Source organism: Mesocricetus auratus, unplaced genomic scaffold, assembly GCF_017639785.1.
Source record: "Mesocricetus auratus isolate SY011 unplaced genomic scaffold, BCM_Maur_2.0 Super-Scaffold_100018, whole genome shotgun sequence".
NCBI classification, from domain to species: Eukaryota; Metazoa; Chordata; class Mammalia; order Rodentia; family Cricetidae; genus Mesocricetus; species Mesocricetus auratus.
The window spans coordinates 29,821,214-29,893,302 of record NW_024429199.1 but is presented as its reverse complement, the minus strand read 5'-3'; positions in this window follow the sequence as shown (position 1 = coordinate 29,893,302).

Below are 72,089 nucleotides of genomic sequence, written 5' to 3'. Positions count from 1 at the left end.
GCAGTGGTTGTTTATTTCTCCTGCCAGAATCAGTTATTACTAAAAAACTGTTAAATTTAGACTTTTCAATTTCTGACGAATTTTAATTTGCACTGTTGCATTGTATTATATGTGAGAACTCTCTCATTTACCTTATGTACTAATAAGCCTACTAATCGATGACCTTGCTGCTTCATGTTTGATGATTTTTAGCATATTCTTTGAATTCATTAGATACGTTACAGATTACATATCTGAGGAACAACAGATATTTAGTTTTAATAGTCTTAAAGACTGGAATTTTCTTATTATTGAAATACAGAAAGTTACATTTTAGAATGGCCATTGTTCCTGAACAGCATTACTGATAAGTTTCCTTAGATGGTGCTTTAAAATAGTATCATATAATACAAGTTACTTCTTATTATTTGTATTCATTTTAAGTGGTAATTTCCTTCTCTCTTCTCTATAATATAATTCTTCTCTAGGGAAGCTGCCTTTGGTTATTTTCACATAAACTAAAACAACAGCAGGTCTCAGCATGTAAAAGTCATTCAATAACTGTCAGGTGAGTGAATGGAGGATGGAAAGATATATTTATATAGTGATTTATCCCAGTGAAACAACGTAATTTGTTTTCTTATGCAAACTATCAGACTCTCATGATTGTTTGCAAGGTGTTACACTGACACATACATGTTGCAATCAAAGGAACACTGGTAAATCTTTAAAGAGATTTTATGTTGTTTCCTTCTTGAAAAGCCCTTATTTTGCTGGAGGGTTGGGTCAGTGGTTAAGAGATTTTCCTGCCCTTACCCAGTACCTAATCTCTTTCCCAGCTCCCTTATAAGGTATCTCTCAAGCACCTGTAATTCCAGTTGTTGATGTTCTGATATCCTCTTCTGTCCCCAGTGAGCACTCATGCATGAGCACAGAAACACACACAGATACATGCACACTCCACATTCACAGAACACCCACACATTTGGCCTACACAAATACACACACATAGGGAGAGAGATACATAAAATGTCTTTATAATGTATGTGTTCTGTAAGGACAAGTACTACAAAATTTTTAAAAAAGTGTCTCTAACATCTGTGTTTCCATATTCTTGGTGAATTCTTTATTTAATGTTGTTTTCTATTTTTTGTGAATGCATTTAATAATTGCTACTACATAAATATCAAATATCTGCACATTAAGTGAGAACATCTCAAGAATCCAAAGTATTAGTTTCCTGGAACCAAAGTGTTATCTGACTGTTTTGTCTGCTCTTGGGATGCCTTTCCTCCTATTGGGTTGCTTTGTTCAGATTCCATATGAGGTTTTTGCCTTTTCCTACTGTATCTTGTTTTGTCTTGTTTGCTGTAGTCTCTAAGAGGGGTAGTGGATCCGGGGAAAGAGGAAGTGGGAGGAAGCTGGGAGGAGTGGACGGAGAGAATAGGATATATGTATTCTCTGATAGAAGATTGTATTCCCAATTAAAATAAAAAATAAAAAGAAAGACACAGAAGAACAAAAGAAATTTAAAATGTAAAATCTTTTAAAAAAAGAAGCCCTTGGAATTATGATACCTAACATTTTTAATGATGCAACATGTGAAACATAATTTCAAATACTTCCAATAGAAAAAAATTATTTTATATAACCATATCAGATTTTCACCAGCCACAAGGAAAGCTTTTCTAGTACAGTGAATAAGATATATTTTCATGATGCTAGCATGGTATGGTAATCCCAAGGACTTAATATTACATAATACAACCACTAACAATCAAAGGGGCACTCATATTCGTCAGTAACTAACAGCTCTTTATTTGGGCTGAATATCTTCTCAACATAAGGAAATAATTTCTTATGTTAAAACTACTAGTCAACTACTAAGGTCTGGGGAAGTCATGGATGTTTGAAGAGAATCTACAAACAAAACATTACTATATTGACCTAATCCCTAACTAAACTCTAAATGTTTGTCCTTACACTTATAAAAGAAGTGTATTCCTCACCCCTAACCAAGGGAATGTCTCCTTGTAACAGATGAAGACCTTTACAGGAAACCACAATCAAGATAAGGAGTGGGGGAGCTCAATCTCACAAATACATAAAAAAGCTCCTACTTAAGGCTCACCAATAGAAACCTAACTGAGAAACATGATAGCATGAGTCTAATTCCCAGAACTCACATAAAGGTGTCAGGAAAAATTACTACATGGTTATCGTCTGACTTCCACACATGTGAATAGAAGAAAGAACATGGATTACTCTGCATAATGAAGACATTCTGGTTGATGACAGTAGCTGTGCAAATTCTAGGAGTTAAAATAACATTTTCTGAGTTACTGATATAATTGAAGAATGACTACAAATACTACTTGTTGTTAAATTATTACACACAAAAATTCTAGTTCTAAAGAAGAAAGCAAGATGCTAACAGTTTTAATATAGAAACATATAGCATACACAATACAAATATTTAAAAGTTTGAGAATTCTTTAGTTAACAAATAATGGGAAGATTCAGATCAAATCATTTGTATGTCCCTAAGCCTTGGAGTGTTCACCTACAACTTGAAAGGAAGCAAGAGCCTCATATATCTCATGATATTCCTGGGAGCAGGTATTTCAAAGATTTCTAGACATGATGAAACAATCCGTTAAAGCCTGCAACAACAATAGAAGAGGGACCAGTAACGTTGAATCTATGTGCACTGAACCTGTTATCAGCTGGAAAGTTCAGACTAAACTCTCAGAAATGAAAGAGGTGTAAAGCCTCTTATTTATAGTTTAAACCTAATTAGGTGTTTTTATACTATATTTCTCTTTAGTCTCTGACTATCGCTCTCTAACTTACTGTTTGTCTTTGCCTGTGTATTTTCTGTCTCTGTATTTGTCTGTCTGTCTGTCTGTCTCTCTGTCTGTCTATTTCTATCTCTGTGGGTGTGTTTCACTCTGTCTCCATTTCCCTCTGTCCCCCTCTGTCTCTGTCTCTCTCTCTCATGTGTATTTGTATGTGTATGTATCAGCAACTGTTCAAGTACATGACTACATTTAATGTATTAAATAAATACATATAATTTGTATGGCAGAAATTCCATTGTTTTGGAAACTTAGCAACCAGAGGTCATTAGCTCCTCTCTCAAGCACTCTTTACTTTGAGTGGAACTTTGACCTGCAATTCATCCACTAGGCTAGCCAGCAAGTCTGTATTTCCAAATTGTTATCACTAGACTTATGACCAGGTACCAACATGTTCAGTGTTTCTGTGGATCTTGGAGATTGGACTGAGGTTGATGGCCTTTTAATATTTCCCTAATTTCTTCCATCCATATTTTTTTAATCCACAGTTATTAGTACAATGGCTAATTGTCGGAATTATTAGATTTATGGAAAGTACTTTGGACTAGTAAAATAAAGAAATACAAAATTACTACATCCTGATTTGTAAAATTTGTTAATATATTACTTTTAAGAGCAAAATGTCTTTAGAGACATAATTAAGAGTTTTGAAATAGGAAGATTATTCTCATGTCATCATATTGTTATCACAATTATCTTGTAGGAAGTGATTAGGGGAGTCAGAATCTACAAGACAATCCCCAATGCCTTGGGAATAAATTAGAAATGGAAGGAGAATTAAAAAGCCAGCAAGCGACTGGAGCAGTTATAGAGACCTACAGCCAAACAGTAGCTTGAGTCAGGGGAACCCCACAGAAGAGAGGGATGAAGGATTTTAAGAGCCAGATGGGTCAAGGACATCTGGAAAGCATGGCCAACAGAATCAACTAACTAGAGCTCATGGAGATTGAAACAATAGTCATGGACCTTGTATGGCTTTGAAGTAAGCCTTCTGTGTATGCGTTATGATGGTGCTCTTGTGAGATTCCTAACAGTGGGAGTAGGATGTATCTGACTCTTGACTACCATTGGGAAACTTTTCTTCCTATTGGGTTGCCTTGCCAGCCTTGATAAGAGTGTTTGTGCCTAGTCTCATTGCAACTTGTTAGGCCATGCTCAGTTGATATAACTTGGAGTTTTCTTCTTCTTCTTCTTCTTCTTCTTCATCTCTTCTTCTTCAGGTAAATGGAGGAAAAGTAGATCTGGGGGAGAGGGGAAGTGTGTGTAGGAAACTAGGAGGGGTGATGGGAGTGGAAACTGCAGTCCAAGTGTAATTTGTTAGAGAATAATACAAATAAAAAGGTAAAAAAGAATAAAAGAAATGCAGATAGCATCTGGGAACTGGAAAGAGGAGCCATTTGCCCCGATCATCTGAAAGGAACTTACAAATTCCTTGATGGTAGCCTCTTGAAAGCATTTTCAAATCTCTGGGTTATAAATTAAATTATCACTATAATTTGTGATGCTTTGACATGACAAGCTAAAATGAACATAATGATTTGTACTCTTACCACATTGCTATAACTTTTAATACTTGAAACAATTTTGAAAAGAAATAACCATCATATGTTATATTTCCTTTATTGTTATAGAAGATTTAAAACAAGTTAACAGCTACTATTTTAGTCTAAACAAGCATCACTTTTCAAATGGAGTCATTTTATTTTATTATTAAGAAGGATTAGCCTCCTATAAGCTTTTGTCCAATGAATTCTGGCGCAGTGGTCTCCCAAGTGGGAATTCCCATTTTAGTATTTACCTTTCTATATATGCTGCAACTTTGACTTTACTTTGAACATTTCTTCATCAATAATGTTCCTTGTTTGTTTATTTTTATCTAAATTCGAGTAGGTACTACCAATAAGATGAAATCAAGACAAGAAATTGATAAATCAAATAGTATATATAATATACAATAAAATTTAAGTCATCATGTTTCAATTTTACTATATGGTATACCATACCTAAAATATATATATTTGACTTTTCAAATGACAGTCCTTTTATCCATGGTACAGTTGCAGATACAGAACAGCCAAGTAAACTGGAGTCTCAGTTGTAACAAACAGTATGTTTTTATATTAGAATATCAAATGCCACATTGGCATAAGTGAGCTAACTTTATTTGCTCCTTTTCTCAAATCCACATTTAACTATGTGTCTGATATTTATATTCTATAGATGGTAACTCCATTCTCAGGAAGCACGACCTCCTATCTCATATTGATGACAGAATCGCATACCAGGCTTCAAATATGCTAAGCCTCAGCTTGCCTTTATACTAAGATTGAATAAACTATACCTATATATCTGATGAGTTTAGATATATGAATATACTCACAAAACTACCTGTGATTCTCAAATCCCCTAGTCTGTGCACTTTTAAGTTGGATGTAGTCAAGGTTTTATATGATTGCTGAAGAAATGAACACATAGTCTTGACTAACAGACTTAATAATTATGGTACCTTCAGGACAGTGTTTTAGACTCAATGAAGAAAATTGTCAGCTAACTGCATGGATTACAACATCAGCGGCTCAATTTACGCACCAGTAGCTTCATACATGTGCACTCTAGCACCCACACAATTTCCCCACCATCAACACACTTTTCAGAGATCTATCTTTTCCCTTTCATGTCTTATAAAAGCATTTCTTCCATAACAAATGACATGTTCAATAAGATCTCATCTCCTTCATAGATGATTAACTTAGAATCCAATGTGACAATTCTCCCTTCTGTAGACATCTTATTCTTCAGCATTCATAAGCATTTGTCACTTCCCAGCCAGAACAGAGCCAGTTAATGATGTCCATAATGCTCCATCAACATGACTTAAATTCAAAGATGTTTGCATGTGTAATATTCACACTGGAAGAAAAAAACCTGATAATTAAGAGTCTGAAGTACAAAAGGGTAATGCACTGTCCTCTGGCTCAGTGGGGAAGTTCATTAGCAGTGGAATCGTGTCATTTGCCCATCTGTTCATAATTGCATTCACTCCGGGAACTAAGTGAAGGAAGTGACATCATATGGCCCTTATATATCCACATTTGTAAATCACATGTATGCTCTTAAATGCATGGATAACTAAAAGGAAAAAAAGTATCAAAACAACAGCAGCCAGAACCATCAGCAACAATAACAATTAGTTGTGCCCATTTCAAACAAAGCTAAGGAAAATCTCATTTGTTTTCTGAAATCTTAACAAAAAATTTTTATCTCTAGGAAATCTCGAAGAGAAATAGGATGCTGCTATGCCTGTATGTTAGCATGGCTTTATCATAGGGGCAATTATCTTTCAACTGGTTGGAGACACACCTCTTGTTTGTATGTCCTAAAGATTGAGTGTTTAGCAGCTGCAGTGGTATCAATGGGAGAATAAAGCAGGGCCTCATTAGATTAGCACTGAGCTTATTGCTGGTGCTAGTCTCATTATTATTGGTGACTAAACTGGCAGATTGTCAGGATGCCTCATGGTGAGATGAGCTTTTGCAGCTCTTTGTTTGTAGTTATAATAAACAATGAAGGGAAAGCAATCCCTTGGGCATAGCTGTGTCTCAGAGGTTTTTTAAGTGAGGAGAAATCAGCTTTCAGAGGAAGCACTGGTAAACAACTTCTTACTTTAAGGAACGATATTAATTAATGCATGGAACTGGCATTGTTTCAAATGAAAAGTTGTTGACTACTTAATGTCACCTGTTCTGATCAGGCCTACAAGTTGAAAGTGAGAAACGAAAGAAAGACGTTTGATGGGTAGGTAGGAATATAGTTAGGTAAGTAGATAGATAGGTGATATAGAGATAAATAGATAATATAGATAGACAGACAGACAGATAGACAGTTAAATGATACATAAACTGATTCTGAGATTTACTTTCCCTCTCATATTTACCAATGAGCATGTAAGCTTCCAAGTGGTGAAAGCCTGTTTTTCATTTTAAATAATCTGCAAATGTGAGACATTACATCATAGTCTCAAATGCAAAGCAGATTTTCTTCCTTTTCTTGCAAAACAGTGTTGAATCCAAGTCTGAATTCTTTTCACTGCAAACTAGTTGAAATTTGTTAGGTCAGTAGAATTGAATATCATTCTCTCTATAAAATGATTCAAAAATATTTGACTCACAGTGGGATTGGAGATTTGAAAAATAGAAAGTGGAATTGGGCTTTCATTACTTATCTGATTAAATGAAATTATCTGTCAAAATGAACTGTAGCTTCAAACATGTGCAGAGTATTTTAAATTTTAAATACATAAGCAACTTAATGCTTTCCTTTACACATTCTAATTTATGTACAAATGCATATGACAAATAGCATTACAGTCTAGGAAGTAACATGGATTTTGCATTGGGTTTTGCACATTTAAGGGCTTGTTTGCCTTCCTCTTGATTTTAGATATAGTTATACTGACCCAAATTCTAATCTCTGCTTATGAAACAGTTTCTGGATTCTGAAACATCTAATTGGTTTGTTATCATTTTCCAAGTGTAAAGTAAACTTTGGAAGGCTTCATTCCTTTTTTTTCAAGTAAAAGGTCTTTAAAAGCTTGACAGGGAAATCTGATTCTCTTTGTTGGTTTGTGTAGTTAATGGGTATTACTGCCAGACAGTAAGGCGTATTTTTCCAGGATAGCATCTCTGTGACACAGGGAAGTGATCCAAATCATGAGGCTGAGACTTCAACCATTTCCCCAAACAGAAATAATGAAAATACTATAAATCTACACAATTTGCCTTTGCCAGTATGCAGAGCAAGTATTAGCAATTCAAACCACACATCAACAGGGTGAGCCTTCATAGTTCAGAAGCTCTTGCTTTCATTATCAGACACCAGGATTGCACATGTCACTGCTACCACTTGGAGACACTTTGGACTACCAGGTATTGTAGTTAAGTTCTATAAAATATGATTTCAAAATATGATGTCTGAGGATTGTGATTTGGAGACCATTCTGGGCTCCATAGAAGGATATGGTTTCAAAACAACAATCACAAAAGAATTGTCTTTTGCAGCATTTAGAGGCAACATTATTATCCCCTGTAATAGAATAAGTGTATGGAGAGTCAGAGGAGGTGGATAGGTCTCTGTGTGGGAAAGAGAGTGCGTGTGATTGTACAGTAGAGGTTAATGTTGACTGTCATCCACACACACTTTTTTTTCACACAGTGACTATTATAGAACCAGAATTCTAGACTGACTGGACCCCACTTTTTCAACCTTTGATTCTGGTTTTATATGTGAGTGTTGGTGATTTGAGTTCAAATTCTCATGCTTGAGTAGCAAGAACTTTATCTACTGGCTCATAGCTTGGGTTAACACCTTTTTTCTTTTCTATTTTATTGAAAATATATTCTTTTCTCATACAATATACCCAGACCATTGTTTCCCTTCCCTCTACTCATTCAGTTTCCTCCTCTCTCATCTGGATCCATTCCTGGTTTGTCTCTCATTAGAAAATAACAGGTTTTAAAGAGATAACAATAAAATATAACAAAATAAAATATAAGATAAAACTAAAATATCATTACCAAAATTTAACACAAAAAAATCAACAGAAGTAAAAGAACTTCAAGAGAAGGTACAGAGACTTGCTAATTCACACACTTAGGCATTCCAATAGAACACTAAACTGAAAGATATAATACATATGCAGAGGACCTGTTGCAGACCCATGGCAGTCCTCTGCGTTAGCATGCTAACTCTTGAATATTATTTCTTCATACCTGATTCTGTTGTATAGGGCTGTTTTTTCTTTTTGTTGAGTGTGTGGATTATATTTTAGCATTGATATCATCACTGAAATGCACGTTAAGATTTTAGACTGTGGATCAAAATTGACATTCCATTTAGAACACAGATATGTCTGTGTGTTGGGGTGTAAGCAGTCTCTGGGACCTCAGAGAATTCCACAATTCTACAATTTGTTTCATGACAGAATTTTCAAAATGATTATATGAGCTAGATACCTTCTAGTCTAGCAGTTGCCAATATGTGTGGCTTACTCCTAAGAAGTGAGTGAATCCTATCTACCCACAGAGTTTCTGGTTTACTCCAATAGGTTCAACCTCTGTTTTCTAAGATGCTAGCTTGTGTTGACAATCACTGGGATCCAGAAGTTGCTTTGTTTTTATCTATACTCTAGCATATTTGTAATCTTATACAAGTGTCTGATTTTGTTTGGCTTAAATCTATGCATTCTTGACTTCACATCAAATTTACCCAATTACTTGTGGTTTTATTATGACAAACACAGATGATGACAGTCAGGTATTAGTTCCTCTGTCTTCACCTGTGTTGTGCTAATTTATATCTCTAAGTGTAAACAGCCTTGGCCTCACTGGTACAACACTGTAAATTGTTTGGAATGTTGAGAAGAGTACAGACTGCAATGATTATAAGGAAAACATCAGAGTCTCACACGAAATTATCTTTCAGTTTCCTATTGGTCACGTGAGAGATTGGCCTCTGGATTCAACTGTTCTGATCTTGGTATTATTTCTGCTACTTAGCAGTTATACCATGAAACATATGTCTAGTTTTCTAATTCTTTCTGTTTTGATAAAGTGGAAACATTTCAGTGCATCTGTCTTACAGGAATGTAACATTATTTTGATGATATGTGTAGTGGACTTTCTATGTTTTATTTGCTTTCTATCCTTCCATTATAAATTATGACAAAATGAGTTGCTTAGAAACAGTGCACATTCTCATATCATGAGAAATAGATTCTGTAGGTCAGAAATTGTAAATGACTTGACCTACTATTCTGTTTTACAGTGTTATCAGGGCATGTGTTATTAATTGTGAGCTAGGAAACCATATCAGAAATTTGGCTAGTGATAGATGTTTTCTTAGTGGTATGAGTTCTATGAGCATAATATATTTCTTGTAGCTATTGACCTAAATGTCCATTTGCTTGAATAGAAGCACTCTCAGTTTCTGGAGCCTGTCAACACAGCATGTTGCCATGCTGACTCTTTCAGCTTGGCTACTTATCTCAGGATGGTCTATTTCTGCAGTCTAGTGATGAGGAGATCTAATGTGATGATTAGTAGCTTTCTGATCTGAGGGGCTTTCATCTGATTTTTTGCTCTAAACTTTTGTGTTCAGAACTAAGCTTCCATATTCTGTTGAAAATGGAGACTGACACCCTGTACTCACTTATTCTAATACAAAAATCTAGAGTAGAGTGAAAGGATGAGAACCTATAGCAGGCCATTTATTTAGAGAACAGATGTAAGTTGTTCAAATAATAGATTTGAAAAAATTATGTCTCTGTTTGTCTGCTTGATCATTATTGTTATAAGCAAGAATGTTTGATATAAGCATATATCATTAAATATAGATGCAGTAATGGTTTCACTGTGATGAGAAGTTATAGAAATATGTAATGTTAATGGTATTTGTCATTCATAAAATTCTACACCAATCCAAAAAAAGTTCATTATATGGTCTATATAAAAAGATCAAAGGAAATGCCACACTACAACCAAGTGAGAAGAGAAAAATATTTAAAAAAAGAAGATAGAATTCATGCAGTAGAATATAATTAAAAATATACTTCCTGTACTGTGTAAACCATTAGTAAATTGCCTACAGTAATGATATAAAATAACTTAATACTTAATTAAAGGAAATTAGAGTGTAGTTAAAAAAATCACTAATAAGACATCAAGCAAAGAAGTGAGTGGTGGGAGACCATTAGCCCTAAATTGAAATACATAGACATATGGACTAAATATAAGCTAGTTCTCTGTGTTTGATTGCTCAGAATCTTATTGGAAGTCATAATAATATGCACTGTGATATGAATGTTTTAAATTGACCAGTGATATAGTTATAGCCAATTTTAACTTAGGCAAGCTGTCTGATATATTTTTAAAGAGTCAAACCAGAAATATACCAATGTGATTTATAAAGGAGACACTTAATATTCTTTATGATATTCATGTGTCAGTAGCACTAATAGGCATACTGGGTTTCGTAAGAAAAAGTGAGATAATTGTATATTAAAATATATGATTCATAAAAACCATATCATAAATATTGTCGTCCATACATATTTTATTCATTCCTTTTGCTTATTCTTTATGGTCAAGCTATCTAACTAGACATTTAGATGTTATTTTCTTAGCTAAATTGGAAGCTCCCTAGTCTTTGTGAATTCTTTTCCTTTTCCTTATTTAGTTTTCTTATAAAATTCAGGCTTCACTTGTGGATATTTCTGTGTATATGAATGATGGAGCCTTGAAGATGTGACATGTCAGTATAATTTCAAATATAGAAATTCTGAGTCTATGTTGATAAAGAAGATTTTATGCAAGATCAGCTCTTCTGTGAGTATCTCAGTACAGTTGCATTACTTCAGTCAGACACAGTGAGTAATGAGCAAAGCATCAGAAAGACTCCTGTATCCCAGCTAGATTTCGATATATAATGGATACACCCAGTCCTGTCTCTAAGGTCTTTATGCTTCCAATTTGTTCCAGTTAACTATTTCTTGGAAATTCATGTCAATCTAAGAGCTGATTGGTAATTTTTTTAAACCAGAGAATCTGCAGTGGAGCCTAATTCTTAGCAATCAATTAACATAATTCTAGCCAGGCTGAGATCACAGTCCCCTGTTCTTAGACACCTCATATCCAGGAAAGCTGGAACACAGTTGGTGCCTGAGACCTTGGACTCACTCAGTGGTCCTATATACCCTTGCTACATGTATGGTTCTCTTTCCTTAATTCTTCATGTGCTCAGCACTAGGGTTTCTAATACTATCTCCTTTTCTATAAAACTTGTCCTATTCTAATCCTAGGCTTTAAATAATACTCCCAGGGATAGCTACTCCTCCTTTCCTTGGGTGGGAATCCTGTGTCTTGGACTGAAATAGTTGCTCATGGTACATTATCACAACAATTGTTGGCAGTGCAGAGAATATATATATATATATATATATATATTACTTTTTTCAGACTTTTTATCCATATGAGAATCCACAATACAACATCTTAGAGATCTATAGTTGTTCTCTTTTCTTTTCAAAACAAGCTCTGCCTATTTTATACTGACATTAGCAAAGATAGCATTTGGTAGAGCTAGCAATAATATCCTCAAGGACCACAACTCTTGTAGGTATTACCTCAGGATGAGTAAGTGTAGGCAAATAAAGCACAGAGAATTTGTAAAACTAAACTTGCACAAGGAAAAGAAAGAATAAGTAATTAAAATTTTAAGCAATAATGACATATATTTGTTTTATTTAATTGTTTATGTGTAAATAATCCTGCTATTCATGATATCCCTTTTTGTGTTTACTAATTTGCTTTCATGTGATTACAATGAAGCTTCTCTTTGCAATTTTGATATTATCCATCCTATGAAGGTCATTATATGAGAAGATAAGTGGCAACACTTTAAGATATATTTTTCCAGGATAGCTTCTAGCATTCCAAACTTTGGTTTAAACTATAATTCTGACATGTTTTTCAGGTTGTATATTTAAACCCTGGAATTCTGGGAGCTGTGTTGAATTAATATCAGAAGTCAAGAATAACTATGTTCCAAATAATGTGTCCTGTACTTGACAGAAACATATCCTGAAATAAGTGTTTCACACTGTAAGCTACACTTGGTTATTCCTTTGTACTGGATTGTGAGAGATAAAGGATATCTTTGCAGTTAGATAGAATTGAGTTTCAATTAGTGCTCATTAATGCAGCCACAGCAAAATAGACTTTCTGTCTATGGTTTTTTCATGACATTTGAATTAGTAAGTCCAGTTATCTCGAAGTGTGTGTAAAACTTCTTATATATTGTAGATAAAATTCATGAATTTTATGCAAAAATGTTAATGTTATTTATTCATATTCCCTAAGTTACTATCAATATGATGGAGGGTGATTTTTGCCTTTTAGAAGCCTCCTTCATTCACATTTATGTTCAGTACTCCTAGTTCATTTCATATAGATTGATTTTGTTAGACTTTCGACTATATCTAAAAGGAAGTAAGAAGTAGGTAGGTATTCTTATATGGTTGACATTTCCTTTACTCACACTCATTTCTGTAACACTAACTCATATAATTATATACAGTTGTTATTACTTTCCCATTGCCCTGCACTTAATTCACCACATAAATGTGTAGTAACATATCTTTTTTCTGATTTTGAAATAGAGTGTATAATTTCAGGATATTGTTAGGACAAATAACTTTTTCTGGGTAGTCATACATATGCCCTGAGGTGCTGCAGCATTGATTTCTTGTTGGAAAACTGTTTATGTCTTACATGTTCCAGAAATTATAATGGTTATGAATTAAATAGTTTATTTTTATGTTTTCAGCAGCAGTTCCCAGTGAGGTGGTTTGTAGAGATGTCTTCCCAATATTCTAGTTCAGATCATTTCTCTTATCCAATACTGACAAAAACAAACACATAAAATAGGAAATGTAAAATAAAACAACAATGTGGCTTAATGGATTCCAAACATACACATACTGTCAATGGAATTGTTAGCAAATTAGAAGAGTCATCATTACTGAATCTGGTAGCAGTAATTTTAAAAAATAATTCTACAACTTAAAGTTTGAATAAGGATTGACAGTTTTCTCACAAAGGTGGGAGCTGGGGAGAAGGATTTATGGTGTTATCACTTCTCTCTAAAACTTCTAAGAAGTTTCTTGCTACTTCAAGAGGGCAGAAAAAATAACAGTGTGAAAGTATTTGAGAGGAAGAAACACAAGTGTCTCTACAGACAACCCAAAGGGATGACTCTCAAACACATGCAAGAGACAATGACAAGCCACATAATGATCACTCATACTTAGAGGGCCTAGTCTAGTCCAATTCATGCTGTCCAGCTGTCAGTCTGGAGTCAGTGAGCTCCCACTAGCTCAGGTCAGCTGTTTCTATGGTTATCCCCTAAATGGTCTTGACCCCCTTGCTTATATCACTCCTCTCTCTTTTCCACTGGACACTGGAAACTCTGTCCAAGGCTTAGCTGTGAATCTCTGCATCTGCTTCTATCAGTTACTGGATGAAGGTTCTATGATGATAATTAAGGTACTCATCAATCTGAAACAGGAGAAGGCCAGTTCCGACACTTTCCACTAATGTTTAAGTTCTTAGCTGGGGTCATTCTTGTGGATTCTTGGGAATTTCCCAAGTGCCAGGTTTCTTGCTAGGCCCATAGTGGCTCCCTCAATGAAGTTAACCCTTTCCTTACTCTCCATCTCTGTCTTTCCCCCATTTAGATCATCCAGGTCCCTAAACAAAATCTTAAATATTTTTATAGTGCGAAAAGTGAAACATTACTGGACCCTATACTTTTATATTGAAAATAGTAACTAAAATAAAGGTAGAGTATTAAAACTTCCTAGTTAAAAGTTTAATACATAAACCCTAACCCAAACAGTGTTTGACTTAGAGATAGGCAAACTGTTCAAGAGAAGAGAAAGGAAAGTCAGAAACAGAGTCACTGAACAGAAGGAAACACTATATGAGAAACTAAGCTATAGACAAAACCTTACTTTGATATCATGTACAATGTACAAAAATAAACCAAAGTGAATTACATTCTTAAATAAAGAGCCAAAATTATTTGGAACTATGAAAGACAGCAGAAAAAAACACACGACTCTGACTAAGCTTGATTATTCCTAGGCATGAAAAGGAAGTTAAATCAAGAAATATCAAGGAGCCCTGCAGTGTTAACATCAACTGATATGCGAGTGTGGGTGGGGAAGTCTCACAGGGCTTCACCCCTACACAAAGAGTTACAAGCTAAATCCTCTTTTGATAGGTTACACAAATACAATGATCAATCCTATACAAATGAGTGTTTGTGTGGGCATATCTGTGTGTGTGTGTGTGTGTGTGTGTGTGTGTGTGTGTGTGTGTGTGTGTGTTTCCGGGTATTGGGAAAGATGAAATGATAAAAACACACTACACATAAATTAACTTCAACCAAAATAAAAACAATTTAAATTTTAAAGCAGAACAAAAGAGGCTAGCAGAATGGCTTACTGGGTGAGAACACTTGCTTCCTAAATATGAAGACACTAGTTTAGTACCTGCTAAGAAAGTCATCAAAGTATGCACACAGTTTCATAAGACAAGCACTATGGAGGAGGTAGAAAGGATTACTGGAGCTTGTAGGCTGCCGGCCAACTCTAGGTTCTGAGTGTCCACATCCAAGGGAATATGGCAGAGCTTAAAAGAAGGTCATCTGATTACCTCTTCTGGCCATTTTAAGCAATGGTCTTAACTTGCCCATAAAAAGACACAGGGTAACATAGTGGATAACAAGAGAGAATCCATCATTCTGCAGCATACAAGAAACAAACACCCCTCAACTTCAAAGATGGATGTTACTTCAGAGTAAAAAAATTTGAAAAAGATTTTCCAATCAAATGGACCTAATATCTAACAAATTAGACTTCAAACTAAATTAATCAAAAGAGATGAAGAGCCGGGCATTGGTGGTGCACGCCTTTAATCCCAGCACTTGGGAGGCAGAGGCAGGTGGATCACTGTGAGTTCAAGACCAGCCTGGTATACGGAGCGAGTTCCAGGACAGCCTCCAAAGCCACAGGGAAACCCTGTCTCAAAAAACCAAAAAAAAAAAAAAAAAAAAGAAATAGATGAAGAAGGGCATTTCATATTTGTTTCAGGAAAAGTCCATCAAGATGAATTCCCAGTTGTGAACATCTATGCCTCAAATCAATGGCACCAACGTTAGTATAAGAACCATTACTAAAACTCAAATCACACATAATACCCCACACACTCATAGTAGGAGACTTCAGCACTCCACTCTCACCACTGGACAGGACTACCAGAAATAAAGTTAACAAAGAAATAAAGGAACTAACAGAGGTAATGACTCAATTGGGTTTAACAGACATATATAGAATAGTCAATCCAAACACAAAAGAGTATACCTTCTTCTCAGCACCACATGGAACCTTCTCTAAAATTGACCAGATACTCAGCAACAAAGGAAACCTCAACAAATACAAAATTTGGAATAACTCCCTGTATCTTATTGGATCACCATGGTTTAAAACTAAAATTCACCAGCAATACAAACTTCAGAAATCCTTTAAACTCATGAAATTGAACAATGCTCAATTTCATCACTCCTGGTTCAAGGAAAAATAAAGAAAGAAATTAAAGATTTCTAGTATTCAACTAAAATGAAGATACAACATACACAAACTTATGGGACACATTGAAAGCAGTGCCAAAAGTTCATAGCACTAAGTGCCCACATGAAAAAACTGGAGAATAGTCACATTAGAGAATTAACAGCACACCTGAAAGCTCTAGAACAAAAGGAAGCAAACTCACCAAGTAGATGCCAGGAAATAATCAAATTGAGGGTTAAAGCCACTAAAGTAGAAACAAAGAATCAGCAAAACCAAGAGTTGTTTCTTCAAGAAAATCAACAAGATAGGCAAACTTTTATCCAAGGTAACCAAAAGGCAGAGAGAAAACATGCAAATTAACAGAATCTGAAATGAAAAAGAGGACATAGCAATGGAAAATAAGGAAATCCAGAGAAACATCAGGTCATACATTGAAAACCTGTACTCCACAAAACTGGAAAATTTAAAGGAAATGACATGTTTCTGAATAGATATAATCTATCAAAATTAAATCAAGAACAGATAAACAATTTAAATAGTCCTATAACCCCTAAAGTAAAAGAAGTCTTCAAAAGTCTCCCAACCAAAAATAGCCCAGCACCAGATGGTTTCAGTGCAGAAGTTTACCAGATGTTCAAAGAAGACTGAATACCAATACTCCTCCAATTGTTCCACACAATAGAAGCAGAAGTGTCATTGCCAATCTCTTTTTACAAGGCTATAATTACCCTGGTGCCCAAACCACACAAGGACACAACTAAGAAAGAGAACTACAGACCAATATCCCTCATGAACACCGATGCAAAAATATTCAATAAAATACTCACAAATCAAATCCAAGAATACATCAGAAAAATCATCCTCCATGATCAAATAGGCTTCATCCCAGAGATTCAGTTTGGTTCAACATATGAAAATCTGTCAGTGTAATCTACTATATATAAAATACAGCAGCTTTTTTTTTACCAACTTTGTTCTACTCATTTTTCAAAAGTATAAATGATTTTTGTACAAATTTATGATTATATGTTGAATGAAATCACAATGGGTTATGTGTTTGGGAGAGACAAAAAGATAAATGTATATTTAGAAGTGTTGGAAGTAGATTTCTGGGCCTCCTGCCTGTGCTTGGGATCTACTACTGCAATTAAAAGGTGGTCTACAGAACTAAATAGAAGAGTTTAAAATGCCTGAGAGACACTTAAGAAAGTGCTCAACATCCTTGGCCATTAGGGAAATGCAACTCAAAACATTCTGAGATATAATCTTACTCCTTTCAGAATGGCTAAAATAAAAAAAAATACCATTGACAGCTTATGCTAGAGAGGATGTGGAAAAAGGGGAACACTCCTCCACTGCTGGTGGGAGTGCAAACTTGTGAAGCCACCTTGGAAATCAGTATGTAGATTCCTCAGGTAAATGGAACTCAATCTACCACAAGACCCACCAATTCCACTCTCAGGCATATACCCAAAAGATGCCCATTCATACAACAAGGACATCTGTTCCACTATGTTCAGAGCAGCATTATTTGTAATAGCCAGATCTGGAAGCAACTTAGATGTCCCTCAACTGAAGAATGGATAGTGAAAATATGGTACATTTACACAATGGAGTACTACTCAGCAGAAAAAAACAATGGAATCTTGAAATTTGCAGGCAAATGGATGGTACTAGAAGAAACCATCCTGAGTGAGGTAATCCAGTCACAAAAAGACAAACATGACATGTAGTAACTCATATATCGATTCTAGACATGGATCAGGGGAGTGTCACCCTGCAATACTATTTCCACACCTTTATCCAATGGCTGGTGGAATCAGAGGCAAACACCCACAGCTAAACACTGAACTGAACTCCTGGAACCCAGTAACAGAGGGAGGAGTGATGAGCCAAGGGGTCAAGACCATGCTGGTGAAACCCACAGACACCGGACCTGACAAGCGGGAGCTCTTGGACCCCAGACTGATGGCTGAGAGGCCAACTTGGGACTGATCCAGAAACCCCTGAATGTGATGTCAGGGAGGTGGCCTCGGCAATCTCTGGGGCATTGGGTAGTAGATCAGTGTTTACCATGGCATATGAATGAACTTTAGAAACCCATTCTATATGAAGGGAACCTCTCTCAACCTGGACACATGGGGGAGGGCCTAGAGCCTGCCCCAAATGCAGTGACAGACTCTGGAGATCCCACATAGAGGTCGTCACCCTCCCTGGGGAATGGTGTGGGGATTGGGTGGAGGGTTGTGGAGGCTGGTATAGTGGTAAGGGAGGAGGGGTAGGAGAGGGAGCTGGGATCCACATGTGAAGCAAGTATGTTTCTAATTTAAATAAAAATATATTGAGGAAAAAAGGAGTGTTTGGAGTTTTTCTCATATGTATTATAAAATATAATTACCCAACATATTTCCTTTAATGATTAATTTTTCTAGAATATCATACTTTGCCCATTTTCCCATATCTTCCAACTAAAATATTGTGAATCTGTCATGATTTGAAAATAGTGAACATGGTATTTATTTTATTATTATTAGTTATACAATATCTCTAGACATTTAAGGTCTAGACAATTAATTGCTTGCTGATATCACTTAACTTCTGAGTTTGTTTCTTTTTATTGAGAGACTTCCTATAGCACATGGTTTAGTTCTTCCCAACAGTGAATAATAGTGAACACCGAAAGACTGAGAGCAAGGACACAGCTCTTATAATAACCATAGCGTCTCCTCAGGGAATCTAACTTATTTCTTATAAAATTAAATAACTTTGTGTTCTACACAGTTTGTTTAAAATGAATTAAGTGTGACTCTTTAGAAGTGGGAGGTATATAACAGAATAAAGGCCTATCTTTTTTTCTGATTACTACTATAACAAATTATCACACATCCAGTGGCTTAAGCATTCACAGTCATTTCGTCACCATTGTAGAGTTCAGGACTTGAGATGAGTCCAGTTAATGGTCTCAGCCTGTGAATCATACATAACAAGGTCAGAATCAACGTGTCAACTGACCTAGGTTTTTATCTAGCTGCCCTGGGAGAGACATTGCTGTCACCCACATCCATCTGCTTGGAAAATTTAGCTTTCTGTTGTGTTGTGGCATGAGGTCACAATGTCCTTACTTCTATTAATGAAGAGCCTGACTCGGCAGCTGAAGGCCAACTCTTGCATCCGCAAGACAGCATTAATGGAGATGTTTCCTGCCATTTATGTGTCACTAGAGTCAGAGAATGCTCTCTAATCTTGGGTTTCATATGATTGGACCCCAGTTACAAGAAAACCCAGAATAATTTCATTAAGATCAATTAACAGCGAACATTTTTAGCTATAAAACAAGTTTACTGACCCAGAGGCTTCTATGTGGGCATTCTGAGGACTGCATTTTTCCTACCACTTGATTATTGTTCATAGCTAGGTGGAATAATAACCATACAAACCAAGTATTTAAAACAGCGTTACTTGGATCTGATGCATATTTAATGAAAACTTTAATTTAAATATAATAGATCAATTATTCTGTGGATGAGCCTAGACCTCTGCCCTGCAACTGACTGTCAAGTTGTACTTTTTCGTTACATTTCAAATATAAAAGTAACAAATATAGGAACTATGCAACCTGTGAAGAAATGGTTGAAAAAACCTTCTGTGGTATGATTAGATGTGACTCATAAAAGACCTTATCACGTATAATAATAGAAAATGAATTTTAGCATTTTAATTTCAAATTTGGAGGATTCAGATGTAAATTTGATTGGAAGTGTCTTTCATAAACTTTCTATGTTAACGTGGCTCAAGAAGGTAACTCATTTGAGTCATGGTAAAAAGTCAAATTTTCCTCAAAGGATGTGAAACATCCCTTGACTTTAGATTACAAATGCCACCGTGGATTTACCTTTTACCATACCTATCCTGTTGTTCTTTCTAATCTTTCAGAGTCAACTGGTCTCCAATAGTGCTTACTCTACTAGGAAGTAAGCTAACTCTATCTTGTATGCTTTTTCCTATTTATTTTTAAATAAAAATATTGTGTGTGTGTGTGTGTGTGTGTGTGTAATATCTGCATGAATGTATGTAAATACAAGTATATGTGTGATGTCTTGCACATATTCAGGAGAAAGGACTTTTGCCTTATTTAGGACGAAGTCCATGTCATCTGTTCTTTGCCACTGAGTATTCCATGTGGGCTGGACTGCTTCTCATCTCATTACAGGAGACCTGGGATTATAAACTCAGTACCACACTTTTCTAAGTGTGATGTGGGCACTGATCTTGTGACTCCACACTGCATGGCAAACATTATGCTACGGACATGGATCTCCAATCCTGAAGTATGCTTATTACCATATAATCATCAGTTCAGCTCTGAAAAACAAAAGAATAAAGTGTGAGCTTAATATTTCAAATATAAGTTGCTAGATTTACTGAAACCTATCCAGGATCCCTCTGAAAATACAGGTGTTCATGCCAGCTATGTCAGCATTAAGTTCACCAAAGTGTGAAAGAGCTGAGGCATTTGGAATATTTACAATATGGGGATTTCTACCACCACCAATGTTATTTTCACTAAAATCTCAGCAGTTAAAGCTTATGATAACTCATTTCCACTTCATAGCTCTGTGTTATTTTAACATCTGAATACCAACATTACTCCATGATGAAAAATATTGTCTATTTCCTATAATTTTTATCATTATTCAACAACACTGATGAGTTGTAGGTGCCAAATACTGATTTCTGTTAATATTTTGGCAGCCCCTCCAAATTTGACACCAGAACATTTAAACTTGGAATTATAATTGTGTTTATGTATTCATGGCTTGAAATTATGCAGACTATTTTCGAGAAGCTTTATCTTAGCACACTTTTATCAGACTTGATTCTGCAAACTGAATGATATAGTCACATGGTTTTCTTGAAACTACTGGTGGAAACATTTGCCCTGACTATTTTTTTTCTTTTTTTAATTTAAATTAACAACAAGCTTGCTTCACATGTCAATTCCAGTTCCCTCTCCTTCCCTCCGCCCATGCTCCCCCAGTCCCCCACCCAATCTCCACACTGTTTCCCAGGGAGGATGAGGCCCTCCATGAGGCATCTACAGAGTCTGGCATTTCATCTTGGGCAGGGCCTAGGCCCTCCCCCATGTGTCCAGGCTGAGAAAGCATCACTCCATGTGGAATGGGCTCCCAAATTCCATTTGTATGTCATGGTAAATATTGAACTACTACCCAGAGAAGGGGAGTGAGCCAAGATCTCCTGAGCGGATTGGAAGCATGGGGTAAGGAGGCAGGAGGGGATGAGAAGAGGAGGGGAGAGGAGGACATGGAGGAGCAGGAAAATTAAGTCGGGGAAGAATAGAGGAGAGTAGGTTGAGAGATACAATAATAGAGGGAGCCATTATAGGTTTGAGGAGAGATCTGGCACTAGTGAGATTTCCAGAGATCTACAAGGATGACACCAACTGGCAAACAAAGCAGTAGTGGAGAGAATACCTTCAATGCCCATCTCTGAGAATGAGTTTGACCTTCATCCAGTGACTGATGGAAGCAGAGGCTGATACCCACAGATAAACATTGAACTGAACTCCTGGAACCCAGTGACAGAGAGGGAGGAATGAGGAACAAAGGGAACTGTTTTTTGGTTTTTTTTTTCTAACATAAAGTTTTCCATGAACCTACACTCAATTGCCTTCTTAAACTTTGCTGGAGGTAAACTATATAAAACACACGAAAACATGTGTCTTTCTTCCAAAACGCTCTAGGCACTCTCTAAAAAATCTGGATTTATTGAACATAGTGAAAGATAGCAGGAAAACGCTCAAGTTATTCCAGTGTGTATGTCTATGATGCCAATCACTATTTCTAACAGGATCCTTAATGTTATATGAATAACAGGTGGACCCCCCATTCACTAAGATAAACAAAGAAGATGGAGAATAAAACCTAAGTTATTAGGGGGAAAACATTGTAAGATATTTACAGACTACAAATAGAGGAGAATGATTTAGTAAATTGGACTTTAATAACATTTAAGCATTTGTTAATCGATAAAATAGTTTTACTCTTACGAGTATTTTTTCACACTGTGCAGTAAGTGAACAAAAAAAATCTGAGTTTTAACACAAGAATGAAAGGAATTATAATTCAAAGGAGATCTTTGGTTAAGACTAGATCGTTGCTTGGGTACAAAGCTTCAGACATGTGTTATCCTAATCTAGTTCACTCTTAAGGAAAAGACAAGCAGAGACACCTATTAAAAGCATAGTCTCTGAAAATTTTCCCTCAAATATCGTTGCTGTTCCTATGGAAATCCTTTATTACTCTGTTACTAATACTGCCAAGACCCAGGGTACTAATTAGCCTGTATTTCAATCTCTCTGCAACTGGTCCTAAATCCCATTCACCTAAATTAAAAGCCAAGAAGGACAGCATTCTCTGGCAATTTCTACTTTCAACTAAGAATTTGGGTGACAAAAATAACTAAGAGTAGAAAACAAATTATTTGCTTAGATTATTATCCTTGATCAACTTTTTCTTAATATGTTTTGTTTTAATCCAGGCTACATAACTTAAACTTCTGTGATTTCTGAATTTGTATTCCATTCTCCACTAAAAGGAATTTAAAAATAATCTACTCATTCTAAAAGATATTCCTAAATTAAAATGTGATCTAAAAGCTTCACAGTTTCCAACATTTGAAGGAGAGAAGCGCCCAGGAGAATTTAACTTGGTGGGAATGGAAGTGAATGCTAAATTTGAAATGCATCATAATTTTGTTAAATTATCTTCTTCCTGTACTAACTAAAATAGAAGCAATAATTGGAATTAAGTCTTTATCAAAGGAAATATAAATAGACTGTGGATAATAGAAGATAAATGATACAACACTAGAGAAAAAGTCTCATGATTCTTCTTTGCTTTCTCAGAGTTTATGTGAAAATGGACGCTTTTAGAGAAATATTTTTCCATAATCTAATTACGTCAGTTATTATAATACTTTTTGTGAAACCCCGTCTCACTGTGTAACAATGGTTATCATGGAGTTCACCATGCATTTCATGCTGGCATCAAACTAATAGGTATCTGTGTGCTTCTAACTCACGAGTCCTGGGATAACAGTTATAAACCAGCCTCCAACCCTCAATACATTTGTCACTCTGAAAACATATTTTAATTCAGTAGTACTTAATATATGTCATTCATGATACTCAGATATAGTTTTGATAATAATAATAAGCAGAGGAAGGCCCTATGTTCCTGTATCTAGGGGCAGTCTTCTGCTTTACAGTGATGAAATGACACTATCACAGATCTCACTGTCATTCCATTTGTGTGTGTGTGTGTGTGTGTGTGTGTGTGTGTGTGTATGTACATTAAAATTGTATAGTATACAATTACGGCATTAACATTATATAGTATACAAATATGAAATTTCATGTTTTGACAGAAGCCCCCATATCTCTGAGTGATATAGCTTGTTGACACTGCCACCGCCACACACTGGTCTGCAGAAAAACAGCATTGTAAGGGCTCCTCTAGGGTTGTAAAACATGTCACTCTGCCATAGAAGAAACCATCTCAGCCTAAGTTTGGTTTGGATTTTGAGGGGAATCATATTACTCTCAAACAAAAGTTGTTTGCAGGTTCAGATCTTCCAAAGAGGTCCATGAAGCCATAGAAAGGGCAAGAGCCTATGCTGAAGGACACATGAGCCAAAGGTTAGAGCTTGGGTGAATGGGATGTTCCTGGTAACAGAGGAGTGATCATACAGAGTTTGTTATGAATTGTTCCAGACACAGGGTCCAATGTACAAGAGGATGAGTGGATCTCCAGTGTGATTCACAGCAATGCAGGCAAACACCTTATTGCAAACACTTACATTACTTACTTATTTATATTTCATATTGTTTTTTAACTAATTATCCTCATTTTAAAAAGAAGAGCTCATATTTACACTAGTTGCATTCTTTTACTCAATATTATCCTTTTAAATTTTTGTCATAATTAATTCTTCCCTGGGGATGGAGCTATTTATTTATTTATTTATTTATTTATTTATTTATTTATTTTGGTTTGTGATCATCTACTTCCAGAGTATACTATATTTTTTATATTTCCTGTTGTTTCAACCAATTTCAACATACTCTTTCTGTGTTACTATTTGATAATATTATGAAATCCCCCTGAATATAAGCATATGGATCAGGTATCTTAGGTGTCTGTGCTCATACTCACTAGATCACAGTGCAGATATGGTAGTGCCTTTTATCTGCTGCAAATATTGACCTTTGAACTTCTGTCTTATCTTATGTATCTGTTTCTTCACAGTGTATTTTAAATAAGGAATTGTTTCAAATTTAATTAAATCAAACTTGACAATATATATATATATATATATACATTCTCTTTCTTGTCTTTATCAGTCCCTATCAGATACTCAGAGTTTCTATTAGTAAAATACATATGTTTAGATAGTGAGCTTGGATGCAAAGCTTAATGTATGCTCAGCAGACTGTCAGCCATTTTACATCCCCATATTCTCTCATAGCAATGAAAATATAAATTATACCCTTTTCATTTAAGTCTATACAAAGTCTACAACTGATAGGGTATGGTGGGAGGCAGAGGGGTTAGTTCATTTTGTTTTGTCATTTGAGTGATACTGACTCAGAATATTACTGTGGTTCAATGGGGGAAAGAGATATTCTATTTTAAAACTATATGTGAGTGGTCATGGGCCAGGAACATCGATTTAGGCTAACCAAAATTTCAGGTTCCAATTGCGTAGCAGTTTCATAAAGGTTTTATAGTAACAGAACACAGAATGTTATAAATCATCAAGATGCTTTTAAAGTAAATTACTAGAAGCACAAATAGGTGAATTAAAACAAGGATAGAGTTGAGAACTTTAGGGCTATAGCCTCCAGATGCAATATAATGATATTGCTGACTTTTTAGGTGATGGAGAGTTGGAGTTTGTGGTTTTATTAAAAATCCAGAAGGTTTTGTCAGTTAGCCAAATGCTATTTTGCCAGACATGAAGGTAGGCAAGGAATGGATAGTTGTGAGGGATAAAAATAGCTCAAGATAAATGCATTTATTCTCTGGACAAGCAAGATAATTGTAATTAGGCTCTAGACTGTCTTTATTCCAACCTCTTGACAATCATTAAAGTTCTATGCAATCAGGCTTGCAGAATGGTCATTGGAAAGTGTGGTTTCTGTTTTATGGAACTTGCATTCTAAGTGGCCATTACACCTCTGTAACATTTATTACAAACACGTTTTTAAAGCCATTAATACTAACAATATGTAAATTTATGACTTCATTTACAGTTTGTTTTTGTTTCTGACCCATCTCTTTGATGCTTCATTATGTTTTTGTGTATTCTTTCACCTTTATAAATAGTACCTCAATTGATGAAGAAAATTTGTCAGTGTTGATGTTCAATGAGATTTGAGAGGAGATTTCTTCTAATGTCTTTCTCTTTTGATCACGTTGAAAATACTTAGAACTTGGCATTTTCTATGGTTTTCAATTCTGAAGAGTGGCAGCACTCATGTCCTCACCTCCACTGCAATTTTACTTAGATTCTTTACAATACTACAATTTGGAGAGAATTGACATGCACACACACACAAACACAAAACACAGACAGATGTTCTGATAAACATTGTCTTTGCTATCAGCTGAGTTTTGGATTCTCTTCAAATCTTTATATAGCTACTAAACCTCCAAGGTAATGGTGTTAGTAGTGATAGTAGGTAGACTTCTGCCAGGTCATAGCTGGCTTTGCTTGATTCAGAAAGATGATCCAGAACATCATCAAGAGTCCTAACCAAAAGTTGTCTATATGGGGCTGGAGAGAGTTGGCTCTGTGGTTACATGCACTTGCTCCTCTTATAGAGGACTAAGGTTTGGTTCCCAAAACCTACATGGTTGCATATATAACTCCATATTCAGGGGATCTAATGATATTCTGATCTCTATGGGCAGTTGTCATGCACAGGGTGGACACACACATATGCCAATAGAACATTCATAACATCGGGTAAAATAACTTAAAATTTAGAAGTTTGTGTACGAATAAGTTGATCCTCATTAAATGAAGGTCCAGGATGAAGATTTATAAAAAATAAATTTTTGTTGTTTGTAAGCCACTCAATTTAAGCTGTTTATTATGACAACCCAAAGGAATCAGGACATACCTTGAAGCAGGGTCTTGCTTATTTCTGCTGTCTGCTATAGTATTTAGACTTAGAGGGAGAGGATTAAGCAGGTACAGTTATAAAATGCATCTGTTTTTATTTTGTTGATTTCAGCCCTCAATTTGATTATTTCCTGGCATCTGTTCCTCCTCTGTGAGTTTACTTTTCTGTTTTAGAGCTTTCAGGTGTGCTGTTAAGTAGCTAGTGAGAGATTTCTCCAGGTTCTTTATGTAGACAATTAGTGATAAGAACTATCCTCTTAGCACTTCTTTCAAAGTGTCCCATAAGTTTGAGTAAGTTGTGTATTCATTTTCATTGAATTCTAGAAAGTCTTTAATTTCTTTCTTTATTTCCCAAAACTGAGCAGCTTCTGTTAAAGCAAGGACACAGTTAACAAGACAAAGCAGCAGTCTAAAGAATGGGAAAATATCTTCACCAATCACACATCTGATATTGGGAGATCTCCAAAATATGCAAAGAACTCAAGAAACTATGCATCAAAATACAGAATAATCCAAATAAAAAGGGGCACATATTTAAACAGAGACTTTTCAACATAATACTCTTGATGGGGGAAGTCTTCTCTCTTCTCTGTGGAGATGCTGAACAAATGTAGACCCCAAAGGAGTAAGAGGCCCGGATCTTTTCTCTAGTAAGATAAGGCCAAGTGGAAATACATGGATTATTAGTAAATGGGTGAAAAATTAAGACTGAGATAGCAAATAAGAAACCTTATCCAAAGACCAGCAGTATTTATAACTAATATAGTGTCTGTGTGTTTCTTTGAGGCCAGAGAAGGGCAATGGGACCTAGCCAGGTCAGATAAAATTGTCATGTTACAGACTCTCAAATGGCCAAAAGAAACTTAGGGAATTGCTCAACATCCTTAGCTAATGGAAAATGCAAAGAAAAACAACTCTGAAATACTATTTTACACCAACCAGAATAGCTAAGATAAGAAACACAAATAAAAGCTTATGCTGGAGAGGATATGGAGTAAGGGGAACACTCTATTGCTGGTGGGAGTGAAAACCTGTCTAACTATTCTGCAAATCAGTATGGCAGTTTCTCAGAAAATTAGGAACCAATCTACCTCAAGACCCAGCAATACCACTCTTGGGCATATAGCCAAAGAATTCACACGCATACCACAAGAACATTTGTTCAATGATAATTTTTTTTTGAATTTATGTACATGTATATATTTTATAAGGTACTCTTAGATATACAAATCCATGTTGTAATTGAACCATTAACATTTCTCCCATGTGCCAGAACTTTATTAAGTCTTTTGCATGAGTTATCTCATTTAATTTTCATCATAGCTGTATGAGGTAGTTTGTAGCATTTGCTTTATTTTTATTTCTCAGATAAGCAAGCAGGTGTGTGGTGGAGCCTATACTTTTTTTATCATTTTTTATTTTAATTTTAAATAGCTTGTTTTACATGTCAATCCCAGTTCCCTCTCCCTCCCATCCTCCCGCACTCCCCTTCCCCCCCTCCTCCCACCCTATTGCCAAATCCTTCCACATAGGGGATATCTAGAGTCTGTCATTTTACTCTTGGTAGGGTCCAGGCACTCCCCTAAGAGTCCAGGCTGAGAGAGCATCTCTCTTTGTGCTATAGGCACATGAAGACAGTTTGTATACCAGGGATAGACACTGATCCACAGCTCAGGGCCCCATAGGTTGTCCAGGCCTTCTCACTGACACTCACTGAATGTTCATCCAATAACTGATGGAAACAGATGCAGATACATAGTTAAGCATGGGGCCAAATTTCTGGAGTCCACTTGTAGAGAGGGAGGAGCAATAACATGAGCAAAGGGGTCAAGACCATGTTGGAGAAACCCACAGAAACAGCTGACCTGAGCAAGTGGGAGCTCATTGACTCTGGTTGACAGCTGAGGAACCTGCATAAGACCAATCTAAGTCCTCTGAATGTGGGTTACAGTAAGGTGGCTTGGGCAGTTTGTGAGGCCACTAGCAGTGGAACCAGTATTTATCTCTAGTACATGAAGTGACTTTTGGAGCCCCTTCCCTATGGACGGGTCCCTTGCTCAGCTTAGATACAGAAGGGAGGACCTTGGTCCTGCCTCAAATGATGTGGCAGAATTTGTTGATTCTAATTGTGAGGCATCCCTACTTGATATTCTGTGTTAAGAGCTTGTAAGTTTATCAGGGCACTTTATTTTTAATTTTATATGTATAAAGGTTATGACTTCATGTAGGTATGTACACCACATAAGCACCTGGTACCAGAACTGGCCAGACAAGGGAATTGCTTTCCTATTAACTAAAGACACAGGAGGTAGTGAGTCACCAGACATGCATGGGTGCTTCCAACCTCTGCAAGAGCCACAAATATTTTTAACAACTAACCTATTTCTTCAGCACCCAATCTAAATATTCATTACTTGTTTTTATGCTTAAAATAATCAAGCATGTTTACGTTATTTAAGCATCACTCTGCTTTTTTTTATTCCCTTTTATTTTTAAAAATACTTCTCCTACATGTTTTGTGTACCACCATTGTATTTAATAAGGAGTTTCGCCTTGGTATTTAGTGATTTTTCTTTTTCTACCACAGAGAAATTTGGTTTGTTTCTCTCTTATCCCTCAATTACATTGTTTTATGTCAAATTTAGAGTCACTGAGAAAGAGTACTAACATACCTTTTAGTAAATGAGGGGATCTGAACCATTAGATAATAGGGGGCTGACCTCTATGATACAAATGGCTATATGCTGCTCATGATACTTTTTGTACATAGCTGTCTGTGTCACCCACAGTCGTGCAATAGTTATAATATGTCCATTGGTTCATCAACAATTTGTATCATCAGATTTGCAATAATTCTTATTTTGTCTGTTAATATCCTCCCCATCTTACCTAAATAAAGGCTATGTTTACTTCCTTCCAAAAAAACTGTCACTGCTGCCAAAGAAGGTATTTTAATTTATTGAGAAACTTTCTTTCTAATTGTTACAAGTTTGGTATGGCTTTCTATCCTGAAAAGTCAATAATGTGTGTAATAAGCCTTTGTCTTTTCAAACTTGTGGCATCATTCTATATTTTAATATTTCTCATTCAATGACAGATTATCTAACATATCCACTTTATTAACAATTCATCTAATGAATATTTAAATGATAGTTAAATGTGATTGTAATGTAGAATATAAGTATGTAATGATGATTTCACCTCAATTTGAATGCACATATAGAGTTTTTCATGAACCAAATATAGAAGATGATAGCACAAAAGCAATAAAAAATTAATAAGCTAGAAGCATAAGATTGATTTTTCTTAGTCAACAATACTTGACAAAATTAAAATCCTATCTTCTTGAAATAAACATTTTATAAATTTTGTTTTGCATTGAGAGTCTTATTGAATAAAACATGATAAAGCTTTGGCTTTGTTCTTTCCTGCATTATTACAACATCCACTCTCACTGTTTTTTAATTATTTAAATTTTATTTGTGTGTGTGTGTGTGTGTGTGTGTGTGTGTGTGTGTGTAACAAAGTGTTCATATGATCAGGGAGGACAGAAGAGGATGTCAGATAACCTGGATATAGAATTATAAGTGATTGTGAGCTAAGGTGAATCCTAGAAACTGGATTTCAGTCCTCTAGAAGAGCAATAAGTGTTCTTAATCATGAAACCATCTCTCCATTCCTCACTCACTGTTTCTGTAATCAATAATATTCATTAAAAGCTTTTCCTTCAATAGTTCTTCTATACTTAATGTAATTCATTTTACAGCATAACAGGGGAAGAAACAGAAGAGGGGGATTGTTAAGTAGCTCCTTCTTCCTTGTAAAGGGACTTTTCTCCCATATTTTTTATTTTACTTTTTATGGAAGTCACTCTCAGTTCCTTTTCCCTTCCCTCCTCCCCCAGCCCCTCACTCCCACTCCATCCCTCCTCTGCTCCCCAGGGAGGGCAAGGACTTCTTTGAGGGATTTTCACAGTCTGTCATATCATCCTGAGCTGGGCCTAGGTCCTCCCTCATCCCTCCCACCAAACCTGGTGACAGAGAGGAGGTCTTGGCAATCTGTGGGACCTTGGAGAGTACAGCAATATTTATTCTTGGCATACAGATGGACTCTGGGAACCCATACCACATAGAGGGATGCTCTCTCAGCCTGGATTTTTTTACTTCTGTGCTATGTCCTACATCCTTTCAAGAGAGCTAAGGACCAAGGCAATATTCTTCTCTCATTTTTCTAAGATACATTTGCTATCCCTTGAATATACTGATGTTTATGGCACACTAAGCAAAGAAATCTATGTAATATCAAAAATGATGTGATACTTTTTCTCTTCTATGTGTTCAAATTACTACAATACCCCCTTAATTATGCAATATTTTTTTCCAATCATGATTCTCAGCAAAGATGAAAGGGTTCTGTGATTCATACTATTCAGTGTGGTATTCACTTGCTATTCTGGCTTTTGGACATTTGCAGAATGGCTAGTTTGCCTGAAAAACCAAATTTGACTTATTTTACTTAACTTTAATTCAATCTAAATTTTAACACATGCAATTGGCCAGCACCCACATAGGAGAAAATACAGTATGGAAAAGCATTTATTTGTTTTTATTACTTTATATATATATATTCTGCTTTTTGGTGTTAAAATTAAAATTGGAATGGGGGCAAGGTTTGATGTTTGTTGTTCAACCTTATAATTTGACTTATTTATCAGATATTCATCTTTCAGTTAGATTTCAGAAATATGAAAATGAGCTTATTTGAGCATCTCTAGGAATGAGGATCATATGTAAAACAGCACCATTTTAAAGTGTGTCTTGAACTCCAAAAACGTAGGAGATAATGGAAAAGCAATATCAGGTAAAGATCTGGCTATAAAAATTACATTACCAGCAAAAGATGGACAGAAAAAAAGGGAGAGTGATTTCCCCCAAGCATCTTAAGAATAAATACAGAATGTAGGACTATAGGTGTTTGCAATAATTAACTGCTGCATATCTTACAGCAAAGAGATGTCCTGTGAAGTTGTGAAAACATTTTCTTGTTCTCACGATTTTCTGATCTTAGAAATGTAAGCCGGTTTCAGCAAAGTATTTCCCTTATCTATAGAAATGTCTCTCTAGATAACATGGCAGGAATGGGGTGAGATGCAATGAGTCTGTCTGTCTTTCGGTCTGTCCCTTTATGAGTGTGTATCTGTCTGTCCTTTTCCTTCTCTCTCCTATTTTCTCTATTTTCTTAGCACAGGTTTAAATTGCCTCATAGCATGGAGGAATTAGGGCACATAGATGTCATATAAATGACCAATCAGTGTACCCAAAGAAGGTAAGCTTCCTTCCTAGTCTCTGGATCAATCACCAAAACACTCTGCCTTTTGCAGGGAATGGGGATGAAGAGGAAAGAAAGTGGATGAGGAAAATGATGCCAGTGATGAGATGGAGGAAGAAGAACAAAGAAGAAGAAGAAGAAATGGAGAAAAATAGTAGATGAGGGAATTGCAGGTAAAAAGAACCTTAAGCTTGTGCTTAATAATTTTAAGATAACATACAGCAATGGGTAATGGGATTTACCTTATTATCCATTTTTCTATTTTATAGAAGTGTGTGTGTGTTTGTGTGTGTGTATAAAATAAGACATATGTAAGAGTGTGAAAAGATAATATAAATAAATAGATAATCATATAAAATGAAAATCAAAGTAGATGGCCTAGATTACAACGAAGGTGATCCAGGAGAAAAAAAAAATCAATTTATGTAAAATTCATTTGTTCCTGTGTGTCTGTATCTACTATAGATAATTTCAAGACTGCTAAATCTCTTTTTTTAAACAATTAGGGAGTCTTTTTTTATTTTATTTTATTTTCCAGTTTAAATTTAGATAAGAAACAAGGTTTCTTCACAAGTCAGTTCCAAGTCCCTCTCCCATTCCCTCCCCTCTTCCCGTGCCCTCCCCCCAACCCCCCCCCCGTTATCCCCTCATTCCCCCAGGGAGGGTGAGGCCCTCCATGGGGGTGTCCATAGTCTGTCATTTCATATAGGGCAGGGCCTAGACCCTTCCCCAAGAGTTCAGGGTGAGAGTGCACCTCACATTGTTCTATGGGAGTCCAAAGTCTGTGTGTATACTTGGGATGGGTAGTGATCTGCTGCCCAAGGCTCAATAGATTTTAGGGAGTCTTTTGTAAAATAAAATTTCCAAATCTTATATGAAGATATATATTCCTATATAAAAAGGAAAATGGGAGTGGAGGCTATTAACATCACTTATCTAAATAAGATTAGAAAGGAAAATAGAGAAATGTAATTAGCATGGTGTTTATACAATCCCTAATATGCTATTTCACTTGTTTAAAGAAAACTACATAATTACAGTAATGTAGAACAGCACCAAATCGATGGAATAATGGAGAATATAGGTGCCAGGAAATTTATAGAGTGAACAATACTAATTCTTTATTTAATAAGAGAGATGTGCATGTATAGTTGTGTGTGAATGGCTGTGAAAAACCAAATCTATGTAAGAGGCACAGAGCTGTCACTTAGTGTTATTAAAGAGAACCCTTTCTGTATTCACACAACGAAAGGAAGGGACAAGGTTGGACTCTGGCAGAAATATAAAGCCTGACGAGGAAGGAGCAGAAAAAGAAGAATTTCAGTGTAAGGTTTATGTCCTTTCTCTTCTGTTCTAGGGAAATGATGTCACTAATTTACTTATGCCAAAAGACAGAGACCAAAGCTTTGAATCAATCTTGGGTTCGAATAATAACCATCCTGTCATACTAGCCTAGTGACTGAGGTTCCCTGAGAAGTATACATCATACCAAGATGACATGAGCAGTACTGCTACCCATAAAAAGAGGAGAATGTGAGTCAGAAATGTGTAAGCACAGTGAAGCCATAGTTGGTTTAAATGACCTCATAATGGCCATTACTATAAAAAATAAAGGAATTAAAAATTGTGAGCCTAATAATTTGAAATTATTACTTGATTAAAAATACGTAGGAAGAGTACAGATACATGCACACTCCTGGGTCATAAGGGTTTTGTCTGTTTGATGAAATCATGGAAGGTTCCTAGATTTGTTCATGAAAATTCTTGCTTTCTAAATTTATTCTTAGTGCAAAAAATACTTTGGGAGGACAAGAAAGGAAATGCCTTTAAAGGGAGCCAGTACAGGTTTGGAGAGAGGTCTGGCACAGAGGAAATGGTAAGGAATCCACAGGGATGACCCCAAGTAAGAATTTAAGCAGTGGTGGAGAGGCTGCTTTAACGCCCTTCCCCTATAATGAGATTGGTGACTCCCTTGGTAACCATTCCTAGAGCCTTGACCAAGTAACTGATTAAAGCAGAGACAGTCACCCACAGCTGAGAACCCTGCTATTCTCCCAGAATCTAGTGGTGGAGAAGGAGGAGAGATAAGCAAATTAGTCAAGATGGAACTGGAGATACCCACAAAAACAGCTGACCTGACCTAATGAGAGCACATAAACAGACACTACTTGTAAACCAGGGGAACAAGCATTGGACAAAACCAGGTCCTCTGAATGTGGATGCCAGCTAGGAGGCCAAGGCAGTCTATGGAACCTCTAACAGTGGAGCCAGTGGAATTTGGAAGCTCATTCCCTAAAGAGAGATACTATTGCAGCCCAGATATGGAAAAGAAGGCCTGGGCCTTCCCCCAAATGATGTGATGGATTTTGATGATCCCCCCTGGAATGTCTCACTGTCCCTGGAGAGTGTGGGTGGTGGGTGCTTTGAGGGTCATCGGTGGGAAGCAGGGAGGATGGGAGGGTCAGGGATTGGGGGGATGGATATGTAAATAAGAGTGTCTCTAAAATTAAAAAAAATATTTTGGGTATTTTACATACAATATAAGCATTGCTAATTTGTTCCTTAATGTAATATAGCTATGATCTTAATCTGCATCATATTTATGCAAGTTTTGTTTTCAGTTTTGGCAGCACTGGTTTCCAAGACTGACTTACTGGCTTATCAGAGAGCTATAATCATAAGTCTCAAAACGTAGTACAAACTCTGCAGAGTGCTTTGTCTGTAGATGGAAGATCAGGTGAAGGAGAGAAAGGAGGAGGGGCAAACTGTGTGTGGAATATGCTTTAACTTTTAACCCAAATGAATGTTAGTTTAACTCTCTAGGCTGATATTGGGTCTCTCATCTTCTGTTATCGTTATCCCTGCATTCCATGCATTTCCTTGAGAAGAATTCAAAAGAAAAGTAAGAATTTTCTCATTTTGTGTTTGGGAAGTCCTGTGTCAATAAAGCCCTGCTGGCCAATAGGAATCTAGATAGGTGGGACTAGGAGTCCAGGAGGACTCTGGGAAGGAGAAACACAGAGAGTCAAGATGTAACGCCATGGGGTAGGAAGCCCGGAACTATTCTCTGGTAAGAGAAATACTTAGATTAACAGTTATGGGGTAATTACTTAAGTCAGAGCTAGCCAGTAAGAAACAAGCAAGGCCAACAGCTTCATAATTAATATAGTCTCCTGTGTGTTTATTTGGGGCTGATGCGGCTCTGGAACCAGGTTGGTGGGAAGGCTTCTCTCAAGGAAAAAGCTTCTCTTTACAATTTTGTAACTCTTCTACAGTAAGAAAGCATAATAAAATATTTGCTACCTCCCAGACTGAGGGACAAAGCAAGTGATCAAGTAGAATCTTGATGTACTGACTACGTCAAAGGCCTGATTTCTACATTCAAGGACATATGATGCAAGCCTTTCCATTGTATGCTTTTAGGTGATTTTTTTCTGTATCAATCCAGTATACATGTTTAACAAGTATCAACATTTTGCAGGCACTGAAGAAGATACTAATATTAGGATAGATAAGGTAATAACATACTGGTTTCATAGTTTGGTTGGATAAATCGCAGATATCATTCAGAAAAAGTTACAGTAGTAATATTTAATTACATAAGACCAGAGAACGAATTGTATGACTTTAAAAGACCCTAAAGATTTTTTTTTGGTTTTACGAGACAGGATTTCTCTGTATTGTTTTGGAGGTTGTCGGTCCAGCCTGGCCTCGAACTCACAGAGATCCGACTGCCTCTGCCTCCCGAGTGCTAGGATTAAAGGCATGCGTCACCACCTCCCAGCTGACCCTAAAGATTTTTAAAGAAATGTGGTCTATACAGAAAATCAGCGTCTGGGCATCTAATCAACAAAATTGTCCGGAGTGTACAAAATTGGCAATACAGTGTGTACAAAGGGACGTGTGCTGCAGCATTATTGCACAGACAACAATACAGAGGCCCTGATAAATAAATAAGACATTCCATATTCACACTACACCACACAGCGACGAGGATAAAGGTGACCTCTATTGCACTGCTGTATCCCCGAGTTATCTATAAGATATCTGAAGTGGTAAATTGACTGGGCTGGGAGGGTGGTGCTTGGCATTAAAATGCTTGCCTCAACTTGGTCTGCCAGACTTTGTTGACTCCCCAAGGAAGGCCCCACCCCTTCTGAGGTCTCTCCCTCTCTCAGGAAAACTGTCTCTCCCTCTCTCAGGCAAACTCCGGACAATTATAGGTTGTTTTACAGGGCCCTAACCAAACTCAAAACACAAGTTAAGTCATGTAATTTCTCTCAGGATGGGAATGTCACAATGATCCATGCAGGTAGCTGTAAGTTTGTGAACGTTCCCAGACAGAAAATGACACTGGAAATCCACACTGAACAATAACAATTAGTTAGCTGCACTTTGAGCCTGAGACTGGGACTCCGTGCAGGCTAAAATTGCTTTGAATCAGTAAACAACACCTGAGGGAATGACTTTGTGTATGTGTCTCTTGGGTCAACCAGATATTGTCTCTAGGGGCAGCTAGCCTGCTTTCAATCTGCTCCGAAGTCTAATGTGTGCTGTCTGTGTGAAAGCCTGTCTTTGTGACTGAGAGTTATTATTTCTGTTCACCAATATTACACAACTTAAGCAGAAAATCATCATCTGGACATCCACATTTATATGTGTGCCCAACAAGTATAAAACACACCACCACAGGCCTGTGGAAAGAAGCCCACAGCTGTTCTTATTAGGGATGCATAGCAGTGGTACCCAAGAAAGTTATGGACAGAAAATATCCAGTCATTCACTGTCAACAGTCCGAGGACTTTGCCAAGTGGAAGTCCCCAATAATACCTGGTGAGTTTGTTTTGCCTAGTAGGACTTTCTAACAAAGTCTAGTAGGTCTACTTGTTGGGTGCTAGTCACTGCTAGTCACTGCTGTACAGTCACACAGCCCTCTGCAAGAAGGGCAAGGAAAGGGAGCTGGAGTTTGTATGCAAAATGAAAAATATTTTTTAATAAAAAAAAGACGAGGAAAAAATGCTTGATTATTTCACATGAATCGAGCCTTGAATTAGATGCCCTAGTCTCACTGCCTAAAGAAAGTAAGTAGAAACACATAGTGAATGATGCCTAGTATACTACAGAGCTATTTGTGTTTTAAAATGACTGGGATATGGTAATGTTAGATTTTCCCAAGTATATCTATGCTACTATTGAGCATGAGGAACCTTAGTAGACTCTATGGCAGGCCAGGGGGAGGGAACATGGGGGGCAGGGTTGGGGGGACACAAACATTCCAGGCAGACAGAGATTAAGTGAGAAGTTTTATTAGAAAGAGGAGGGAAGGAGGAGGAAAGAGGAAAGAGGTAAAGAGACACACTAAGAGAGGATAGAAGAGAAGAGGGAGACGGGAAAAGTCCTGCCTGCCCCAGAAAACAGTGCGAAAGAGAGAGGATAAGACAACAGCGAAAGAGTGCATAAATGGGCAGAGGTTTTTCTTTTAAAGAGGTCCTGTGCATCTGAGCTGACCAGGGTACTGCCTGAGTGCATTCTGCCAGGTGATGGGGCAGGCCAGCATGCTGCCTGAATTTTGCAACTATTATAAAACAGAAATTGGGACTGTGGGAGAATTAGTAGAAATTTGACATTTTTATATTGTATATATTTTAAGATAAACAGGTACTCATATTATGAAAAGTTGTATTAAAGTTTTTAAACTCAAGACAATAAAGACATATGAGTAACATAATAAATAAATTATAAATAAAGGTGGAACATAAATTTATTACTCTTGCATGCATTTGATAGAGTTCATTGCGGGCTATTTTGTAAAGGACAGTTTAGAAGACATTTATCAGAAAACTTAAGTATCAGTGACTGAGCAGAAGGTTCACCAGGTAAAACGCTTTCTACACAAACATGAAGACCTGATTTGAGTCCCAATACTCACATCAAAATTCTGACATATACATAAGTGTCTGTAACCCCGTTTTTGCAGGCTGGAGTGAGGGAGCTCTCCAGAACTCAGAAGCCAGTCAATCCAACAAACAACAGTGAGTTCCAAGGCCATTTAGAGACTCTATCTAAAGGGTATAAGAGGAGGGCGACAGAATGGCATTCCCAGTGATCTCCTCTGGCCCTCGCCTGCTTTCTGACACAAACACACACAAAGACAGAAGTGTTGTATTTTGGAAATATTTCCTTCACAGAACCTCGTATTATCTTTTAGAAAGGGTATGATAAATAAGTAACCACTTTCTATCACAAAGCACACCCTGCAGCGTGGTTAGTAGCAGATTTACAACAGAGCATGTGTCTACCCAATCTTTCATGCTGGATATTTTAATTCTTCCAGCATTTGTGTGACTTGAAAAAGATATCTTTCATTTTTAAAATAGTTTCTCATGTGATTCAAGGTTATGAGTATACATGGTGTGATGGCTGTATACACCAAAAAAACCCCAGCTTATTAACCCTGATATCATGAGGTATTTTTCATATTACAAATAGGTGATCTGATAAATACTAATATCATAGATAAGAACTGATCTCTCATGGGATTCCTTTTTGACTAGAGATAAGTAATTTTAGGTGGATAAAACCTGCTTAGTGTACCCAAACATGATTTAATTTGTGAATATTTATATATAACATATGCATGATAAAATTAATAGATATGGTGATTCTTTACCACAGAACTTTTAATATATGTTGACTTAGCTAATTTATGGCAAATATTTTGACATCACAGGTTCATTTATGAACTTGTACCTCTACAATATGGTGCTAGATGGCAACATTGATGTGGGCTTTTTATAAAACTGCTTCCCCTTTTGTCTGGATTAGAAAAAAAGAAGAGAAAAAATACTAGCTCTTCTCAAAATTGAATGGCAGCCCAAATTTTATTCTATTGATTATCAAGCAGGTTTCTGTTTGAGTAGCTAAAAGTTTTAAGCTAGGGTAGCATTAATGGGTATTTATATTTTTGATTTGGCTTAATAACACACATAAGAAAATCATTAGTAAAGTGCAGATTTCTAAATAGAGAAATTATCTTAAATGTAATACAAATATTTTTCTTTCTGTTGGGGATAAAGGAAGCCAGGAACAGGGCAACAAAAATCAATTCTGTTTCTGCTCAGTGACTCTAAAGTAGGCAAACTGTGCCTCAGCTATTTGCCTCTTAATTGTTTTCATCTTACTGATTTTTTAAGTATCATTGATAACTTGATTTCATAGCCTGAGGTATTAATTCTCTGAAATCTACAATATGGTTTCACTAACTATGATGTGGGAAAGTCATCTAAATCTTGTTTGCTGTAATGGTTCTGCCCTTTCCTCTGCTTCGAGGGCATGTTTTTCTGCAAGATAGGGAATGATGTCATTTTGTGCAGAGAATAATTTACCACCTGCTGGAAGGAGGAGGCATATTGTGGCAGCTGCATTACTGATTTGAAAAAGCAGCAAAATATAAATGTATAGATGGGAATGTCAGTGTAATGGGTGGGGAAGTGTAGCATGCTTTCCTCAACAACAGCTGGAAAATTATACTAAGCTCAAAATAGTATCTGTTGGCTTTAAACCAAATGTTTCTGTCACTAGTACTCTACAGAGCAAAAACATCGCTCACAAATGAATTCCCCATTATGTTTTCAGAAGTAGCTTTTTCCCTGGAAGGCATGGTAGGTATCTGGGAAGCAACATTAAGAAATAAGGAAACAAAGGGGTTCATAAACCTATTAATTTTGAGATAGGATCCAGAGTTGTCAGATAAACAAGGAAGAAATTAATCTCTACTTTTCCTCATTGTTTACTCTTATAAGAATAGCCTTACATAAGAATTTAAACATGTTCTAAAAAGAAAAATATTCTGTCCATTTAGTGACAAATTTAATCAGGTATGAATTACATAACTGTACTGTGTATTTATGAGATACTTCATAAATGAATGAGACTGTGAAGCAAATAAGACTTGCATGACTGCAGATAAGATTCTTTTACACTGATTGTAAACAACGACTAATGCAGATACTGTCACTTAGAATCAGTTCTATGCTGTATATTTATGTTTATTTAGAATCAAGGAAAGAGGAGTGTCCACGTATGTACTCTCTTCTTCTATAAAACATGGGTTACCAGGTTGCCTTGGTCATGTTGAGTTGCAAAACCTCAATGGTGTTCTAAATATTATGGTTAAAGGTTTATTTTAAAGTGTGTTCATATGCTTGTGTGTGTGGCATGCATATGGGTACTAGTACCTACAAAGTGAAGAAGGAGTCGAATTCCATGTTGCTCTAAATATTCTTAAATTCATTTTAATACACATTTAGTTTAATTCATAATGTATATTTTAAAAGTAATACATACCAAATTTAAATGGGTATAATATTTTCTCCACTTTCCTAGCTTTTCCTTGCCTTTGCATATGAACATTATTTCATATTTTGTACAAGTGAAGGCTTATTCTAGAAACAATTGATTATTATATACTTGACACATTTTTATTTGGATACCATGGCTTTTCACATATACTAAAATCCTAGGCAAGTTAAATCCAAATACCTCAAAAACTGCATAATACATTTATAGCAATATTTAAATTTAATATTTAAATGCAAACCCTGAGTGTTTTCTGGAAATTTGTGATTCAAATAAAAAATCCCCTTGGACTCAACTATATCTTACAGTGTAACAAAACACATATGAAACAGGCAAGCTGTTTCATTTCTTGGGTGAGTTAAACTGTGGTTTAAGCTACTAATTTGAGGGTGCTATTTGCCTATAATAACTGATATATTCATTGCTTTACTTATAATATACCCAGGAAAGAAAACCTATTTCATGAACCTCTGTCTTTCATGGTGCTGGATCATGTTGACACTCCAACTGAAATTCTTTCCTGTATACTTAGTATGTTGGAACCATTGTCTGCAAGTGCAAAAACAAATACTTTCACCAAATTATACTACATATCCTTCCATTAAAGGTAGTGTTCTGGTTATCATTCACTTGCTTATGCTTTTCCAAGTACCACTTCTTTCTTGTGTCACATGGAAAGCAAGGTTCCACAACTCTTGGGTAGATACAATAGCAATGATCAACCCTCAGCTTTTGCTTTGTCTGCCTCACCGAGTGAATGTGTCGAGCCATCACTGGGAAATAATATATTCTCAGATCAAATCAGAAGGAAACAGATTTGACTCTTCAAATTTCACAGGCTATCATCTTATAGTCTTGATAATGCAACCAAAAGAAATTTTTTACCTAATGGAATCAGAATCCAGAGCCTTTTCGACATTCATTTGTTGAGACAGTCATTGGCCCTCACTTCCCTGGGAGGTGATCCTGTGTGCAGGGTTTATTTTGAGCCTTGTCTCCTTGACCTCAAACATTTCCTCCCCTTGCCTTCTTGGAGACTGGGCACAGGGTCTTGCACGTGTGACACAATTGTTCTGCTGAGTCAAGTCTCCAGACCTTCCTTTACGTTGTCCACTAGTGGAGGCACTTCAGGGTAGGCTGCAACCCCTTGGGTTGCTATAGACACTTTACTTACGTTTTACCATGTCATATTCTATATCCCATTCTAACCTCTTCTCCTCCAACCAGATTTTTTTAACTCTTACCTGTGTGCTAATCCCCCCTCCCAACACACATGCACACTTTTGATACTGTCAATCACATGCTTTTTTCCAATTCAGGTCAGAAAAGTTTCTAGAAATAATTTTCTCGTTAACTTGTGAGTTCATATATGCTGTCCAAAAAAATGTAATCATCGATTCTCTGGAACTCATTAATTAATCTCTTGAGAACTAGAGAAGAATATTAGCTTACAAATGTCTTTTAAAGAATGTGAATTTTGGAATGTGGAAAGGCCTGAACATTAATGGAGGTTTTTATTGCTGTATTCACATCTGTATTTTCTTGAGGACTTAATTCATTTATTTCTTCCTTTATTCGTTCTTGGTGTCCTTTTACAAGCCTATCTTAAGTTCCAGCAATGTCAACACTGTAATAATAAGAATTCATTTATGTGTCAGTGTGGAAATTAAATTCATATCAATGAGTTTCAATTTGAAATATGTTTTATATGATAGTTTATTAATAATTCTAGCATTTCTTGGTTATCACATGTGATATAAAGCTTTCTACCTAATTTTCCCATGTTTTTAGTCTGCATCAATTGTTTAAATATGCCTGTATGAGAATACATTGCTTAAACATCACAGAAAGTGTTAGCATATCTGGATACATCTCTCTTTGCATTAATAAGATTAACTTATTTTATACAAAGCTGATTAGCTACATATTAAATCATCTCTCTCTTAAATTAATACTATTAGATCATCCTTTTTATCTGAAATTTTCCTCCTTTTAACTTCAATTCAGGATTGACTATTTTCTATTAATTTATGTGACCATCTTTTCTGTAATCTTTGTTAAGACTTTAACCCATGCTATACTTAATCTTCATAAGTTAACAACATTTTTTATTGTCACATAAATGAACACCTTCATATTTTAATGAAATTCCATGCATTCTTCTCATCTTTCATTCCAACACAGGTTACATGTACTGAAAATTAACTTCCAAAGTGATTTTGACAAATTGTAAAGGATAATATTATTTACTTATAATTGTCTTTTCTCAGGCTAAAATAATGTAGCACATAAGATATCCATTTATACATTTTCACACATTGAACAATGTTAACAGAAATGCAATCAATATCATGGGTAGTATTTCATAGCCTATTTATTGTATAATTGTATGGTAATTATAATATCTTCAATATTTTATTATTGGAGACAAAGATACAGATCTTTATGTACAAGGATAATATCTGGTCACATGACTAAAGATATTTTCATTTTACATGTAAGTGCTAATCATCTGTCAATAAAATTTGCAATTTGGTACATGTGATTTTATAAATGTGTCCTCTTTTTTCCACTTACTGTTGCAATTCGGAAAGATGAGCTATAACAAGTATTCTGAAACTGGTCAGTAAAGCACAATAATGTACCAAAGCACACGGTAGTCTAGTTCTATGTATGCAGTTAAACTTGTTCCCTGTTCACACACAGCTTTTACAGAGATTGGACTGCTTTGTCTGCTGTTCTTCATTCTCAGCTTTGTTATAATCTGGCTGATTTGTTTCTAAAACACTGTGGAATGATCTGTAGGTAACCTCAAACCTTCTTTTACGTTATTACTAGTGGCTTCTCTTTTTCAAATGATAGTCAAAATGACATTTGACTTTAAGGAAATTAAAATTCAAATTGTTTAAAGATAGTAAATGTTGTTCAAAAATAAGTGTTATGATTTCTGGAAAAAATTTTAAGTTAAAAAGCATCCCCTTGCTAAAAAGAGAAAATTCATATTGTAAATGCATATTATTTTTAATAAGCAAAATCTCATTGAAATGAATGAGACCTTTGTACCATTTTACCCAAAGCAATTTTGTGTAATAAGAAAAATTCCTTAGAGGTAGTCTGTTATGGAACTTAACATTAGCTCAGTAAATTGTTTCTCTACTCCTCTGAAATGAGAATTTAAAAGAAGTGAATACAAATGAAGGCATAATGAATACAAAATGTGAAGCTGCTGTTAATGATGAGTCATTTTTAAAAGCAAGAAACTGTAGTTATATCTTCACACCAAGTCATTTATAAAAGATTCTGGATGGAACTCTCTAGGACTAAATTATTTGAAACCTATTATTCATGTTGCATTTATTTTGAACAATAAAAATTTTAATAACTATAAAAGAAAAGATATATTGAATAAAGTCACAATTCATCCTCCACCTTCATATCTCATGACTATCATCACTGCTCCCCTGCCCTATCTCATTTGGTACACATTCCAGACTGTGGGTGTCCTCAAAGCAGCCACCTCTGTCTACCTGTATCTCATTCATTTAATTTCTCATGGCATTTCCACTCATTATGTTCACAGTCGAATTTCTAAAGAGAAGGGGAGAAAAGGAGGGGAGAGGAGGACATGAGGGAGCAAGAAGGTTGAGTTGGGGGAAGAATAGAGGAGAGCAAGATAAGAGATATCCTAAGAGAGGGAGCCATTATATGTTTAAAGAGAAATCTGATACTAGGGAAATATCCAGAGATATAAAAGGATTACAAAAACTAATAATCTAAGTAATAGTGGAGAGTCTACCTTAAATGCCCTTCCATGATACTGAGATTGATAACCACCTTACATGCCATCCTAGAGCCTTCATCTCAAAGCTGATGGAAGCAGAAGCAGACACCCACAGCAAAACACTGGGCTGAACTCCTAGAGGAATCCAGTTTCAGAGAGGAAAGAGTGATAAGCAAAGGCATCAAGACCAGGCTGGAGAAACCAACAGAAACATCTGACCTGAACAAGGGGGAGTTCATGACTCCCAGACTGATAACTGGGAAACCAACATAGGACTAATCCAGACCCCCCTGAAAGTGGATGCCAGTTAGGAGGCCTCGGCAATCTTTGGGGCCTCTGGTAGTGGATCAGTATTTATCCCTAGCATAGAAATGAACTTTGTGAGACAGAGGGATACTCTCTCAGCCTAGACACAAGGGAAGGTCTAGGCTCTGCCCCAAATGATGTGACCGACCTTGAAGATCTCCAATGGAAGGCCTCACCCTTCCTGGAGAGCAGAAAGTGGATCTGAGAGGGGGTTAGTGTGCCGCAGGGAAGAAAGGGAGGGAGAGCGAACTAGGATTGACCTGTAAAACTAGCTTGTTTCTAATTTAAATAAAATATTTCTACCTACTTTCTGGCAGATGGATGGACTCTTTGAAGGGTCTCAGTTTGACAGTGTTATTCTTTGTGATGGAACTTGATCTTACCAATCTATATCTACATATATATACATATATATAATATTATATATGTTATAATATATGAATTGCTTTGTGTATTAATAAGAATGTTCTCCAATTCTGAAATAATTTCTCAGCTGTAAATTACAAAGTAACTACACGTTACTACTGTTCCTATGTCAGATGGAAATGTTTGGGAATAACCCACTAATACAATGCACACACACACACACACACACACACACACACACACAGAGTTTCCAACACTTTTCAGGGACTATGGTGGGGACGAGATACTGTGTGCTAGAACATACATTAAATTATGCTGTTTTGTTTTACAGAGTAACAATGGGAAGTTTCCCATAAGAAGGGCCATTCTTCAAGTGGGAGAGCAATGTTTGATTCATCGAGAACACACCAGAAAGCTGAGAGATAATAGTGAATACAGCTTATGAGAGCCCAAAATAATCCCTTGCCACCTAAAATACATTATAAAAAGGCCACTCCTGGATTTGAAATTGTGTAGAGATTTGTGCTTAAAAGCAATGGAGGAGAATAGACGTAGCAATCTCCTAAGCTTTCTAAGTCAGCACAATATTTCAGTTATTTGGCATTAAACATTTAAATAATCAATTAGTCTGGGACAGAGGGTACAGAGAGAAGAAAAATGCCTAGGCACCAGCTAATTATGTGGACACTGAAGTTTGTTGAGGAAGGTTTCTGTCTACATTGCATGTGGAAAACACAAACTGACATCGTGAAATTTTCTACAAAACCACAGCATGCAATATTAACAGGACAGGTAGGGTCAAAGACGAAAAAGAAAAAAAAGTCCAAAATCCAATTTTTTAAATGCATGCCACTTGTATTCCTCCCTGATGTTTTTCCACATTTCTAAGAAGGCTACTAGGGATGTATGCCGCTTCCAAACATAATTATGTGTTATTGAAAGTCAGTTAAATTACTCTGCCTACACTTCCTTCATTTCTTTTAACTTAACATGCTAAAACCATATTTTAAAAAATGTGTTCCTTTTATCTTTCTGCATGCTATTGAATATTCTGTGACAATATTTGCCATTAAAACATTTAAGGTTTTAAATGTGGCATTAAAACATTTCAGCCATTTCCAAGAAATTTGAAGAATATTTAAAGTGTTACTAGTTTATTTTCATTTATGTAAATAAAATCCCGGTAGAATTTTTGTTTGTTTGTCCACATCTAAATAATATTTTCCTACTTCAGATTTACCAAGTGTATGTGTTCACAACATGTATAAATGACTGTTAATATATTTTTTGAAACCTAATTAATTGTCTGCTGAAGCATTGTCAACTTTATTCAAATGTTTACTATTTTCCCTTGTATTTGAGCAAATATAACTACATCTGGCTTTCTACTCATATCTATTTGTTCTGGAAACTATGAATGCTAGTATTCACCAACAGATAAAAAAGTATTTGAGGAAAAATGTTAATCCACTCTAAAATTGCTCCATGTGTAGTCCCCAAATAACACACGAGACACTGTATTAATTATGAAACTGTTGGCCTTGCTTATTTCTTATTGGCTAGCTCTGACTTAAGTATTTCTCCCATAATTGTTAATCTAAGTATTTCTCTTACCAGAGAAGTTTCCAGGCTTCTTATCCCTATGGCAGTTACATCTTGAGTTCCTGTGTTTCTCCTACGCAGAGTTCTCTTCAACTCCTATTCCCACCTATCTTGCTTCTCTATTGGCTAACAGTGCTTTATTGACATATACACAGGGTTCCCTCATCATCTCCTCTTTTCTGTCTAAACAAAAAGAAAGGTCTTAACTTTAACATAGTCAAATTATATATAAAAGAACAGTTATTAAGTAAGAACACAGTTACAATATTTTGTCTACCAACATTTAGCAAGATTTAAAGAAAATATCATCTATCCCATTCTTGTGAGTCCAAAGTCCTATATGTAGCTTATCTTTTATCATAACTAAGGAAAACTATAACTATCTGCCTTCAACTCTATCAAAGACCACAGAAGGATAACATATAAACACTAGGATTGACAAAGATATCTTACTGCCTGGACAGTCACCTGAAGTTCCTCTGTAATGTTGGGGCATCCGTCTTCAGCCCATAGGCCACAATGTGTCCAGAAGATTTCTCAGCAAAGTAGGAAATTTCAAACTGTCCATCTGCATTGGCAGTCTGTCAGTCATTTTTCTGTGTCCTGCAGAAAAGTCTCGTCGTAGACTCTCCCATGAAGCAGGAACCCTGAAGGATTGTTTGAGTTTAGCAGTCCGAGATTTCTCACAGCCATGTGCTCTTTTACTGGCAGCCTGCTGACTTTAGCCACGTTATCTCTCACTGGCGTCCTGCTGATTTCGGCCTGAATAAAACTCCACTGGTAACAAACTTAACTGCTTTATACAATGTCAACTAACATTACAATGCAGGATGTTAAGATTTTTTTCGTTTTTTGTATGGAGGGATTTTAGAAAGGGTAGAGGACCTACCTGGAAGGTACTTCCTATCCATTTTGGTGATTATTAGTTTCATAATCAATATAATATTGCTAAAGAAATGGTTCTAATATAAGGCAAAATATGACAAACTTATACAGGCCACACAGTCATCGCAGGATGGTTATGAAATCCTAGTACAAAGAATTCAGGAAATACAAAATTCCTTCCAGGATAGTAAGGAATGTTTGATAGAAAATATTCAGGATATTAAAAATGATAATATAGGTCTGACAAACAGGTTTAAAGAGACAGAACACAAAATTGAATTACTTTCAGGAAAAATGCGCTCAACAGACAGAATAGAAAAAGTGGAACATAATGTTGAAATGTTTAATCAACAAAAATGTTCCATTTTTGATGATTTCACTAGCAAACTACAAATACTGGAACATAAGATTGAAATGCTAACAAAAAAGATTTGTTCCATGTCTCAGAACAATGACAAACTAGCTGATAGAACATCATTTCTGGAAGGCAGTTTACATGCCATTGAGATACTTTCTAAGGATGAGAATATTAAATATTTAGAATCATGTGTAAATGACAAATGCAAAAAAAAGAACGAACAATTCCATGACATCTTTAGAAAATTATTTATCCCAAGTACTTCAAGAAACCAGAGAAATAATGATGAATAGACTGCAGGTTTTAGAAGATGTCCAATCTGATACTTCAGAATCAGACATACAAGCAACAGGTCAGGACAGGGGTTTCCCAACACCTCTTAAATGCCAGAGATATCTCCCTAAGGTTGCTATACATTCACCTATGGTTTTCCCAGTATCTGTAACAGAAAAACCAGCAACGAAAAAACACTCAAATGGTCCCATTGTTTATCAATGGGAACCTATGCAGATGAAGGACCTAAAGGAAATCAGAGAGGCCATTGTTTCGTATGATCTTCATTCTCCCTATATCAGAGAGCTCCTAACCTCATGGGCCACTCAAATAGAGTAACCCCAAAAGATTGGGCCCAATTACCTTCGGCAGTGCTTGAAAATTCTTGTCAAATTCAATGGAGAGCTTTATGGAGGCAAGAGGCGAAAGCCTTAGAGATTCAGGAATTAAAGAATGGTCATGATGTGCCCAAGACAAGATTCTTGGGGAGGGTGCTTATGCTAACCCGCAGGTTCAGTCTGCATATGACGAGCACATGTTGTCTTTATGCCGTACAGCTGCTTTGAATGCTTTGGATAAGGTTTGTGAAACAGGAGAGATAATGGAACCCTATACCAAGGTAGTATAGGGTCCAAGGGAAAGGTTCACTGAATTTTTAGAGATATTGTCCAGAGCAATAGAAGTACAAGTAGCAAATCAAGAATCTAGGCGACTCCTTATAGAATCTTTGGCATATGAGAATGCAAATCCACAATTCAGGCTGGTACTTTGGCCATTAAAAATAAGATCAGCGCCATTGGAGGAATGGGTCCAATATACAGCAAACCTTGAATGTAAAAGTCAGGATACGGGAGCTTGGGTAGGTGAAGCTATTTCTACAGGCTTGAGGAGGCACCAGGATTCCAAATACCCTACCTATGATGATATAGAGGCCTGGGTAGGGGAGGCAATCTCCAAAAATTTTAACAGACATAAAGATGCCACGTGCTTTAACTGTGGTAAAATAGGACATCTGAGTAGGAACTGTAGACAACACATTTCTAGAAATAATGTGTTTACCAAGAATGCATCAAACAGAAGGCCTCAGCCTCCTGGTCTCTGCAGGAGGTGTGGAAAGGGCAAACATTGGACCAAGGAATGCTGCTCGACTACAGATAGACAAAGTAGACATTTACAGCTGAGAAACATAAACAGGGGTCTCAGAAAAGTAAGATTATCTGGTCATTCCCAGTGACAGTGGAGGCCAGCCTCTCCCAGGACAATTAGATGAGCCACTGCCCATTTTAAATAATAAGGCACTGGATAATACATTAACTCCAGAGGATAAATCAATTATACCAGGAGGAAATACAAAGCATATATTTTGGCAAACTTCTATACAATATCATAGTCCCAAGTTACTAGTTAAAGTAAATAATATGGTGATTAACGGCATTTTAGACATGGTAAGTGATGTCACCATCATAAATCAGAATTCTTGACCCCCAATTTGGCTTTTAAAAGAGGTTAATGTTCAATTCTTAGGGATTGGAACCCTATCTAAAGTTAAACAGAGCATTAGATGGATTGACTTTATTGGGCCAGAAGGACAGAGAGGACGGTTAAAGCCATATGTTGCAGATATTGCTATAAACCTCTAGGTCATGATCTATTACAGCAATGGAATATGCAGATTAACATTCCTCTTGTATCAGCTAGGAATTATAGACAAGCTCTTAGTGGTAGAAAGAATATAATAAGGCAGTACAGAAAACAGATGTCAAATATACAGGCTGTACAGAAACAGGATGGTAGTGCCAAACCTACAGAGCAACAAAAAGCTGTACCCTGAAAATGGCTAACAAATGAACAGAAGAACCTCTCTAGGTGAGTCAATGGCCTATGACATCTGAGAAGTTAGAGGTTTTGGAGAAGTTAGTTCAGGAACAGCTAGATGCTGGACACATTGAGGAATCAACTAGTGCATGGAATTCACCTGTGTTTGTTGTCAAGAAGAAGTCTGGTAAGTGGAGAATGATTACTGCTCTTAGAGCCATCAACAAGAGATCATTACCGGACTCTTAATGATCTTCAAAAACTATTAGCAGAAGTCTCTCAATTACAGACAATTATCGGTGTAGAAGGGCATGATTTAAAACACCTGAAAATGGCTTTAAAAGGAGATAAACACCTAAATACCCCACGAGTACTATCAGCTGAGGCTGAAAAAGAATTAGAATGGGTAGAAAAGAGAATATTAGAAGCACATGTGGACCATGTGGATCCAAAGCTGGACTGTATTCTGGTTATTTTACCATCTAGAGAATACCCCTCAGGAATATTAATGCAGAGGGAAGACATCATACTAGAATGGGTATCTCTGCCACATAAACAGAATAAAAAAATTGAAAACATATATAGAAAAGATCTCTGATATGATATTAAAAGGTAAGTTAAGGCTTCATCAACTGACTGGGTAAGACCCAGCTGAAATTATTGTACCTTTAAATAATGAGGAAATTTCCTCCTTATGGAAGGATAATGAGTATTGGCAAATAGCTTGCAGTGACTTTTTGGGAACTATTAGTAATAACTATCCCAAAACATCAAATTCATAAAGAATCAAATTCATAAAAAAAACAATTTGGATTGTTCTGCATATTGTGAGGCAAACACCTATTTCTGTAGTTCCTACGTTCTACACGGATGCAAACAAATCAGGTAATGCAGGGTATAAATCAGGAAATATAAGTAAAGTAGTTCAAAGCCCTTACAACTCCATACAAAAGGCAGAGTTATATGCCATTCTCATGGTACTTAAAGACTTTACAGAGCCTCTCAATATAGTCATGGATTCTCAGTATGCAGAGAGAGTTGTCTTGCATATTGAAACTGCAGAATTTGTTCCTGATAGTACAGAATTAACCTCATTGTTTTTACAATTACAGGAAACCATCAGAAACAGGACTCATCCTATATAAATATAACACATCAGATCCCATACAGGTCTGTCAGGTCCTCTGGAACAAGGCAATGATGAAATTGATCACTTATTAATAGGTAATGTGTTGGAAGCTTCAGAATTTTATAAGAAACACCATGTTAACAGCAAAGGTTTAAAGAAGGATTGTAGAATCCATCCTGAGTGAGGTAACCCAGTCACAAAAAGAGAAACATGGCATGTACTCTCTCATATATGGATTTTAGACATAGATCTGGGGAGTGCCAGCCTACAATCCTATGGCAAGAGAGTCTGGGAAACAGAAACTTTATTTAGTGGCTGATCGAAGAAGAGGCAGACTCCCTTGGTTAAGTACTGAGCTGAACTCAAGAAAGCCAGTAACAGAGAGGGAGGACTGATGATCAAAGGGATTAAGACTGGGCTGGTTTAACCCCCAGAAACAGCTGACCAGACAAAGGTTAACTCTTGAATCCCAGGCATTAGCCTGGGAAGCCAGCATGGGACTGATCAAGACCCCCTGAATCTGGGTGTCAGTGAAGAGGCCTAGGGAATCTATTGAGCCTTGGGCAGCAGATCAGTACCCATCCCAAGTATACCCACGGACTTTGGACTCCAATAGAACAATGTGAGGTGCACTCTCACCCAGAACTCTTGGGAAAGGGTCTAGGCCCTGCCCTATATGAAATGACACACTATGGACACCCCCATGGAGGGCCTCACCCTCCCTGGAGAAATGAGAGGATAACGGGGGGGGGGGAGGGCACGGGAGGAAGGGAGGGAATGGGAGAGGGACCTGGAACTGACTTGTGAAGCAACCTTGATTCTTATCTAAATTTAAACTGGAAAATAAAATAAAAAAAAAGAAAAGGTAACAAGTCACGTGACTAAACAGTCACAAGAACTATGGAAAAAAAAAAAGAATGATCCTCAGTTGCTCATTTTACAATCAAACTCCATTACCAGCAGGTTGTAATCCTAAAGGTATTCACAGAAATGAACTTTTGCAAATGGATGTATTTTACTCCCCAGAATTTGGCAGTTTGAAATATGTACACCATGCCATAGACACGTTCTCAGGATTCCAATCGGCTACTGCCCTCAGCTCTGAAAAAGCTGATTCTGTTATTACACACCTCTTGGAGGTGACGGCTGTTATGGGTATACCTAAAACAATAAAAACTAACAATGCTCCAGCATATGTCTCCAGTAAATTGGAACAATTTTTCAAATATTATAATATAAAACATGTAACTGGTATACCTTACAATCCCACAGGACAAGCAGTGATTGACAGATCTAACTGAACCTTAAAAGAGATGCTTCATAAACAGCCAGGGGAAAAAAAAGACCCCTAAACACAGGTTACATAATGCTTTACTATCATTGAATTTTCTTAATACTGATGAAAAAGGACAAACTGCAGCAGAAAGACACTGGACTACAGAGAAGACTTCTGAACTGAACCAACCAGTGTATTTTAAGGATGTTATGACCTCAGTCTGGAAACCAGGATATGTGTTTCATTGGGGAAGAGGTTTTGCTTTTGTTTCCACAGGAGAAGAAAACCTTTGGGTCCCATCAAAAATAATTAAGATTCAATCAGAACAGAAGACATCTCAGGAGGAGGAAAGATAACAGCTGGAGATATAGATTTCTGAAGAAGAATGAATAGCTACCCTGAGGACCATCAAACAAACAGTAACTCACTGTGTGGTATCAAAGTCTAAATCTCTCTATATTGTTTTTTTATAGTACCCTTTTATCTTTGTTTCTTCATATACTTCAGTCCCCATTCATTTAACTGAAGCTGGCTTTGGGGTTGGATTGGCTCTCCTACTCTAAATTCAAGCATATTATTTAAATACAATTCAGAATTTCTGTATTATATCAAGGAGCCATTGATATAAGACAGAAGAAAATAAAATTAGGGACTGTTATCTGTGGATTTCTTTTTCTGAAAAGTCTAATTTCCTTCATGTTTACCATCTTCTCTATTGTCACCTCTTCCAGTATGCATATATATAAAACTTAATATTTCTTTGTTAACATTAATGTTTGAGTTTTCCAGAGAACAAGAGATCTCCTGACTGCAATCTTCAACTGCTTCATAAAGAAAATGAGGATTTACTTCCTTGACTCCACCTGATTCGACTGGAGGCATCTGAACTGCCCCACATCATCAACTCCACCTGATAAGCACTATCCTGAAACAAGCTTGAAACTACATCACTCGACAAAACTCCAGACCAAGGAACTGAAACAGCACACCTTCTTAAATCTGGGCAGAGCTTCAGACGAGAGCTTCAATCAACACTAGAACTTCAGTCAGGAACTTCAATCAAGCATCTCCTGCCAGAGACTGTCTGATCTACTGAAGATTTTTTACACTAACATTTTTCTTCTCACAGGTCCCCATGAGATTGTCATCGTCCCATCTCAGCAAGAAATAGTTTTGAGAATTCCACGCTCTCTCTCCCTACTATTGATATTATAGGATAGCTTACACCTGTTAGTGTTAGTTTTTAATTATTTTAGAGTTGGGATTGGAAAGAGGTGTTCAGACGTGGTTGTTTCTTGCAGATAAATTTAGATTTAGATGGGATAGATGTTTGATACACTTTTTTCATTGACACAAGTTAGTTGTTTTAAGTTTAAATATCCTTTTTAGACTAAAAGGGCAATTGTAGGAGGAAAACAGAACTCTGTCATTAGCCATGTGACTTATTAGAGGCGCATACAGATGAGGTAATAAAAGGGCAGTTTACCACACTGCTAACACACCCACCTTAGGCATGATTAAAGACTTATCCGGACGTAGGCAGTGAACTATGTCACTAGCCAGGCCCACTTTTGGGCATGGCTAGGGGCGTTACGGAGGAAGGTATAAAAGACTGAACAGCTGAAGTCTAGCTCTCTTTTTTCTGGCTTTTCGGCTTCCAGTTCGGCGGCTGAAAACTACATGGCTCATCTGGGTTACTTGTTTGTCTCTTGTGAGAAATTTCTACAATAAATACTTATTTTTACTTTCAGTAAGTGTGCCGTTTATCGTTGTAGCATCAACCACCTTAGTTTTAATTTGATCCAGGTGATGTCTTGGAAAATCAGAGAAAAGATTATGAGCCAAGTCCTATGCTGTGACTGTTGAACGAGCCCTAGATGATTTCCCACCTGAATTCTGAACTCCATATTTTGGGCAGTCCAAATATTTAGGAAAGGAATATATGTGCTTTCAGAGCCACAGAGACTGACAAGACTTTAGGCACATCTGTACTATTGAAAACTCTGTTACAAATGAGAATTTTTATCCATGAGTGTCTTGGTAGATTTCTTAAAAGAACCAATGTTCTTCTTGTATTATGAAATTTAATAAGAAAAAGTCTTCTGTGATTTTACCTTTTGCTATTGTTTAGACTTGGCTTAAGCACATTTTGATTTTGTCCTTAACGTGTAAGCTTTATCCAGTGTGCTAATGTTTGTAGAGGGATTATTTGCAAAACCATATCCAAAACAGACTTAAGATGCTTACCAAATGCTTACCAAACAGTGTTTTGATTTGTCATATTTTTTTGTCTTATGTATTCTACTATCTTGAGGTCTGCAACCATACCAATTGCTTTGAAATGCCGTGCCTTGTGTCTCCAGAACTAGAAGTTAAATTATATTTTCTTTATAAAATTATTATGTTTCATTCATTTTGTTCTAGGGAAAAAATCACACTAATCTAACTATACTTCTTTTGAATTCATAGATGGCTTTTTGAAAAAACAATATGTTGCTGGGTTCCATTTGTTTCCTACATTCTAAACATTATGTCCCTACCCACACACTTGAGTCTCACAGATACTGAAGGTTAATTTAAAAGGAAATGTATTTAAATTGTAATCTCCTCACTGCATAGGTATGCTAGAAAGAACAATATTATACATGTCTGTCTGAGAACTGATGTTGTAGATACATGTTTTATCCTTCTTAAGAGATTTATTGCATACAAGGGAAGGTAATATTATTTCACTCACCCTTAGTTTGTTTCAGGACTAGTTTCTTTATACATCAATTTTGTGGTCTTAAAAAAACTGACTAATGTGTTGTCAAGAAAATCACTAATATTGACTTTTTTTAGCTGATAAATATAATTAGGGTGCAAAGAACGAGGATGTTGTCACTTGCAATTCAGAAATGTTAAGTTCCATCAATAATGGGAGAAGATTATGCAGGCAGATGGTAAAATGTCTGGACCATTTTGTACATGTTCTTGAAAAAGTGCCTTGACTTTTGACAAAGATGTTACATGTAAAAATTCTTCTCTTTTTAAGTTGTTGATTTTGTTCATGGGTTTAATTTGACTGTCAAGTGTCTTCTACTACCACCCACTCATTTTGAACTGTTGATCTGGACCTTGGGGCATAGGTTTAGGAGGTTGTGGGGATTTAGGGAAATTGGGCTCTAGCAAATAGACATAATGTCACAGAGGCCAGGTTTGTGAGTTTATCCTGGCTCTATCTATTTAGGAAAACCCCAACCACCATGTCATTCAGCTATAAAACTCTCAGCCAAAATGAATTCTTTCTCCCAATCTTCCCACTGATTAGTCATAGGTATTTTGTTGCAGCTATAAGAAAATAACCAATGTATTTATTTAGCAAGTTTTTCTATTTCTGCCTTATTATGGCATTAAAAATAAGTGTAACCTTTAGTATACAAATTATTATGTACTGAAATATTTTACTAGTACAATATAATGTACTTTGATCAGAAGTTTTGAATGTCTCAGTAACTTCGTGTAATGTGTGGTCAGCGATGAAATTGGGAATCCATTTAATGTTAAGGGTAATTTAATCTGTAATGTAAAGATGTGTTGAACCTTCTTGTATTCATTTCTGTATCAGTTTCCCTTTCAACAGCCCTTGTATCCTCATTAACAACCAGATCACTCTCATTGTTAATTGATCTGCTGTTTCCCTTAGAGAATCCTGCCTCGGATGAAAAACAAGGTTGTGAAAATGTTTGTGATCACCATGTTATTAGGTGATGTATTAATAAGCTTGCATAATATTATGTGATCATTTGATAAAATTTTCTCATAATCAGAAATTACATTTTATGAAAGGTTCTTTTTATAATTTGCCTGATGGCTAACATTGGTAGACACATAATTTTTTTTTACAATCTACTAAGCAATATCTTCTTTTCAGAGCAATAATTGAAATAACTTTATTCATTTTCAGTTAATTCTCTATTAAAGCAAAAACAGAGCTTAGAATCTTTAAAACCTCTGTCTTAATGTAACCTTTCTGCTGATTTTACTGTGGTGAATTGTGTGCAGATCATTTCTCCTCAAAAAGAGACTGAACCCATACATACTATGTAATTCAGATGTTAATTTAAGTAATTTAACATCACATAAAAATAAATAACAACTGCAAATTTAAAGTGCTCTCTCATTAAAAAAATAATAGAATGCAATTTTTGTTTGCCTCAGCCACAATTCTTTTATTTTACTGTAGTCTGTTGTCGGTTTGTTTTGAGCCAGGGTCTCTTTCCATAGTCCTGGCTATTCTAGAACTTGCTATGTAGGGCAAACTATCCTTGAGTTCATAGCGATTCACGTGCCTCTGAACCTCTCCCATCTGCCACTACCCCTGGCTAGCATCAGCCATATTTTGTGGCATTATCAATTTCATTGTACTACTCCAGAACCAAAATACTATTATATCCCACTTTGCAAGCTAATTATATACTTCAAAGTTTTAAAACAATGAAGTGAATATTAATACATTATTCAGAAATTTTAAACCCTGCTGTTATTATTGAAATTCACTTTCTCATGTTTGTGAATATATTACAAATATATAATTAAAAATTGCTTAAAAGTTCGTTTAGTCTAAAATACTGCAAAATTTTGCAGAACAATTAAATTGTGAAGTTCCACTGATTTTAAGGTAAGTTTTGTTAAGAGTTAATAGTTCTGTGAAAAGTAGCCACTAATTGATCTTGTTATACCTGTACTCAGGTGACTTACCATTTAACAATCCCATAATTTTTTTACCATATTGCTGAAGTATTATTTTGTATGTTTTTCATTTTTAACTATTTTATTTGACAGCCAAAGAAAATATTATCCATATATTTTAGAGAATTATGATAAACTGAAGTCATGTTTTCTTATGTGTTCACTGGAGAAATAGTAAGTATCAAACCTATGGGATTGCTTTGAGTTATATGTCTCTTCCTCACACCTGATACGGTCAGTTTCTGGGTGTGAATTTAATTTACTCCTTCTCCCAAAAATTTCACCCCCAAAGCATCCATTCCTAAGTAATACTATTTGCTATTTCTCATTTTCAACTTTATATAGTCCCATACTCTACAATTTTCTCTGAAACACATTATACCAAAACATTTTTTTCTCATTCATAAATTGACACTTCCTGTTGCTGCTTATTTATCTTATTTCTGTTTAGTATTATGTACCAAGATCATATCCTGGCCTATTTATTCATCCTAGAGGGGTGTGTGCTTAGGTTGCTGTGTCTCTTTCTCTTCTTTAAAGATATTTTCAATTTTGTCATTAATATTGTTTTACTTTATCTGAGGAACTGTGCATAGTGAGAACACTGATTTGAATATGCTTTATTACTGATACACAAATTCTTTTCAATGTGGCTGAACTAATTCATAATTCTGTATTGTCAGACTCTGTCTTTGAGTTCATGTATTTTTAAATGTCCTTGGGCACTAAAGAGAACTTGTGTGGGCATGTTTGATTATATGTTCTTCACACTGCCTCTTTTGAAAGAGTATTTTCTTTGTTAAGTAATATAATTGGAAAATGTTTGTGTCACTATACTTAACTTTTCTCCTGATGATATAATGATAAATTAAGAATTTTTACTATTGTGCCATTTCACATGGAGGGGCTCTTCTGTTTCAGTCTAGAATAAATCAGCAGTCAGATTCTGACCTCTAACAGAATAGATCAGAATATACACATTAGTAAATGTTCACATAGATGTGATGACAGAAAACAAATTATAAGATTGAATAAGAAATGTTTAACATCATGGATAAAGAAACTAAATGATATTAATTTAATATCAGCGGGTGAGGTGAATCAATGAAGCTTTCATTTTCTCTATCCGTGATAACAAATTATTTTAAACTGGATTTTATTCTTCATTAATGGCATACATTTATGTATCCAAAGTTTTTTAATATGTTCTCTTCCAATGATTTATTTTTTATTGGAATATACACAGCTAATTGTAGCTTTCAGTGACTGAAAACTGATTTTCAAGTGACAAGTATAATATTCATATGGGCTTACCGAGCTATTTAGTCTAATATCTTGATTTGAAAAATATTTTCTGGAAGGCATAAGCAGAATTGTATTTTAACCTAAATCCTGAGATGACTACAATGTCCTTTGCCTAAGTCTAAGTTATTTCAGTGTTATTTGCCCTCCTAAGGCAAGTGTAGCTGTTCATAGTTACCAGATCTAAACTTGTGGGAGTCAAGTGTAAGATGACCACCCAAGATCGACAATATCAAGAGGACAGCATACAGATCTGTGAAAGTTTGAAGAATATTGTTTTGAATATTCACAGAAAGCATTGATATATCCTAGGATGCATTGTCATTTGAGATTTCTTTTCATTCTTTGTTTTCAGTATCCATGTATTAGGAACTTCATTTGGGTGCACAGTAATAGCAACATTTATCAACATCTTTATAATGACTACAGAAGACACACTTTATTGGGTTATAATGTTAGAAGGGTTAAAGGAATGATTCTAGGGACTTTGGATTAAAACTTTCTGCAAGTAGATCTATGTGTGCCATATATTTTTCAATATTGTATTTTCATTTATTTTTTTCATTCTATTCTAGCATCACTTAAATATCTTTTATTGTTTTCTTCATTGTCCCAATGATCATTCAGTAGTGTGTTACTAAATCTTTTTTGAGTCTGTGTGTATTCTGTATATTATCTTGTTGCATATTTCATTGTTATCACACAAAATACATAAAATCACTTCAATTTCCTTGTATTTATTAGGTCTTGTTTTATGTCTTAATATAAACATGAAGAAAACTCTGTGAAGTTCTGCTGTGGTTAGGTGTGATGGTTGTAGATACCCAAGAAGTTTTTGTGATATATGATATCATCTAATTCGGAGATTTTTCAATATTGTTACAGGTTTATATAAATATGAAAGGAGGGTTATTAGGGATACAATGGTATAAACAGCGAAATGCAGAGTGATGGATGAGAAGACAGAATAAGGACATGGTTTAACCAAAACAAACAGTGTGTGACAATGGCATAAGGAAACTTGCTATTTTTTAAGCTAGATTCAAAACTACAGAAAAATATTGAGAAATGAGGGTACTTTTATATTCAGTTCTTACATCCTCTATTGTGAAACTATAAAATGGACTCTTGATAACCACTTAAGTCCAGAATGAAGATATTATACCTTAAGAGAAAACTGTTGGAAAGTGAATGGATCCTACTCTTCTGGTAAGATCACATATACCCAAAGACTACAGAATGTATTTATGCTCTTCTAGAAACTGGAGGCAAGTATTGTATGTTATATTTTTATAATTTTGTTTGTGAGCCTAGCCTTTAACAACTGAGGCATCTCTCCAGCCCTTTTACAGGCCTTTGGGACAGTACTCCTCATACCATCCTTAATACAAGGGGTGGTGCTTAGTCTTATGGCAACTTGATTTGCCATGTTTGGTTGGCACTCATGGGAGACCTGTCCTTCCCTAAGCAGACAGGGAGGAAGAGTTGTTTGAATGATGGTATCAGAGGGGAAATGAGGAGGGACTTGGAGGAGCAATGGAAGGGGAAACTTTTGCAGGGATGGAAAATAAGTGAGGAAATAAATGACCTTATATAAAAAAAGAGTAAATCCCAAAAGGTAGACCTATTATATCATTTAATTTTTAGACTGATATATATATCATGTGTCTAGATTTATATGTCTACATGCCATATATATTGATGACATATTACAGAGTTATAAAACTACATTTTTATATGAGAAATTTTTTTCTCATATACAGTTTTGTAATTGTAGTAGTATAATAATTGAATAGCTATGTATAATTCATTTTTCTTCATCTAATGACATTAAAACAGTTTGCCCTATCAATATCAGCACTCTATAAAATAAACAATACCAGAATTCACATGTATAACAAGTTTGCTTTGTTGTATGAAACTCATAAAAACTGGTTGACAGCTTTATGTTGTTAGTACAATTATGTGGAAATTTATACTAATGTGTATAATCTTTGGGAAAGCAGATGCATTGAGATAAACTCTTCATGAACACAACTTTCATCTGTCTTGCTTATCCTTGTCTCCCCAGTACAAGAGGCAATGTCAAGCCTTGCTGATATCCCATGTCAGGTGACAATAGTTCCTCTCTCTCCCTACATTCAATTCAGAAGGCCTGTGTCCAAAGGATTAAATCAGGAATACCAGTACCATGGTCTTCTATAGATGAATCATGGCTGAGGGCACAATTTTACTCTATATTTAGAGACAAATTTGATCTTTTTTCTAAAATTACAATATGACAATTAACTGATCATAAGTATCACTGTTACTTGAAAGAGTGTCCTAAAAGAAGATTATTGTGTGACACTGTTTCTCTAACATGTCACCAATAGAATTCTCTACCATATTATGGTAATGTTTCAAGTTTTAGCTATTATTTCTATTATTTTTTGTCCCCAAAACCCTGGACTTAACAATTACTTATCAAAGACATTTATTCTGAGTTTTAATAATTATCTTAAAATTTGATTATTAATTAATTTTCTTCTTTTCTTTTTATATTAAGACAGTGTCTCATTATGCAACTAAGCCGGTACAGGAAGTCACTATGTAGACCAGGCTATCATCAAACTCACAGAAATCAACCAGCCTCTACCTCTTTAAGGCTAGAATTGAAGGTATGTACTACTACTCCTGGATTTACTATTCAATTTGAAATTAAGAAACTCATAGCTAATAAAATGGAATAAAATGCAATTAAATAGTTTTCACAATTACTTTAAAATATCATTCACAATAAAATATAAATAGCACTGTAGAGAGTGATCTGGTTGTATATATGTTTTAGTAATATACATATAAACATATATATTTCTAATTTAAAAAGTCATGAATTTTAAAGAAAGGAATATATGGAAAAGTTTACAGTGAGGAAAGATAATGAAGAAATAGTGTAATCAAGTTATAATCTCAAAAATAAGAAAATGAAAAAATAATTCTGAATTATATTTTTTGTTAAACATATTCACTAAGTATGACATAGGCCTAATTAATTGTTTTGTTAATACTACAACTGTCACCACACATGTTTGTGTTCACAGAAACTGTTTTGTCTACATGATATAAAAATGTGAACTTCTGTTTCAACTAAAAAGAGCATCCTAATAAGAAGTGACTTCACACATAGACAATGATAGTATGATGTCACTATATTAATAGTGTCATGATTTTGATAGTAAAAATACATTAGTAGTGTCACTATATTGATAGACACTATAGTACTATGATATCACAATATTATGATAATAACAGAGGGAAAAATCTTTCTAATTGATACAATAACAATAATGCTGTAGCAATTCATACTCCAAATACTCTTGACTTCGAGCATCTTACAATTCTACCAAACAATGTTTATTATTTAGAACTTTGTTTCTTATAATTGCAGTTTTTTCAAATATGCTATTATTATTTCAGATTGTGATTATAAGCATGATAGTGCTGAGGATAATATTAATGACAATGATAGTGAAAGTGAGATCATGACAGAGATAATGAAGAGGATGAGGAAAGTGAGGATGACAGTGATGATAGTTGTATTATTTCAATGCATCAGGAAAGTAATGGAATTCAAAGCAAACTTCATTTTGAACCAAATTTAGCCCAGAGCTATTGTTCTAAGCCATTTTAAAGGAGCAGTCTCTGAACTGTGCAGTGTTTTCATTTGAATTGCCATACCTGCCAATCATCCAAAATTGTTGAATGCTTTTTTTTTGGAAACATAACATAATATTAATTCTAAAAGAAAAGCAAAACTACAATGTGTTAAAAGTGGGACTGAAAATAAAGTTGTTTCCACTTCTGTTCTATCTTTCATTGTTCTATTTTGAACAACATGTTGATTATATGTAGAAATTTAAGTTTTGTGACATCTAAATAAAGGTCAGTTTAATTATTTACTCATCAGCTGTTTCCATCAAAAACATTTGGGCTATATCTAAATAACTATTTAGTAGCAATAATTAACACAATTAATACCCAAAGTTATAAAAGGGAAATATGTTAAAGGTACATTTCTTAGAATATCCTAGCTCTATGTGCTATCTCTTGTAATATCTTTCATTGTATAACAGCACCACATTTTCTTTGTTAGATGCTCTAATGGCAAGATACAGTATATGAAATCTTGAATGGATTATTTCTAAAATATAGTAGTATATTAAAAACTAGATGAAAATTCTGAAAATCAAAACACAGTAAATCACTGGCATTAAAGTTTGTCAGTAGATTCTGCAAAACTCAGAGAGGATTCACTGAATTTGAACATAAATTATTAAAGATAACTCCAAATAAATAACAATGGGAAAAGATTGAGAAAAGAGGGGAATTGAAGACTTAGAGTTGTAGGAATATATATATATATATATATATATATTAACCTATGCTTACTAGAATATTGAAAGGGGAAACAAATTAAAAATGGCTGAAGATTTTCTATTGTGAATTGATTTTAAAAATTCAGATATCAAATTGTATATCCAAAAATCACAGTAAACAAGTCAGCTTAAAAATAAATAAAACCCTGATATGAAGTTATTGCTGATTAGTTAAGACCATTTATTGCTCTTGTATAGGACCAATATTTCAATTCCCAACACTCACATAATTAATTAAGGAATTAATAGACAGACAGACAGACAGACAGACCGTCATGAATGTCTCTTTCGTGTTGGCCAACTACTTGTTGGCACGTAGTGTTCTCTGGTGAATGATTGTTATATACAGTGAAACCTTGAAGAAAACTGATTCTCATTTTTCCAGCAGGCATCATTTGCAAATATCTTGTTGGATAATGGTGGGATTTTATATGGTTTGCACCTATGCGGGACTTGTGCATCTGCTACAGTCTCTGATTTTATACAGGCATCAGACATAATGTGTCTGAATAATGCAATTTTCTTTGTGCCATACACCTTTAGGTTCTTAGCATTTTCTCCTCATCCTTATAGACCCCTGAACAATGAGGGAAGACTTTAGATGAAAATATTACACTTAAGGTATAGTGCCACAATGTCTCTTACTCTCTCTACATTGTCATACCATGAGTCTATGTGCTAATTGCCATCTACTGCAAGTAGAAGCTTCTTTGATGAAGGTTAATCAATGTGCTGATCAATGTATTGAGTATAGAAGTGTATCATTAGAAGTTCATTTCCCAGCATCTTCAACTGCTTGTGACACAAGTTCCAGGTCATCAAATACCATCCTCTGACATCTGCAAGCATGCATATGCATTCCTATACACAAACACACATGACTAAAAATATAATAAGTTTTTAAAATACAGAAGGAGAGTATACAATGCTACTAATCCTAAGAACAAAATACCATAATCTAAATTAGCGTTATATAAAATAGAGAGCAGAATAGATACTCACATCTGCTCTCTCCTCTCAAGTATGCTTCTTACACATTCTTATTCTCAACTACTCTGAGATTGCATTAGTCAAATCTACCAAATTAAAGTGTATGCAATTTAGTAAATATGGCATTCTTTAAAAAAACACAATTGGCCAAAAGCAAAGAAGAAAACTCACAAATTAGAGAGGATAAGTCATATATACCAGAAAATTTACTGCGATGTCCTAGACTTGATCAGGAAAAACTAATTTGGAAATTGTTTAAGCAAGAAAATAGAACATTCTGAATAATTGCTGTAGTTTAATTAATATCATTGCATGTTTCTTAGATTCGATTATTGTTACCATTGTTAATTTTAAGGGGTTACATAAGGGAATGCAAGACATAATGGTCTCATATGCAATGAATGATGCTGTCTTCGTCACATTTTCAAATTTTAATATATGTTTCAAAGCAACTTGTACTTAAGAGTTTCTACTTATGTCTTCCAGCAGCATCAGGTAAACAGGCCGGCTTCCCGGCCTGTGCTCCAGTGCGTGCAGATCTCCTGGGACCTGCACAGAGCTCCCAATCCCGGCGGGAGCCAAGCACCCCAGACTCCGGATCTTCGCTCCCACCAAGGAGACCAGGAAAGGAGAGGAGGCTGGGAGTCCAGGGAAGCAGCGGTTCTTCCAGCAGCATCAGGTAAACAGGCCGGCTTCCCGGCCTGTGCTCCAGTGCCTGCAGATCGCCTGGGACCTGCACAGAGCTCCCAATCCCGGCGGGAGCCAAGCACCCAGACCCCAGGTCTTCTCTCCCACCAACGAGACCAGGAAACCAGAGGACCCAGGGAGACCAGGGGAGTAGCTGTTCTGGATCAAGTACAACAGGACCCAGCATAGGGTCCAGGGGACCAGGTAAGAGGATAAGCACCCCAGATTCCTGTTCTTCTTCTCCACCCACGGGACCAGCATTCGGACAAGGAATAGAAGAACCACCAGATTATTGGACTTGATAGCACCCACCAAAAGGGAACTCTGGTCCCCAGACCAGTAAGGAGCTCTTTCTGCACCCACTAGAAGAAGAGATGGGAAAGAGACAATACAAAAACACAGTCAGCAACAGAAAAACAAATATGACACCGCCAGATTCTAGAGACTCCACACCAGCAAGACCCCAACATTCCAATGCGGATGAAGCAGAAGAGAACGACCTTAAAAGCACTTTCATGAAAATGATAGAGGCCCTAAAAGAGGATATTGGAAAATCCCTCAAAGAAATGGAAGAAAAAACAAACCAAAAAATGCAAGAATTGGAAGAAAAAACAAACCAAAAAAGGCAGAAAATGGAAGAAGAGATGAAGCAAAAAATGCAAGAAATGGAAGAAAAAACAAAGCAAAAAATGCAAGAATTGGAAGAAGAATCATACCAAAAAAGGCAGGAAATGGAAGAAGAAACAAAGCAAAAAATGCAAGAAATGGTAGAAAAAACAAAGCAAAAACTGAAAAAAATGGAAGAAGAAACAAACCAAAAGAGGCAGGAAATGGAAGAAGAAACAAAGCACAAAATGCGAGAAATGGAACAAAAAACAAACCAAAAAATGCAAGAAATGGAAGAAAGAACAAACCAAAAAATTCATAAAAGGCAACAAATGGACGAACAGATAAACAGAAAATTGCCAGAAGCAATGCAAACACTGCAAGGGTTGAAAACTGAAATAGAGTCATTAAAAAAAACACAATCTGAAGAAAGGCAGAAAATAGAAAAGCTGGACAAACAGACAGGCACTACCAATACAAGCATTACCAACAGAATAGAAGAGATGGAAGAGAGAATCTCAAGTGTTGAAGATACGCTAGGAGAAATGGATTTATCAACCAAAGAAAACCTTAAATCCAACAAATCCTTAACACAAAACATCCAGGAAATATGGGACACCATGAAAAGACCAAACCTAAGAATAATAGGTATAGAAGAAGGAGAAGAAATCCAGCTCAAAGGGGCAGAAGGCATATTCAACAAAATCATAGAAGAAAACTTTCCCAACCTTAAGAAAGACATGTCAATGAAGGTACAAGAAGCCTACAGAGCACCAAATAGAGTGGACCACAAAAAAAAATCCCCTCGCCACATAATAATCAAGACCCCAAACATACAGAATAAAGAAAGAATATTAAGAGCAGCTAAGGAAAAAGGTCAAGTAACATATAAAGGCAGACCTATCAGAATTACACCTGATTTCTCCATGGAAACGCTGAAAGCCAGAAGGTCCTGGATAGATATTCTACCTACACTAAGAGACTACGGATGCCAGCCCAGACTACTATACCCGGCAAAGCTCTCAATCACTATAGACGGAGAAAACAAGATATTCCATGACAAAACTAGATTCAAGCAATATGTGTCTACTAACCCAGCCCTACAGAAAATTTTGGAAGGAAAACTCCAACCCAAGGAAGCTAACTACAACCAGAAAAACATAAGCATTAGAGAATCTCTCTCTACCAACAGCCAAAAGAACAAAGGGGTGAAACTCCACACATAATTCCACCAACAACAACCATCGCAAATCGAAGAAGGATGAGCAATCATTGGTCATTAATATCCCTCAATATTAATGGCCTTAACTCACCCATAAAAAGACACAGACTAGCAGATTGGATTCGAAGACAGAACCCTTCCTTCTGCTGCATACAGGAAACACACCTCACCCTTAAAGACAGACATTACCTGAGAATTAAAGGTTGGGAAAAAATTTTCAATCGAATGGACCCAAGAAACAAGCCGGGGTAGCAATCCTAATATCTAACAAACTAGACTTTAAAATAAAATCAATCAAAAGAGATGAAGGAGGTCATTACATACTCATCACAGGTGAAACCCACCAAGATGAAGTGTCTTTCCTGAACATCTATGCCCCAAATACAAAGGCATCCACATTCGTTAAAGAAACATTATTAGAACTTAAATATCATCTAAAGCCCCACACAGTTATAGTGGGAGATTTCAACACACCACTCTCACCACTAGACAGGAATACCAAACAGAAACTCAACAAAGAAGCAAAAGGGCTAATAGAAGTAATGACCCAACTGGGATTAACAGATATCTATAGAACATTTCATCCACATAAAAAAGAATATACCTTCTTCTCACCACCACATGGAACCTTCTCAAAAATCGACCACATACTTGGCAACATATCAAACCTCAGCAGCTACAAAAAAATTGGAATAACTCCATGCATCTTATCAGACCACCATGCTTTAAAATTAGAATTCAACAACAACACAAATTGCAGAAAACCTACAAACTCATGGAAATTGAATAATGCTCAACTGCACCATCCCTGGGTCAAAGAGGAAATAAAAAAAGAAATTAAAGACTTCCTCGAATTCAATGAGAATGAAGACACAACATACACAAACCTATGGGACACTTTGAAAGCAGTGCTACGGGGGAAGTTCATAGCGCTAAATGCTCACATGAAGAAACAGGAGAACAGTTATACCAGAGAATTAACATCACAGCTGAAAGCTCTAGAACACAAAGAAGCACACTCCCCCAGGAGGAGTAGACGCCAGGAAATAATCAAATTGAGGGCTGAAATCAATAAAGTAGAAACCAGGAAAACAATACAAAGAATCAACGCAACGAAGAGTTGGTTCTTTGAGAAAATCAACAAGATAGACAAACCTTTGTCCAAACTTACCAAACAGCAGAGAGTGAACACACAAATTAACAAAATTAGAAATGAAAAGGGGGACATAACAACAGACTCTGAGGAAATCCAGAGAATCATTAGGTCATACTTTGAAAACCTGTACTCCACAAAATTCGAAAATTTAAAGGAAATGGATGACTTCCTGGACAGCTATCAATTGCCAAAACTAAATCAAGAACAGATAAGCAATTTAAATAGACCTATAACCCCTATGGAAATAGAAGCTGTCATCAAAAGTCTCCCAACCAAAAAAAGCCCAGGTCCAGATGGCCTCAGTGCAGAATTCTACCAGAAATTCAAAGAACAGCTTATACCAATTCTTCTCAAAGTGTTCCACACAATAGAAGCAGAAGGGTCTTTGCCAAACTCTTTCTATGAGGCTTCAATAACCTTGATCCCCAAGCCACACAAAGATACAACCAAGAAAGAGAACTTCAGACCAATATCCCTCATGAACATTGATGCAAAAATACTCAATAAAATACTGGCAAATCGGATCCAAGAACACATCAAAACAATCATTCACCACGATCAAGTAGGTTTCATCCCAGGAATGCAGGGATGGTTCAACATACGAAAATCCATCAACGTAATCCACCATATAAACAAGCTGAAAAACAAAAATCACATGATCATCTCACTAGATGCTGAAAAAGCCTTTGACAAAATCCAACACCCCTTCATGATAAAGGTCTTGGAGAGATCTGGGATAACAGGGACATACTTAAACATAATAAAAGCTATATACTTTTATAACCAACAGCCAACATCAAACTAAATGGACAGAAACTCAACGCAATTCCTCTAAAATCAGGAACAAAACAAGGCTGTCCACTCTCTCCATACCTTTTCAACATGGTACTTGAAGTTCTAGCTATTGCCATACGACAACAAAGGGGGATCAAGGGGATACAAATTGGGAAGATAGAGGTCAAACTTTCACTGTTTGCAGACGATATGATAGTTTACATCAATGACCCAAAGAACTCTACCAGGGAACTCTTACAGCTGATTAACACCTTCAGCAAAGTGGCAGGCTGCAAGATCAACTCAAGAAAATCAGTAGCCCTACTATATACAGATGATAAAAGGGCTGAAAGAGAAATCAGAGAAACATCACCCTTTACAATTGCCACAAACAACATAAAATACCTTGGGGTAACGCTAACCAAACAAGTGAAAGACCTGTATTATAAGAACTTTGAATCTTTAAAGAAAGAAATTAAAGAAGCCCTCAGAAAATGGAAAGACCTCCCATGCTCTTGGATAGGTAGGATCAATGTAGTAAAAATGGCAATCCTGCCAAAAGCAATCTACAGATTCAATGCAATCCCCATTAAAATCCCAGCACAGTTCTTCACAGACCTTGAAAGAACAATAATCAATTTTGTATGGAAAAACAAAAGACCCAGGATAGCCAAAACAACCCTGTTCAACAAGGCAACGTCCAGAGGCATCACCATCCCTGACCTCAAGCTCTATTATAGAGCTATAGTCCTGAAAACAGCTTGGTATTGGCACAAAAATAGACAGGTAGACCAATGGAATCGAATTGAAAACCCGGGTATTAACCCACACACGTACGAACATCTGATCTTTGACAAAGAAGCTAAAAATATACAATGGAATAAAGAAAGCATCTTCAACAAATGGTGCTGGCATAATTGGAGACTGGCATGTAGAAGAATGCAGATCGACCCATGTCTATTGCCATGCACAAAACTTAAGTCCAAATGGATCAAAGACCTCAACATAAATCCAGCCACACTGAACCTCTTAGAAGAGAAAGTGGGTGGTACCCTTGAACGAATTGGTACAGGAGACAGCTTCCTGAACATAACACCAGTAGCACAGGCAGTAAGATCAACAATTAATAAATGGGACCTACTGAAACTGAGAAGCTTCTGTAAGGCAAAGGACACAGTCAGCAAGACAAAAAGGCAGCTCACAGAATGGGAAAAAATATTCACTAATCCCACATCTGACAGAGGGTTGATCTCCAAAATTTACAAAGAACTCAAGAAGCAAGTCTCCAAAACACCAAAGGACCCTATTAAAAAGTGGGCTGCAGAACTAAATAGAGAGTTTTCAATAGAGGAGTCTAAAATGGCTGAGAGGCACTTGAGAAAGTGCTCAACATCCTTAGCCATCCGGGAAATGCAAATCAAAACAACTCTCAGATACCATCTCACCCCTGTCAGAATTGCTAAAATCAAAAACACCAATGACAATTTATGCTGGAGAGGATGTGGTGAAAGGGGGACACTCCTCCATTGCTGGTGGGAGTGCCAACTGGTTCAGCCACTTTGGAAATCAGTGTGGAGATTCCTCAGAAAAATGGGAATAAACCTACCACAAGACCCAGCATTCCTTCTTATCCTTTGACTCAGACTTATCTGTGATGTCTCCTGAGCCTTGGAGGAGGTGACATAGATGTCCTGTTTGTGGCTGAGCACACAAGAGACATAGTCTCAGGACTTTGGCTAGCTTTAGGCTCAGCATTAGGATTACCCACAGCAAAAGCTAAAGCTCAAAGCATCAGTTTTCTATGTACATGTATCTAAATAGTGAGAAGGCAGTTTCTAAAAAAAATCCATTTAGCTAAACAATAGTATAGGTTTCATACTAGAGTGACACATTCCTCCCCTAACCATGAGCATTTGACCATGTTATAGTTTTCATCATGAGTCCTCTCTTATGGTGCAGTCTTAATTACAATCATAAATCAGTGTCTTTGCTCATCAAATTTTCATTCTTTAAACAGAACTAGATTTGAGTAAATAAAACACTAAAATGCTTTGTCATTTTTTGAAGAAAAAAAAGTTTCCTTCCATTCCCAATTTCTAGTTGTCAGTGTGAGTCTTTGATATTAAGCAGAATTAATGAACTATGTTTTCCCAAAAATTTTCAGTTCCTCTATATTGTGGAAAGAAAGATGAAGCTGTCTGTACTAAAAAATAGAGCTAGGTAAAACTGCTACTGAAAGAATGAGCAGTTTTTATGTGCTTGGGGTGAAGAGAGTGAAGGATAAGTCAAAACATGAATATATTTTCTGGGTTATATGTCAAATTCTGTTATATGTGTGTATGTGTTGGAAAATGTTCAGTTTTTAAAAATAAAGAAATACAAGTAGACAGAGATATACATATTATGCATTTATATTTTCCAAGTTTAGGAAAACTTAACTATTGGCAACATTTATTGTACTTTGGAATCCATATCTCATGAAGATTTTATGGACATGGAGTTTATCTTTTCATTGCAATAAATTATACAATTTGAACTTTAAATTTAAACAAAAATAATTTTAAAATACATTTTCTCATTTTGATTGGATTTTAATAATTTCATGCAGTGTGTTTTTATTATATTAACCTCTTCCCTACTAATCCTGATTCTATTCTCTTCCTTTTCCACCCATCCAACTTTGTGATTTTGTAATCCCACCAAGTGTAGGTTATGTTGCTCATGTACTCTTGGATGTGTGTTCTTCACTGGAGTGTAGTCAACAAAATAGTTACCATACCATTAAGGAAAACTGACTATCCCTCTCCCGAGAACTACCAAATGTAAATAATTGCATATTATTTTTTGGGGTGGGGGTTCAAAATAATGTTTCTCTATGTAGCTCTAACATTCCTGGAATGTGCTCTATAGACCAGGCTGAACTCAAACTCACAGTGATACTACTGCTTTTGCCTATTGAGTGCTGGGATTAAAGGTGTGCACCACCATGCCTGGATTTTAATAACTTCTTAGAAAGGTTTCATGGTGTAAGACTGTGACCAGAGGTCAGGGGCAAACTGAAAGACGTAAGTCTTTAATAGCCATACTTGGCAAGCGACGGATTGGCATGATTTTTTTAGGTTTCTTTGTGTTAATAACATTGGTTAGACAATTCTGACCTTATATGTATCTGCAAAGTGTTTAACTTACAATCCATTTACAGAAATATTCAGTCTAGTTTGAACTTGATCTGAGGTTTAAAAATGAACTAAATTGTGTGTAGTTTGAGTAAAAGGAACAAAACAGGCTTTTAAGTGTCTCACGGGCCTTGTGGGACAATAGAACTAGCTATGAAACATATCCTAGATTTTCTTTTTATCAAAATTATACATTTTAAGGAAAAGGAATTTTCCTGATCATCCACAGGCATATGTGGCCATAAGATTGAGATGCAGTCATGATTATATATATATATATATATATATATATATATCACTTGAGATTACACACGATAATATAGGTATTGGGGAGGCACTGTAATCACTTTTGCATATGTGAATAGACAGAACAGACAGGAACAACAGTTTCAAAAGTCAGTGGTCCTACCAGCCTTACCCAGAGGAGATTCTCTTGCATCTGAACATTAGTTGCCACCTGCTGTGTGTTCCCACAGTCTCCAACAGTATTTACCATTTCACATCAAGAAATAGCAATGACCTTGGAGATGTCAAGACCACTGAGAAGAAAAATTTTCTTAGGTAAAAGAAAATTTTATTTAATGACTTCAAAGTAACACTTTTAATACTTCCATAGGGCAAACATAGCCTAGGAAGTTGGTATTATTTAAACCTTAAATGTGCTTGTATTGAAAAGATTTGTGGACTGAAAAGTTGGATCCTGATCCAATAATAACAAACATACTAATAAGCAATGGGATATGGGGGCTTGGCACTACATGATGGAAGGAGGACAATGTATGCTTCGGAAGATGTTCTATGTCACTTGCCACTGTCTCTGGCTATCTCCCTTTATAACCTGGATTTCCTCAAGTGAAGGATTTTAAGCCAGCACATCCCTCTGCTGTGTATTCAAGTTTACTAAAACCCAGGAACAAAGTATCCAATCAACCATGGTCTGAAAATGTTAGTCAAAGGAAATCAATCCTTCATCCTTTAATTGATCTTCTGGGTTATTTTTCAGGGAAACAGAAAGGTAACAGAGATTAAGCTCATTTGCTTCCTGGTTACCTGAAAAAAGCAACTTAAAGATGGAAGGGTTTATTTTTGGTTCACGGTTTGAGGCCTCTACATCACAGTGGATAATACATCTGGCAAGATCACACGACATCTATGTTCACTATCAATACATTGAAAAGATACATGCTGGCACTTAATATGCTTTCTCAAAGTTATTCCATGCAGCACTGCAGGCCATGGAATGATGCTGTCTATGTTAAGGGTGTGACTTCCCACTTCACATAAGTCCACATAGAAACTCCCTCATAGATATACTCAG